This window comes from Somniosus microcephalus, chromosome 19 (genome assembly GCF_052327205.1).
Source record: "Somniosus microcephalus isolate GS21.2 chromosome 19, FLI_Smic_1.0, whole genome shotgun sequence".
NCBI lineage: Eukaryota > Metazoa > Chordata > Chondrichthyes > Squaliformes > Somniosidae > Somniosus > Somniosus microcephalus.
Window position 1 is genome coordinate 73,825,193 of NC_141005.1, and position 66,465 is coordinate 73,891,657.

Sequence of the window (66,465 nt, forward strand, 5' to 3'; positions counted from 1 at the left end):
AAAGTGTGAGTGTGTTTGTGAAAGTGAGTGAGTGCAAAAGTGTGAATGAGTGTGTGAAAGTGAGTGTGTGTGAAAGTGAGTGAGTGTGCACGTGTGAGTGGGTGTGAAAGTGTGCGTGAGTGTGTGAAAGTGAGGGTGTGAAAGTGTGAGTGAGTGTGTGAAAGTGAGTTTGTGTGAAAGCGTGAGTGAGTGTGTGAATATGAGTGGCTGAAAGTGTACATGAGTGTGTGAAAGTATGAGTGTGTGTGAAAGTGCATGAGTGTGTGAAAGTGTGAGTGTGTGACAGTTTGAGTGTGTGAGAACGTGTGAGTGTGTGTGTGAAGGTGAGTGTGTGTGAAAGTGTGCATGAAAGTGTGCATGAGTGTGTGAAATTGTGAGTGAGTTTGTGAAAGTGAGTGAGTTTGAAAGTGTGAGTGTGTGTGTGAAAGTGTGTGAGTGTGTGAATGTGAGTGTGTGTGAAATTGTGCATGAGTGTGTGAAAGTGTGTGTGTGTGAAAGTGTGAGTGAGTGTGTGAAAGTGTGAGTGTGTGAAAATGTGAGTGTGTTTGTGAAAGTGAGTGAGTGCAAAAGTGTGAATGAGTGTGTGAAACTGAGTGTGTGTGCAAGTGTGAGTGGGTGTGAAAGTTTAAGTGTGTGTGTGAATGTGTGCATGAGTATGTGAAAGTGAGTGTGTGAAGGTGTGTATGTACATGTGAAAGTGTGAGTGAGTGTGTGAAAGTGAGTGTCTGTGAAAGTGTGCGTGAGTGTGTGAAAGTGTGTGTGTGAACATGAGAGTGTGAGAAAGTGTGAGTGAGTGTGTGAAAGTGAGTGAGTTTGAAAGTGTGAGTGTGTGTGTGAAATTGTGCATGAGTGTGTGAAAGTGTGAGTGTGTGAAAGTGTGAGTGCGTTTGTGAAAGTGAGTGCATGTGAAAGTGTGAGTGAGTGAGTGAAAGTGTGAGTGTGTGTGAAAGAGTGAGTGTGTGTGTGAATGTGAGTGTGTGTGAAAGTGTGCACGTGAGTGTGTGTGAAAGTGTGCACGAGTGTGTGAAAGTGAGTGTGTGAAAGTTTGAGTGAGTGTGTAAAAGAGTGAGTGTGTGAAAGAGAGTGTGTGTGAAAGTGTGAATGAGTGTGTGAAAGTGAGTGTGATAGTGTGAGTGAGCAGGTGAATGTGTGTGTGAGAAAGTGAGTGAGTGTGTGTGAAAGTGTGAGTGTGCATGTGAAAGTGTGCATGAGTGTTTGAAAGTGAGTTTGTGTGAAAGTGTGCATGAGTGTGTGAAAGTGTGAGTGAGTGTGTGAAAGTGTGAGTGTGTGAAAGTGTGAGTGAGTGTGTGAAAGTGAGTCTGTGTGAGTGTGAGTGAGTGTGTGAATGTGTGAGTGAGTGTGTGAAAGTGAGTTTGTGTGAAAATAAGTGAGTGTGAATGAGTGTAATAGTGTGAATGTGTGAAAGTGTGAAGGAGCATGTGAAAGTGTGTGTGTGAAAGTGCATGAGTGTCTGAAAGTCTGAGTGTGTGAAAGACTGAATGGGTGTGTGAAAGTGTGATTGAGTGTGTGAAAGAGAGTGAGCGTGGAAGTGTGAGTGTGTGAAAGTGTGCATGAGTGTGTGAATGTGAGTGTGTGTGAAAGTATGAGTGAGTGTATGAAAGTGTGTGAGTGAAAGTGTGAGTGTGTGTGAAAGTGTGCATGTGTGTGAAAGTGAGTGTATGTGAAAGTGTCAGTGAGTGTGTGAAAGTGTGAGTGTGTGTGAAAGAGTGAGTGTGTGAAAGTGTGTGTGTAAAGGTGTGCATGAATGTGTGAAAGTGTGTGTGTGTGTGAAAGTGTGAGTGAGTGTGAAAGTGTGAGTGTGTGTGACAGTGTGAGTGAGCATGTGAAAGAGAGTGTGAAAGTGTGAGTGATCATGTGAAAGTGAGGCTGTGTGAAAGTGTGAATGAGTGTGTGAAAGTGTGAGTGAGCATGTGAATGTGTGAGTGAGTGTGTGGAAGTGAGTGTGTGTGAAAGTGTGCATGAGTTTGTGAAAGTGAGTGTGTGTGAAAGTGTGCACGAGTGTGTGAATGTGTGAGTGTGCATGTGAAACTGAGTGTGTGTGAAAGTGTGAGTGCATTTGTGAAAGTGTGAGTGTGAGTGAGTGTGAGAAAGTGAGTGTGTGAATGTGTGAGTGAGTGTGTGAAAGGGAGCGTGTGTGTGAAAGTGAGTGTGTGAGTGTATGTGTGAAAGTATGAGTGAGTGTGTGAAAGTGTGTGAAAGTGTGAGTGTGTGAAAGACTGAATGGGTGTGTGAAAGTGAGTGAGCATGTGAAAGTGAGTATGAAAGTGAGAGTGTGTGTGTGAAAGTGTGAGTGTGTGAGTGAGTGTGTGAAAGAAAGTGTGCGCGAAAGTTTGAGTGTGCATGTGAAAGTGTGTGTGAAAGTGTGAGTGTGTAAAAGACTGAATGGGTGTGTGAAAGTGTGAGTGAGCTTGTGAAAGAGAGTGAGTGTGGAAGTGTGAAAGTGAGGGTGTGAAAGTGTGCATGAGAGTGTGAATGTGAGTGTGTGAAAGTGTGAGAGTGTGTGTGAAAGTGTGAGTGAGCATGTGAATGTCAGTGTGAAAGTATGAGTGAATGTGTGAAAGTGTGTGAAAGTGTGAGTGAGTGAAAGTGTGAGTGTGTGTGTGAAATTGTGCATGAGTGTCTGAAAGTGTGAGTGTGTGAAAGACTGAATGGGTGTGTGAAAGTGTGAGTGAGCGTGTGAAAGTGTGAGTGAGTGAAAGTGTGAGTGTGTGTGTGAAAGTGTGCATGTGTGTGAAAGTGAGTGTATGTGAAAGTGTCAGTGAGTGTGTGAAAGTGTGTGTGTAAAAGTGTGCATGAATGTGTGAAAGTGTGAGTGTGTGAAAGTGTGAGTGTGTATGAAAGTGTGAGTGAGTGTGAAAGTGTGAGTGTGTGTGAAAGTGAGTGATCATGTGAAAGTGAGGCTGTGTGAAAGTGAAAGTGAGTGTCTGAAAGTGTGAGTGTGTGAAAGTGTGCGTGAGTGTGTGAAAGTGAGTGTGAAAGTGTGAGTGAGTGTGTGAAAATGAGTGTGTGTGAAAGTTGAGTGTGTGAAAGTGAGTGTCTGTGTGAAAGTGTGAGTGTGTGAAAGTGTGTGAAAGTGAGAGTGTTGGAAAGCATGAATGAATGTGTGTGAAATTATGCGTGAGTGTGTGTGAAAGTGTGCACGAGTGTGTGAAAGTGAGTGTGTGTGAAAATGTGAGTGAGTGAAAGTGAGTGTGCATGTGAAAGTGTGCATGAGTGTGTTTGAAATTGTGCATGAGTGTGAGAGTGTGTGGAAGGGTGAGTGTGTGGAAGTGTGAGTGTGTGAAAGTGTGAGTGAGTGTGTGAAAGTGTGAGTCAGCATGTGAAAGTGAGTGAGTGCCTGAGTGAGTGTGTGAAAGTGTGTGTGAAAGTGTGAGTGTGCATGTGAAAGAGTGTGTATGAAAGTGTGAGTGAGTGTGTGAGAGTGTGAGTGAGCGTGTGGAAGGGAGAGAGTGTGAAAGTGTGAGTGAGTGTTTGAAAGTGAGTGTGTGAAAGTGTGCATGAGTGTGTGAATGTGAGTGTGTGAAAGTGCGCATTAGTGTGTGAAAGTGAGTGTGTGTGAAAGTGTGAGTGAGTGAAAGTGAGTGTGTGTGTGAAAGTGTGACTGTGCATGTGAAAGTGTGTGTGAAAGTGTGTGTGTGTAAAAGACTGAGTGGGTGTGTGAAAGTGTGAGTGAGCTTGTGAAAGAGAGTGAGTGTGGAAGTGTGAGTGTGTGAAAGTGAGTGTGTGAAAGTGTGCATGAGTGTGAGTGTGTGTGAAAGTGTGAGTGAGTGAAAGTGTGAGTGTGTGTGTGAAAGTGTGCATGAGTGTGTGAAAGTGAGTGTGTGTGAAAGTGTGAGTGAGTGTGAAAGGGTGAGTGTGTGAAAGTGTGAGTGAGCATGTGAAAGTGAGTGTGAAAGTGTGAGTAAGTGAGTGTGTGAAAGTGTGAGTGAGCATGTGAATGTGTGAGTGAGTGTATGAAAGTGATTGTGTGTGAAAGTAAGTGAGTGTGAATGTGTGAATGAGTTTGATAGTGTGCATGTGTGAAAGTGTGAAGGAGCATGTGAAAGTGAGTATGTGAAAGTGTGAGTGCGTGAAAGTGTGCGTGAGTGTGTGAAAGTGAGTGTCTGTGTGAAAGTGTGTGTGTGTGTGTGAGAAAGTGTGAGTGTGTGTGAAAGTGTGAGTGTTGGAAAGCCTGAATATGTGTGAAATTATGCGTGAGTGTGTGAATGTGAGTGTGTGTGAAAGTGTGCACGAGTGTGTGAAAGTGAGTTTGTGTGAAATGTGAGTGAGTGAAAGTGAGTGAGTGTGTGAAAGTGTGAGTGTGTGAAAGTGAATGTGCATGTGAAAGTGTGAGTGCATTTGTGAAAGTGTGAGTGAGTGTGTGAAAGCATGAGTGAGTGTGTGAAAGGGAGTGTGTGTGAAAGTGTGCGTGTGTGTGTGAAAGTGAGTGTGTGAGAAAGTGTGAGTGTATGTGTGAAAGTGTGAGTGAGTGTGTGAAAGTATGTGAGAGAGTGAGTGTGTGAAAGTGTGTGTGAGTGTGCATGTGAATGTGTGCATGAGTGTGATTGAAAGTGTGCATGAGTGTGTGAGTGTGTGGAAGTGTGAGTGTGTGAAAGTGTGAGTGGGCATGTGAAAGAGTGTGTATGAAAGTGTGAGTGAGTGTGTGAAAGTGTGAGTGTGTGAAAGACTGTGTGTGTGTGTGTGTGTGTGTGAGTGTGAGTGAGCATGTGAAAGGGAGTGAGTGTGAAAGTGTGTGTGTGTGAAAGTGAGTCTGTGAAAGTGTGCATGAGTGTGTGAATGTGAGTGTGTGTGAAAGTGTGAGTGCATGAAAGTGAGTGTGAGTATGTGAAAGTGTGAGTGAGAGTGTGAAAGCGAGTGTGTGTGAAAGTGTGTGTGAAAGTGTGAAAGTGTGCATTAGTGTTAGAAAGTGACTGCGTGTGAAAGTGTGAGTGAGAGTGTGAAAGTGTGAGTGTGTGAAAGTGTGCATGAGTGTGTGAAGGTGTGAGTGTACGTCTGAAAGTGTGAGTGTGTGTGAAAGTGTGAGTGAATGTGTGGAAGTGAGTGTGTGTGAAAGTGTGCATGAGTTTGTGAAAGTGAGTGTGTGTGAAAGTGTGAGTGCATGAAAGTGAGTGTGAGTATGTGAAAGTGAGAGTGTGAAAGCGAGTGTGTGTGAAAGTGTGTGTGAAAGTGTGCATTAGTGTTAGAAAGTGACTGCGTGTGAAAGTGTGAGTGTGTGTGTGAAAGTGTGAGTGTGTAAAAGTGTGCGTGAGTGTGTGAAGGTGTGAGTGTTCATCTGAAAGTGTGAGTGTGTGAAAGTGTGAGTGTGCATGTGAAAGTGTGAGTGAATGTGTGGAAGTGAGTGCGTGTGAAAGTGTGCATGAGTTTGTGAAAGTGAGTGTGTGTGAAAGTGTGCACGAGTGTGTGAATGTGTGAGTGTGCATGTGAAAGTGAGTGTGTGTGAAAGTGTGAGTGCATTTGTGAAAGTGTGAGTGTGAGTGAGTGTGTAAAAGTGAGTGTGTGAAAGTGTGAGTGAGTGTGTGTGTGTGTGTGTGTGTGTGTGTGAAAGTGAGTGTGTGAGCATGTGAAAGTGTGAGTGTGTGAAAGAAAGTGTGTGTGAAAAAGTGTGAGTGAGTGTGTGTAAGGGAGTGTGTGTGAAAGTGAGTGTGCAAGTGTGAGTATCTGAAAGTATGAGTGAGTGTGTGAAAGTGAGTGTGTGAAAGTGTGAGTGATTGTGTAAAAGGGAGTTTCAGTGTGAAAGTGTGAGTGAGTGTGTGTGAAAGTGTGCATGAGTGTGTGAAAGTGTGTGTGTGAGAGTTTGAGTGAGTGTGTAAAAGAGTGAGTGTGTGAAAGAGTGTGTGTGAAAGTGTGAGTGTGTGTGTGAAAGTGAGTGTGAAAGTGTGAGTGAGCATGTGAATGTGTGTGTGTGAAAGTGTGAGTGTGCAGTGAAAGTGTGCATGAGTGTTTGAAAGTGAGTTTGTGTGAAAGTGTGCATGAGTGTGTGAAAGTGAGTGTGTTTGAAAGTGTTAGTGCATTTGTGAAAGTGTGAGTGAGTGTGTGAAAGCGTGAGTGAGTGTGTGAAAGGGAGTGTGTGTGGAAGTGTGAGTGAGTGTGTGAAAGTATGTGTGTGAAAGTGTGAGTGAGAGTGTGTGAAAGAGTGTGTATGTGAAAGTGTGAGTGTGCATGTAAAAGTGTGTTTGTGAAAGTGTGCATGCGTGTGTGAAAGTGTGAGTGTGTGAAAGACTGGGTGTGTGAAAGTGTGAGTGTATGTGTGAAAGTGTGTGTGTGTGTGTGTGTGTGTGTGTGTGTGTGTGTGTGTGTGTGAAAGTGAGTGTGTGAGCATGTGAAAGTGTGAGTGTGTGAAAGAAAGTGTGTGTGAAAGTGTATGTGAAAGTGTGTGTGTGTAAAAGACTGAATGGGTGTGTGAAAGTGTGAGTGAGCTTGTGAAAGAGAGTGAGTGTGGAAGTGTGAGTGTGTGAAAGTGAGTGTGTGAAAGTGTGCATGAGTGTGAGTGTGTGTGAAAGTGTGAGTGAAAGTGTGAGTGTGTGTGTGAAAGTGTGCATGAGTGTGTGAAAGTGAGTGTGTGTGAAAGTGTGAGTGAGTGTGAAAGGGTGAGTGTGTGAAAGTGTGAGTGAGCATGTGGAAGTGAGTGTGAAAGTGTGAGTAAGTGAGTGTGTGAAAGTGTGAGTGAGCGTGTGAATGTGTGAGTGAGTGTATGAAAGTGATTGTGTGTGAAAGTAAGTGAGTGTGAATGTGTGAATGAGTTTGATAGTGTGAATGTGTGAAAGTGTGAAGGAGCATGTGAAAGTGAGTGTGTGAAAGTGTGAGTGCGTGAAAGTGTGCGTGAGTGTGTGAAAGTGAGTGTGTGAGAAAGACTGAGTGAGTGGGTGAAAGTGTGAGTGTGCATGTGAAAGTGAATGAGTGTGAAAGTGAGTGTGTGTGTGAAAGTGAGTGTGTGAAAGTGTGCATGACTGCGTAAAAGTGAATGTGTGAGAAAGTGTGCATGCATGAAGGTGTGCAAATGTTTGTGAAAGTGAGTGTGAGTGTGTGAAAGTGTGAGTGAGTGTGTGAAAGGGTGAGTGTGTGTGAAAGTTTGAGTGAGTATGTGAAAGTGTGAGTGTGCATGTGAAAGTGTGCATGAGTGTGTGAAAGTGAGTGTGTGAAAGCATGAGTGAGTGTGTGAAAGGGAGTGTGTGTGAAAGTGTGCATGTGTGTGAGAAAGTGAGTGTGTGTGAAAGTGTGAGTGTATGTGTGAAAGTGTGCATGAGTGTGTGAAAGTGAGTGTGTGAAAGCATGAGTGAGTGTGTGAAAGGGAGTGTGTGTGAAAGTGTGAGTGAGTGTGTGAAAGTGAGTGTGTGTGAAAGTTGAGTGTGTGAAAGTGAGTGTCTGTGTGAAAGTGTGTGTGTGTGTGTGAGAAAGTGTGAGTGTGTGTGAAAGTGTGAGTGTTGGAAAGCCTGAATGAATGTGTGTGAAAGTATGCGTGAGTGTGTGAATGTGAGTGTGTGTGAAAGTGTGCACGAGTGTGTGAAAGTGAGTTTGTGTGAAATGTGAGTGAGTGAAAGTGAGTGAGTGTGTGAAAGTGTGAGTGTGTGAAAGTGAGTGTGCATGTGAAAGTGTGAGTGCATTTGTGAAAGTGTGAGTGAGTGTGAATGTGAGTGTGTGAAAGCATGAGTGAGTGTGTGAAAGCATGAGTGAGTGTGTGAAAGGGTGTGTGTGTGAAAGTGAGTGTGTGAGAAAGTGTGAGTGTATGTGTGAAAGTGTGAGTGAGTGTGTGAAAGTGTGTGAGAGTGTGTGTGTGTGAAAGTGTGTGTGAGTGTGCATGTGAATGTGTGCATGAGTGTGATTGAAAGTGTGCATGAGTGTGTGTGTGTGGAAGTGTGAGTGTGTGCATGAGTGTGAGTGGGCATGTGAAAGAGTGTGTATGAAAGTATGCGTGAGTGTGTGAAAGTGTGAGTGAGTGTGTGAAAGTGTGAGTGTGTGAAAGACTGTGTGTGTGTGTGTGTGTGTGTGTGAGTGTGAGTGAGCATGTGAAAGGGAGTGAGTGTGAAAGTGTGTGTGTGTGAAAGTGAGTCTGTGAAAGTGTGCATGAGTGTGTGAATGTGAGTGTGTGAAAGTGTGCATGAGTGTGTGAAAGTGAGTGTGTGTGAAAGTGTGAGTGCATGAAAGTGAGTGTGAGTATGTGAAAGTGTGAGTGAGAGTGTGAAAGCGAGTGTGTGTGAAAGTGTGTGTGAGTGTGCATGTGAACGTGTGCATGAGTGTGATTGAAAGTGTGCATGAGTGTGTGGAAGTGTGAGTCTGTGAAAGTGTGAGTGGGCATGTGAAAGAGTGTGTATGAAAGTGTGCGTGAATGTTTGAAAGTGTGAGTGAGTGTGTGAAAGTGTGAGTGTGTGAAAGACTGAGTGTGTGTGTGATAGTGTGAGTGAGCACATGAAAGGGAGTGAGTGTGAAAGTGTCTGTGTGTGAAAGTGAGTCTGTGAATGTGTGCATGAGTGTGTGAAAGTGAGTGTGTGTGAAAGTGTGAGTGCATGAAAGTGAGTGAGTATGTGAAAGTGTGAGTGAGAGTGTGAAAGCGAGTGTGTGCGAAAGTGTGTGTGAAAGTGTGCATTAGTGTTAGAAAGTGACTGCGTGTGAAAGAGTGAGTGAGTGTGTGAAAGTGTGAAAGTGTGAGTGTGTGAAAGTGTGAGTGTGCATGTGAAAGTGTGAGTGAATGTGTGGAAGTGACTGTGTGTGAAAGTGTGCATGAGTTTGTGAAAGTGAGTGTGTGTGAAAGTGTGCACAAGTGTGTGAAAGTGTGAGTGTGCATGTGAAAGTGAGTGTGTGTGAAAGTGTGAGTGCATTTGTGAAAGTGTGAGTGTGAGTGCATGTAAAAGTGAGTGTGTGAAAGTGTGAGTGAGTGTGTGTGAAAGTGAGTGTGCAAGTGTGAGTGTATGTGTGAAAGTATGAGTGGTTGTGTGAAAGGGAGTTTCAGTGTGAAAGCGTGAGTGTGTGAAAGCGTGAGTGTGTGAAAGCGTGAGTGAGTGTGTGTGAAAGTGCATGAGTGTGTGAATGTGAAAGTGTGCACGAGTGTGTGAAAGTGTGTGTGTGTGAGAGTTTGAGTGAGTGTGTAAAAGAGTGTGTGTGTGAAAGACTGTGTGTGTGTGTGTGTGTGAAAGTGAGTGTGAAAGTGTGAGTGAGCATGTGAATGTGTGTGTGAAAGGGTGAGTGTGTGTGAAAGTGTGAGTGTGCATGTGAAAGTGTGCATGAGAGTGTTTGAAAGTGAGTGTGTGTGAAAGTGTGAGTGTATGTGTGAAAGTGTGAGTGTTTGTGTGTGAAAGTGAGTGTGTGAACGTGTGAGTGAGTGTGTGAGTGAAAGTGTGAGTGTGTGAAAGTGTGAGTGTGTGAAAGAAAGTGTGTGTGAAAGTGTGAGTGTGCATGTGAAAGTGTGTGTGTAAAAGACTGAATGGGTGTGTGAAAGTGTGAGTAAGCTTGTGAAAGAGAGTGAGTGTGGAAGTGTGAGTGAGTGTGTGAAAGTGAGGGTGTGAAAGTGTGCATGAGAGTGTGAATGTGAGTGTGTGAAAGTGTGAGTGAGCGTGTGAAAGTGTGTGTGTGTGAAAGTGTGTGAGTGAAAGTGTGAGTGAGTATGTGAATGTGTGTGTATGAAAGTGTGAGTGAGTGTGAAAGTGTGAGTGTGTGTGAAAGTGTGAGTGAGCATGTGAATGTCAGTGTGAAAGTGTGAGTGAGTGTGTGAAAGTGTGAGAGTGTGTATGAAAGTGTGAGTGAGTGTGAAAGGGTGAGTGTGTGTGAAAGTGTGAGTGAGCATGTGAAAGTGAGTGTGAAAGTGTGAGTAAGTGAGTGTGTGAAAGTGTGAGAGTGAGCGTGTGAATGTGTGAGTGAGTGTATGAAAGTGAGTGTGTGTGAAAGTAAGTGTGTGTGAACGTGTGAATGAGTTTGATAGTGTGAATGTGTGAAAGTGTGAAGGAGCATGTGAAAGAGTGTGTGTGAATGTGTGAGTGTGTGTGAAAGTGTGCATGTGTGTGAAAGTGAGTGTGTGTGAAAGACTGAATGGGTGTGTGAAAGTGTGAGTGAGCGTGTGAAAGTGAGAGTGTATGTGTGAAAGTGTGAGTGTGTGTGTGAAAGTGAGTGTGTGCAAGTGTAAGTGAGTGAGTGAGTGTGTGAAAGAAAGTGTGTGTGAAAGTGTGAGTGTGCATGTGAAAGTGTGTGTGTGAAAGTGTGTGCGTGTAAAAGACTGAATGGGTGTGTGAATGTGAGAGTGAGCTTGTGAAGGAGAGTGAGTGTGGAAGAGTGAGTGAGTGTGTGAAAGTGAGGGTGTGAAAGTGTGCATGAGAGTGTGAATGTGAGTGTGTGTGAAAGTGTGAGTGTGTGAAAGTGTGAGTGGGTGTGAAAGTGTGAGTGAGTGAAAGTGTGAGTGTGTGCATGAAAGTGTGCATGAGTGTGTGAAAGTAAGTGTGTGTGAAAGTGTGAGTGAGTGTGAAAGCGTGAGTGTGTATGAAAGTGTGAGTGAATGTGTGAATGTGTGTGTGTGTGTGAAAGTGTGAGTGAGTGAAAGTGTGAGTGTGTGTGTGAAAGTGTGCATGAGTGTCTGAAAGTGAGTGTATGTGAAAGTGTGCATGAGTGTGTGAAAAGTGTGAGTGTGTGTGAAAGTGTTTGCATGAGTGTGTGAAAGACTGAATGTGAAAGTGAGTGTGTGAAAGTGTGTGTGTGTGAATGTGTGTAAAAGTGTGAGTGAGTGTGTGAAAGTGTGAGTGAGTGAGTGAGTGTGTGAAAGAGAGTGTGTGTGAAAGTGTGATTGTGCATGTGAAAGTGTGTGTGTGAGTGTGTGTGAAAGTGTGAGTGAGTGTGTGAAAGTGAGTGTGTGTGAAAGTGTGAGTGAGTGAAAGTGTGTATGTGAAAGTGTGCATGAGTGTGTGAAAGTGAGTGTGTGAGAGTGTGTGCGAGTGAAAGTATGAGTGCGTATGAAAGTGAGTGTGAAAGTGTGTGTGTGAAAGTGTGAGTGAAAGTGTGAGTGAGCATGTGAAAGTGAGTGTGAAAGTGTGAGTGATGGTGTGAAAGTGAGTCTGTGTGAGTGTGAGTGAGTGTGTGAAAGTGTGAGTGAGCGTGTGAATGTGTGAGTGAGTGTGTGAAAGTGAGTTTGTGTGAAAATAAGTGAGTGTGAATGTGTGAATGAATGTAATAGTGTGAAAGTGTGAAGGAGCATGTGAAAGTGTGTGTGTGAAAGTGCATGAGTGTCTGAAAGTGTGAGTGTGTGAAAGACTGAATGGGTGTGTGAAAGTGTGAGTGAGCGTGTGAATGTGAGTGTGTGTGAAAGTATGAGTGAGTGTGTGAAAGTGTGAGTGAGTGAAAGTGAGAGACTGTGTGTGAAAGTGTGCATGTGTGTGAAAGTGAGTGTATGTGAAAGTGTCAGTGAGTGTGTGAAAGTGAGTGTGTGTGAAAGAGTGAGTGTGTTAAAGTGTGTGTGTAAAAGTGTGCATGAATGTGTGAAAGAGAGTGTGTGTGAAAGTGTGAGTGAGTGTGTGAAAGTGTGTGTGTGTATGAAAGTGTGAGTGAGTGTGAAAGTGTGAGTGAGCATGTGAAAGTGAGTGTGAAAGTGTGAGTGATCATGTGAAAGTGAGGCTGTGTGAAAGTGTGAATGAGTGTGTGAAAGTGTGAGCGAGCATGTGAATGTGTGAGTGTGTGTGTGAAAGTGAGTGAGTGAAAGTGTGCGTGAGTATGTGAAAGTGAGTGTGTGTGAGTGAGTGTGAAAGTGTTAGTGCATTTGTGAAAGTGTGAGTGATGTGTGAAAGTGAGTGTGTGAAAGCATGAGTGAGTGTGTGAAAGGGAGTGTGTGTGAAAGTGAGTGTGTGTGAAAGTGTGAGTATGTGTAAAAGTGTGATTGAGTGTGTGAAAGTGAGTATGTGAAAGTGTGAGTGACTGTGTGAAAGTGAGTGTGTGAAAGTGTGAGTGTGTGTGAAAGTGAGTGTGTTGGAAAGCATGAATGAATGTGTATGAAATTATGCATGCGTGTGTGAATGCGAGTGTGTATGAAAGTGTGCGTGAGTGTGTGAGTGAGCGTGTGAAAGGGAGAGAGTGTGAAAGTGTGAGTGAGTGTTTGAAAGTGAGTCTGTGAAAGTGTGCATGAGTGTGTGAAAGTGAGTGTGTGAAAGTGTGAGTGTGTGTGTGAAAGTGTGCATGAATGTGTGAAAGTGAATGTGTGTGAAAGTGTGAGTGCATGAAAGTGAGTGTGAGTATGTGAAAGTGTGTGTGTGCATGTGAAAGTGTGCATTAGTGTTAGAAAGTGACTGCGTGTGAAAGTGTGAGTGAGTGAGTGAGTGTGTGAAAGTGTGAGTGTGTGAAAGTGTGCGTGAGTGTGTGAAGGTGTGAGTGTACGTCTGAAAGTGAGAGTGTGTGTGAAAGTGTGCATGAGTTTGTGAAAGTGAGTGTGTGTGAAAGTGTGCACGAGTGTGTGAATGTGCATGTGAAACTGAGAGTGTGTGTGAAAGTGTGAGTGCATTTGAGAGAATGTGAGTGTGTGAAAGTGAGTTTGTGAAAGTGTGAGTGAGTGTGAAAGGGAGCGTGTGTGTGAAAGTGAGTGTGTAAGTGTGAGTGTATGTGAAAGTATGAGTGTGTGTGTGAAAGTGAGTGTGTGAAAGTGTGAGTGAGTGTGTGAAAGGGAGTTTGAGTGTGAGTGTGTGAAAGGGAGTGTGTGAAAGCATGAGTGAGTGTGTGTGAAAGTTTGAGTGAGTGTGTAAAAGAGTGAGTGTGAAAGTGTGTGTAAAAGTGTGCATGAATGTGTGAAAGTGTGAGTGAGTGTGTGAAAGTGTGAGTGAGCGTGAAAGTGTGAAAGTGTGAGAAAGTGAGTGATCATGTGAAAGTGAGGCTGTGTGAAAGTGTGAATGAGCGTGTGAATGTGTGAGTGTGTGTGTGAAAGAGAGTGTGTGAAAGTGAGTGTGTGAAAGCATGAGTGTGTGAAAGGGAGTGTGTGTGAAAGTGTGCATGTGTGTGAGAAAGTGAGTGTGTGTGAAAGTGTGAGTGAGTGTGTGAAAGTGAGTATGTGAAAGTGTGAGTGAGTGTGTGAAAGTGAGTGTGTGAAAGTGAGTGTCTGTGTGAAAGTGGAGTGTGTGAAAGTGAGTGTCTGTGTGAAAGTGTGAGTGTGTGAAAGTGTGAGTGTGTGTGAAAGTGAGAGTGTTGGAAAGCATGAATGAATGTGTGTGAAATTATGCATGAGTGTATGTGAAAGTGTGCACGAGTGTGTGAAAGTGAGTGTGTGTGAAAATGTGAGTGAGTGAAAGTGAGTGTGAGTGTGTGAAAGTGTGTGTGTGTGTGTGTGTGTGTGTGTGTGTGTGTGTGTGTGAGAGAAACTGTGTGTGATTGTGCATGTGAAAGTGTGCATGAGTGTGTTTGAAATTGTGCATGAGTGTGAGAGTGTCTGGAAGTGTGTGTGTGTGAAAGTGTGAGTGAGTGTGTGAAAGTGAGTGAGCATGTGAAAGTGAGTGAGTGTCTGAGTGAGTGTGTGAAAGAGTGTGTGTGAAAGTGTGTGTGCATGTGAAAGAGTGTGTATGAAAGTGTGCGTGAGTGTGTGAAAGTGTGAGTGAGTGTGTGAAAGTGAGAGTGTGTGAAAGGCAGTGAGTGTGTGAGAGTGTGAGTGAGCGTGTGAAAGGGAGTGAGTGTGAAAGTGTGAGTGAGTGTTTGAAAGTGAGTCTGTGAAAGTGTGCATGAGTGTGTGAGTGAGTGTGTGAAAGTGTGAGTGAGTGTGTGAAAGTGTGCATGAGTGCGTGAAAGTGAATGTGTGTGAAAGTGTGAGTGCATGAAAGTGAGTGTGAGTGTGAAAGTGTGAGTGAGAGTGTGAAAGCGAGTGTGTGTGAAAGTGTGTGTGTGCGTGTGAATGTGTGCATTAGTGTTGGAAAGTGACTGCATGTGAAAGTGTGAGTGAGTGAGTGTGTGAAAGTGTGAGTGTGTGAAAGTGTGTGTGTGTGAAAGTGTGTGTGTGTGAAAGTGTGCGTGAGTGTGTGAAGGTGTGAGTGTATGTCTGAAAGTGTGAGTGTGTGTGTGTGTGAGTGTGCATGTGAAATTGTGAGTGAATGTGTGGAAGTGAGTGTGTGTGAAAGTGTGCACGAGTGTATGAATGTGTGAGTGTGCATGTGAAACTGAGTGTGTGTGAAAGTGTGAGTGCATATGTGAAAGTGTGAGTGTGAGTGAGTGTGTGAAAGTGAGTTTGTGAAAGTGTGAGTGAGTGTGTGAAAGGGAGCGTGTGTGTGAAAGTGAGTGTGTAAGTGTGAGTGTATGAGTGAAAGTATCAGTGAGTGTGTGAAAGTGAATGTGTGAAAGTATCAGTGAGTGTGTGAAAGTGAATGTGTGAAAGTGTGAGTGAGTGTGTGAAAGTGAGTGTGTGAAAGGGAGTTTGAGTGTGAAAGTGTGAGTGTGTGAAAGTGTGAGTGTGTGAAAGCATGAGTGAGTGTGTGTGAAAGTGCATGAGTGTGAATGTGAGTGTGTGAAAGTGTGCACGAGTGTGTGAAAGTGAGTGTGTTTGAAAGTTTGAGTGAGTGTGTAAAAGAGTGTGTGTGTGAAAGAGCGTGTGTGAAAGTGTGAATGAGTGTGTGAAAGTGAGTGTGAAAGTGTGAGTGAGCATGTTGAATGTGTGTGTGAGAAAGTGTGAGTGACTGTGTGAAAGTGTGAGTGTGCATGTGAAAGTGTGAGTGAGTGTGTGAAAGTGAGTGTGTGAAAGCATGAGTGAGTGTGTGAAAGGGAGTGTGTGTGGAAGTGTGCAGGAGTGTGTGAAAGTGAGTGTGTGAAATGTGAGTGTATGTGTGAAAGTGTGAGTGAGTGTGTGAAGGTGAGTGTGTGAAAGTGTGAGTGAGTGAGTGAGTGAGTGTGTGAAAGAGTGTGCATGTGAAAGTGTGAGTGTGCATGTAAAAGTGTGTGTGTGAAAGTGTGCATGCGTGTGTGAAAGTGTGAGTGTGAAAGACTGAATGGGTGTGTGAAAGTGTGAGTGAGCTTGTGAAAGAGAGTGAGTGTGGAAGTGTGAGTGAGTGTGTGAAAGTGAGTGTGTGAAAGTGTGCATGAGTGTGTGTGAGTGTGAAAGTGTGAGTGTGAGTGAAAGTGTGAGTGTGTATGTGAAAGTGTGCATGAGTGTGAAAGTGAGTGTGTGAAAGTGTGAGTGAGTGAAAGTATGAGTGTGTGTGAGTGAGTGTGAAAGTGTGAGTGTGTGAGAAAGTGAGTGAGCATGTGAAAGTGAGTGTAAAAGTGTGAGTGATGGTGTGAAAGTGAGTCTGTGAGTGTGAGTGAGTGTGTGAAAGTGTGAGTGAGCTTGTGAAAGAGAGTGAGTGTGGAAGTGTGAGTGAGTGTGTGAAAGTGAGTATGTGAAAGTGTGAGTGAGTGTGTGAAAGTGAGTGTCTGTGTGAAAGTGTGAGTGTGTGAAAGTGAGTGTCTGTGTGAAAGTGTGAGTGTGTGAAAGTGTGAGTGTGTGTGAAAGTGAGAGTGTTGGAAAGCATGAATGAATGTGTGTGAAATTATGCGTGAGTGTATATGAAAGTGTGCATGAGTGTGTGAAAGTGAGTGTGTGTGAAAATGTGAGTGAGTGAAAGTGAGTGAGTGAGTGAAAGTGAGTGAGTGAGTGAGTGAGTGAGTGAGTGAGTGAGTGTGTGTGTGTGTGTGTGTGAGAAAGTGTGTGTGATTGTGCATGTGAAAGTGTGCATGAGTGTGTTTGAAATTGTGCATGAGTGTGTGAGTGTGTGGAAGTGTGTGTGTGTGAAAGTGTGAGTGAGTATGTGAAAGCGAGTGAGCATGTGAAAGTGAGTGAGTGTCTGAGTGTGTGAAAGAGTGTGTGTGAAAGTGTGTGTGCATGTGAAAGAGTGTGTATGAAAGTGTGCGTGAGTGTGTGAAAGTGTGAGTGAGTGTGTGAAAGTGAGAGTGTGTGAAAGGCAGTGAGTGTGTGAGAGTGTGCATGAGTGTGTGAAAGTGAGTGTGTGTGAAAGTCTGAGTGAGTGTGTGAAAGTGTGAGTGTGTATGAAAGTGTGAGTGTGAAAGGGTGTGTGTGTGAAAGTGTGAGTGATTGAAAGTGTGTATGTGAAAGTGTGCATGAGTGTGTGAAAGTGAGTGTGTGAAAGTGTGAGTGAGTGAAAGTATGAGTGTGTATGAAAGTGAGTGAGTGTGAAAGTGTGAGTGTGTGAGAAAGTGAGTGAGCATGTGAAAGTGAGTGTAAAAGTGTGAGTGATGGTGTGAAAGTGAGTCTGTGAGTGTGAGTGAGTGTGTGAAAGTGTGAGTGAGCTTGTGAAAGAGAGTGAGTGTGGAAGTGTGAGTGAGTGTGTGAAAGTCAGTGTGTGAAAGTGTGCATGAGTGTGTGAGTGAGTGTGAAAGTGTGAGTGTGTGTGAGTGTGTGAGTGAAAGTGGAAGTGTGTGAAAGTGTGCGTGAGCATGTGAATGTCAGTGTGAAAGTGTGAGTGAATGTGTGAAAGTGTGAGTGTGTGTGAAAGTGTGAGTGTGAATGTGTGAATGAGTGTAATAGTGTGAATGTGTGAAAGTGTGAAGGAGCATGTGAAAGTGTGTGTGTGAAAGTGCAGGAGTGTCTGAAAGTTTGAGTGAGTGAAAGACTGAATGGGTGTGTGAAAGTGTGAGTGAGCATGTGAAAGAGAGTGAGTGTGGAAGTGTGAGTGAGTGTGTGAAAGTGAGTGTGTGAAAGTGTGCATGAGTGTGTGAATGTGAGTGTGTGTGAAAGTATGAGTGAGTGTGTGAAAGTGTGAGTGAGTGAAAGTGTGAGTGAAAGTGTGAGTGTGTGTGTGAAAGTGTGCATGTGTGTGAAAGTGAGTATGTGAAAGTGTCAGTGAGTGTGTGAAAGTGTGAGTGTGTATGAAAGTGTGAGTGTGTGTGAAAGTGTGACTGATCATGTGAAATTGAGGCTGTGTGAAAGTGTGAATGAGTGTGTGAAAGTGTGAGTGAGCATGTGAATGTGTGTGTGTGTGAATGTGTGAGAGTGTGTGAAAGTGTTAGTGCATTTGTGAAAGTGTGAGTGAGTGTGTGAAAGTGAGTGTGTGAAAGCATGTGAGTGTGTGAAAGGGAGTGTGTGTGAAAGTGTGCATGTGTGTGTGAAAGCGAGTGTGTGTGAAAGTGTGAGTGTATGTGTGAAAGTGTGAGTGAGTGTGTGAAAGTGAGTATGTGAAAGTGTGAGTGAGTGTGTGAAAGTGAGTGTGTGTGAAAGCATGAGTGAGTGTGTGAAAGTGAGTGTCTGTGTGAAAGTGTGTGTGTGTGAAAGTGTGAGTGTGTGTGAAAGTGTGAGTGTGTGTGAAAGTGAGAGTGTTGGAAAGCATGAATGAATGTGTGTGAAAGTGTGCACGAGTGTGTGAAAGTGAGTGTGTGTGAAAGTGTGAGTGTGTGAAAGTGAGTGTGCATGTGAAAGTGTGAGTGCATGTGAAAGTGTGAGTGAGTGTGTGAATGTGAGTGTGAGAAAGCATGAGTGAGTGTGTGAAAGGGAGTGGCCTAGAAATTCAGTCGCGTTTGCGCCCACTTATGGGCTATAGAGTGGTTTGCGCCGGAAGTTTTTTCACGCCCGAAATTCAGTTGGTCCGGAACATCGACGTTAGCCGGTAGCGCTGCGCCGGCACCGATGACGTCATTGGTGTGCGCAGTGCCCCGGTTCCAATGCAATTCCGGTCCGACCGCCAAATTCAGTTGCGGCCGCCTCTCCCGTGGCGGCCGCAAACAGCGTTTGCAAAATGGTGCCTTGCAGCTCTGAGAGGCCGGCGCATAAAGGTGGAGGGGCGGCCGGCCGCTTTCCCGGCGGCCGCCTGGCCGCACCTCCCTCCCCGGACTCCTGCACCACCCCCCCGCAGCATTGGTGTGTCACTCCCGCGAGCCCGGCACTTCTCCGTGGTGCTGGGCTCATTTGCCGGGGAATCCAGCGGCGATCTCACGGCTGCAGGCAGCTCCTCCTTAAGAGAAGGAGGAGGCCTGCAGTACCCCAGCCTGCCGCACCGCATCGGGTGCCGCAACAGCAGCTGGACGCCTGAAACTGACATTCTTCACCCCAAACGAGGCGGCCAAACCCTCCAATAGCGCCCGCCTCCGTGTTGGGGCGGCGCAACTGAATTTCAGGCGGGCGCTACGGGAATCCGGCCGAGCGCTATATTTCGGGCGCTAAAGACCTGGCGGGGCTATACCTAATTTCTAGGCCAGTGTGTGTGAAAGTGTGCATGTGTGTGTGAAAGTGAGTGTATGTATGAAAGTGTGAGTGAGTGTGTGAAAGTGAGTGTGTGAGTGTGTGTGTGAAAGTGTGTGTGAGTGTGTGTGTGAAAGTGTATGTGAGTGTGCATGTGAACGTGTGCATGAGTGTGATTGAAAGTGTGAAAGTGTGGGTGAGTGTGTGAAAGTGTGAGTGGGCATGTGAAAGAGTGTGTATGAAAGTGTGCATGAGTGTGTGAAAGTGTGAGTGTGTGAAAGACTGAGTGAGTGTGTGAGTGAGCATGTGAAAGGGAGTGAGTGTGAAAGTGTGTGTGTGTGAAAGTGGGTCTGTGAAAGTGTGCATGAGTTTGTGAATGTGAGTGTGTGAAAGTGTGCATGAGTGTGTGAAAGTGAGTGTGTGTGAAAGTGTGAGTGCATGAAAGTGAGTGTGAGTATGTGAAAGTGTGAGTGAGAGTGTGAAAGCGAGTGTGTCTGAAAGTGTGTGAGAAAGTGTGAAAGTGTGCATTAGTGTTAGAAAGTGACTGCGTGTGAAAGTGTGAGTGAGTGTGTGAAAGTGCGAGTGTGTGAAAGTGTGCATGAGTGTGTGAAGGTGTGAGTGTACGTCTGAAAGTGTGAGTGTGCATGTGAAAGTGTGAGTGAATGTGTGGAAGTGAGTGTGTGTGAAAGTGTGCATGAGTTTGTGAAAGTGAGTGTATGTGAAAGTGTGCACGAGTGTGTGAATGTGTGAGTGTGCATGTGAAAGTGAGTGTGTGTGAAAGTGAGAGAGCATTTGTGAAAGTGTGAGTGTGAGTGAGTGTGTAAAAGTGAGTGTGTGAAAGTGTGAGTGAGTGTGTGTAAGGAAGCGTGTGTGAAAGTGAGTGTGCAAGTGTGAGTATGTGTGAAAGTATGAATGAGTGTGTGAAAGTGAGTGTGTGAAAGTGTGAGTGAGAAAGGGCGTTTCAGTGTGAAAGTGAGAGTGTGTGAAAGCGTGAGTGAGTGAAAGCGTGAGTGAGTGAGTGAAAGTGCATGAGTGTGTGAGTGTGAGTGTGTGTGAAAGTGTGCACGAGTGTGTGAAAGTGTGTGCGTGTGAGAGTTTGAGTGAGTGTGTAAGAGTGAGTGTGAAAGTGTGAGTGAGTGTGAAAGTGTGAGTGTGTGAAAGACTGAATGGGTGTGTGAAAGTGTGAGTGAGTGTGTGAAAGTGAGTGAGTGTGAAAGTGTGAGTGAGTGTGTGAAAGTGTGTGTGTGAAAGTGTGAGTGAGTGAGTGTGTGAAAGAAAGTGTGTGTGAAAGTGTGAGTGTGCATGTGAAAGTGTGTGTGTGAAAGTGAGTGTGTAAAATACTGAATGGGTGTGTGAATGTGTGAGTGAACTTGTGAAGGAGAGCGAGTGTGGAAGTGTGAGTGAGTGTGTGAAAGTGAGTTTGTGAAAGTGTGCATGAGAGTGTGAATGTGAGTGTGTATGAAAGTGTGAGTGAGTGTGGAAGTGTGAGTGAGTGTGTGAAAGTGAGTGAGTGTGTGAAAGTGAGTGTGTGTGAAAGTGAGTGTGTGTGAAAGTGAGTGTGTGTGAAAGTTGAGTGTGTGAAAGTGAGTGTCTGTGTGAAAGTGTGAGTGTGTGAAAGTGTGAGTGTGTGTGAAAGTGAGAGTGTTGGAAAGCATGAATGAATGTGTGAAATTATGCGTGAGTGTATGTGAAAGTGTGCACGAGTGTGTGAAAGTGAGTGTGTGTGAAAGTGTGCACGAGTGTGTGAAAGTGAGTGAGTGTGAAAGTGTGCGTGAGTGCGTGTGTGCGTGTGTGCGAAAGTGTGTGTGATTGTGCATGTGAAAGTGTGCATGAGTGTGTTTGAAATTGTGCATGAGTGTGTGTGTGTGGAAGTGTGTGTGTGTGAAAGTGTGAGTATGTGAAAGTGAGTGAGCATGTGAAAGTGAGTGAGTGTCTGAGTGTGTGAAAGAGTGTGTGAGAAAGAGTGTGTGCATGTGAAAGAGTGTGTGCATGTGAAAGTGTGTATGAAAGTGTGCGTGAGTGTGTGAAAGTGTGAGTGAGTGTGTGAAAGTGAGTGTGTGTGAAAGGCAGTGAGTGTGTGAGAGTGTGCATGAGTGTGTGAAAGTGAGTGTGTGTGAAAGTCTGAGTGAGTGTGTGAAAGTGTGAGTGTGTATGAAAGTGTGAGTGTGAAAGGGTGTGTGTGTGAAAGTGTGAGTGATTGAAAGTGTGTATGTGAAAGTGTGCATGAGTGTGTGAAAGTGTGAGTGAGTGAAAGTATGAGTGTGTATGAAAGTGAGTGAGTGTGAAAGTGTGAGTGTGTGAGAAAGTGAGTGAGCATGTGAAAGTGAGTGTAAAAGTGTGAGTGATGGTGTGAAAGTGAGTCTGTGAGTGTGAGTGAGTGTGTGAAAGTGTGAGTGAGCTTGTGAAAGAGAGTGAGTGTGGAAGTGTGAGTGAGTGTGTGAAAGTCAGTGTGTGAAAGTGTGCATGAGTGTGTGAGTGAGTGTGAAAGTGTGAGTGTGTGTGAGTGTGTGAGTGAAAGTGGAAGTGTGTGAAAGTGTGCGTGAGCATGTGAATGTCAGTGTGAAAGTGTGAGTGAATGTGTGAGTGTGTGTGAAAGTGTGAGTGTGAATGTGTGAATGAGTGTAATAGTGTGAATGTGTGAAGGAGCATGTGAAAGTGCGTGTGAAAGTGCATGAGTGTCTGAAAGATTGAGTGTGTGAAAGACTGAATGGGTGTGTGAAAGTGTGAGTGAGCATGTGAAAGAGAGTGAGTGTGGAAGTGTGAGTGAGTGTGTGAAAGTGAGTGTGTGAAAGTGTGCATGAGTGTGTGAATGCGAGTGTGTGTGAAAGTATGAGTGAGTGTGTGAAAGTGTGAGTGAGTGAAAGTGTGAGTGAGTGAAAGTGTGAGTGAGTGAAAGTGTGAGTGTGTGTGTGAAAGTGTGCATGTGTGTGAAAGTGAGTATGTGAAAGTGTCAGTGAGTGTGTGAAAGTGTGAGTGTGTATGAAAGTGTGAGTGTGTGTGAAAGTGTGACTGATCATGTGAAATTGAGGCTGTGTGAAAGTGTGAATGAGTGTGTGAAAGTGTGAATGAGTGTGTGAAAGTGTGAGTGAGCATGTGAATGTGTGAGTGTGTGAACGTGTGAGTGAGTGTGTGTGAATGTGTGAGTGTGTGTGAAAGTGTTAGTGCATTTGTGAAAGTGTGAGTGTGTGAAAGCATGAGAGTGTGTGAAAGGGAGTGTGTGTGAAAGTGTGCATGTGTGTGAAAGTGAGTGTGTGTGAAAGTGTGAGTGTATGTGTGAAAGTGTGAGTGAGTGTGTGAAAGTGAGTATGTGAAAGTGTGAGTGAGTGTGTGAAAGTGAGTGTGTGTGAAAGCATGAGTGAGTGTGTGAAAGTGAGTGTCTGTGTGAAAGTGTGTGTGTGTGAAAGTGTGAGTGTGTGTGTGAAAGTGTGAGTGTTGGAAAGCATGAATGAATGTGTGTGAAAGTGTGCACGAGTGTGTGAAAGTGAGTGTGTGTGAAAATGTGAGTGAGTGAAAGTGAGTGAGTGTGTGAAAGTGTGAGTGTGTGAAAGTGAGTGTGCATGTGAAAGTGTGAGTGCATGTGAAAGTGTGAGTGAGTGTGTGAATGTGAGTGTGTGAAAGCATGAGTGAGTGTGTGAAAGGGAGTGGCCTAGAAATTCAGTCGCGTTTGCGCCCACTTATGGGCTATAGAGTGGTTTGCGCCGGAAGTTTTTTCACGCCCGAAATTCAGTTGGTCCGTAACATCGACGTTAGCCGGTAGCGCTGCGCCGGCACCGATGACGTCATTGGTGTGCGCAGTGCCCCGGTTCCAATGCAATTCCGGTCCGACCGCCAAATTCAGTTGCGGCCGCCTCTCCCGTGGCGACCGCAAACAACGTTTGCAAAACGGTGCCTTGCAGCTCTGAGAGGCCGGCGCATAAAGGTGGAGGGGCGGCCGGCCGCTTTCCCGGCGGCCGCCTGGCCGCACCTCCCTCCCCGGACTCCTGCACCACCCCCCCGCAGCATTGGTGTGTCACTCCCGCGAGCCCGGCACTTCTCCGTGGTGCTGGGCTCATTTGCCGGGGGAATCCAGCGGCGATCTCACGGCTGCAGGCAGCTCCTCCTTAAGAGAAGGAGGAGGCCTGCAGTACCCCAGCCTGCCGCACCGCATCGGGTGCCGCAACAGCAGCTGGACGCCTGAAACTGACATTCTTCGCCCCAAACGAGGCGGCCAAACCCTCCAATAGCGCCCGCCTCCGTGTTGGGGCGGCGCAACTGAATTTCAGGCGGGCGCTACGGGAATCCGGCCGAGCGCTATATTTCGGGCACTAAAGACCTGGCGGGGCTATACCTAATTTCTAGGCCAGTGTGTGTGAAAGTGTGCATGTGTGTGTGAAAGTGAGTGTATGTGTGAAAGTGTGTGTGAGTGTGTGTGTGAAAGTGTATGTGAGTGTGCATGTGAACGTGTGCATGAGTGTGATTGAAAGTGTGGATGAGTGTGTGAGTGTGTGGAAGTCTGAGTGTGTGAAAGTGTGGGTGAGTGTGTGAAAGTGTGAGTGGGCATGTGAAAGAGTGTGTATGAAAGTGTGCATGAGTGTGTGAAAGTGTGAGTGTGTGAAAGACTGAGTGAGTGTGTGATAGTGTGAGTGAGCATGTGAAAGGGAGTGAGTGTGAAAGTGTGTGTGTGTGAAAGTGGGTCTGTGAAAGTGTGCATGAGTGTGTGAATGTGAGTGTGTGAAAGTGTGCATGAGTGTGTGAAAGTGAGTGTGTGTGAAAGTGTGAGTGCATGAAAGTGAGTGTGAGTATGTGAAAGTGTGAGTGAGAGTGTGAAAGCGAGTGTGTGTGAAAGTGTGTGTGAAAGTGTGAAAGTGTGCATTAGTGTTAGAAAGTGACTGCGTGTGAAAGTGTGAGTGAGTGTGTGAAAGTGCGAGTGTGTGAAAGTGTGCGTGAGTGTGTGAAGGTGTGAGTGTACGTCTGAAAGTGTGAGTATGTGTGAAAGTGTGAGTGAATGTGTGGAAGTGAGTGTGTGTGAAAGTGTGCATGAGTTTGTGAAAGTGAGTGCATGTGAAAGTGTGCACGAGTGTGTGAATGTGTGAGTGTGCATGTGAAAGTGAGTGTGTGTGAAAGTGTGAGTGCATTTGTGAACGTGTGAGTGTGAGTGAGTGTGTAAAAGTGAGTGTGTGAAGGTGTGAGTGTGTGGGTGTAAGGGAGCGTGTGTGTGAAAGTGAGTGTGCAAGTGTGAGTGTATGTGTGAAAGTATGAGTGAGTGTGTGAAAGTGAGTGTGTGAAAGTGTGAGTGAGTGGGTGAAAGTGATTGTGAGAAAGGGAGTTTCAGTGTGAAAGTGTGGGTGTGTGAAAGTGTGAGTGTGTGAAAGCATGAGAGAAAGCGTGAGTGAGTGTGTGTGAAAGTGCATGAGTGTGTGAATGTGAGTGTGTGTGAAAGTGTGCACGAGTGTGTGAAAGTGTGTGTGTGTGAGTGTTTGAGTGAGTGTGTGAAAGAGTGTGTGTGTGAAAGTGAGTGTGAAAGTGTGAGTGAGCATGTGAATGTGTGTGTGTGAAAGTGTGAGTGTGCGAAAGTGTGAGTGTGCATGTGAAAGTGTGCATGAGTGTTTGAAAGTGAGTTTGTGTGAAAGTGTGCATGAGTGTGTGAAAGTGTGAGTGAGTGTGTGAAAGTGTGAGTGTGTGAAAGTGTGCATGAGTGTGTGAAAGTGAGTGTGTTTGAGTGTGCGCGAAAGTGTGAATGAGCATGTGAAAGTGAGTGTGTTTGAAAGTGTTAGTGCATTTGTGAAAGTGTGAGTGAGTGTGTGAAAGTGAGTGTGTGGAAGTGTGAGTGAGTGTGAGTGAGTGTGTGAAAGAGTGTGTATGTGAAAGTGTGAGTGTGCATGTAAAAGTGTGTGTGTGAAAGTGTGCATGCATGTGTGAAAGTGTGAGTGTGTGAAAGACTGAATGGGTGTGTGAAAGTGTGAGTGAGCGTGTGAAAGTGTGAGTGTGTGAAAGTGTGAGTGTGTGAAAGAAAGTGTGTGTGAAAGTGTGAGTGTGCATGTGAAAGTGTGTGTGTAAAAGACTGAATGGGTGTGTGAAAGTGTGAGTGAGCTTGTGAAAGAGAGTGAGTGTGGAAGTGTGCATGAGAGTGTGAATGTGAGTGTGTGAAATTGTGGGTGAGCGTGTGAAAGTGTGAGTGTGTGTGAAAGTGTGAGTGAAAGTGTGAGTGAGTATGTGAATGTGTGAGTGTGTATGAAAGTGTGAGTGAGTGTGAAAGTGTGAGTGTGTGTGAAAGTGTGAGTGAGCATGTGAATGTCAGTGTGAAAGTGTGAGTGAGTATGTGAATGTGTGAGTGTGTGTGAAAGTGTGAGTGAGTCTGAAAGGGTGAGTGTGTGAAAGTGTGAGTGAGCATGTGAAAGTGAGTGTGAAAGTGTGAGTAAGTGAGTGTGTGAAAGTGTGAGTGAGCGTGTGAATGTGTGAGTGAGTGTATGAAAGTGAGTGTGTGTGAAAGTAAGTGATTGTGAACGTGTGAATGAGTTTGATAGTGTGAATGTGTGAAAGTGTGAAGGAGCATGTGAAAGTGTGTGTGAATGTGTGAAAGTGTGCATGAGTGTGTGAAAGTGAGTGTGTGTGAAAGTGTGAGTGTGTGAAAGTGTGAGTGAGTGTGAAAGTGTGAGTGAGTGTGAAAGTGTGAGTGTGTGTGAAAGTGTGAGTGAGCATGTGAATGTCAGCGTGAAAGTGTGAGTGAATGTGTGAAAGTGTGAGTGTGTGTGAGTGTGTGAAAGTGTGAGTGAGTGTGTGAAAGTGAGTGTGTGAAAGTGTGAGTGTATATGTGAAAGTGTGAGTGTGTGTGTGTGTATGTGTGAAAGTGTGAGTGTGTGTGTGAAAGTGAGCGTGTGAAAGAAAGTGTGTGTGAAAGTGTGAGTGTGCATGTGAAAGTGTGTGTGTGAAAGTGTGAGTGTGTAAAAGGCTGAATGGGTGTGTGAATGTGTGAGTGAGCTTGTGAAGGAGAGAGAGTGTGGAAGTGTGAGTGAGTGTGTGAAAGTGAGTGTGTGAAAGTGTGCATGAGAGTGTGAATGTGAGTGTGTGTGAAAGTGTGTGTGAGTGAAAGTGTGAGTGTGTGTATGAAAGTGTGCATGAGTGTGTGAAAGTGAGTGTGTGTGAAAGTGTGAGTGTGTGAAAGTGTGAGTGTGTATGAAAGTGTGAGTGAGTGTGAAAGTGAGTGAGCATGTGAACGTCAGTGTGAAAGTGTGAGTGAATGTGTGAACGTGTGAGTGTGTGTGAAAGTGTGTGTGAGTGAAAGTGAGTGTGTGTGTGAAAGTGTGCATGAGTGTCTGAAAGTGAGTGTATGTGAAAGTGTGCATGAGTGTGTGAAAGACTGAATGTGAAAGTGAGTGTGAAAGTGAGTGTGTGAAAGTGAGTGAGTGTTTGTGTAAAAGTGTGAGTGAGTGAGTGTGTAAGTGTGAGTGAGTGTGTGAAAGCGTGTGTGTGTGAGTGAGTGTGTGAAAGAGAGTGTGTGTGAAAGTGTGATTGTGCATGTGAAAGTGTGTGTGTGAGTGTGTGTGAAAGTGTGCATGAGTGTGTGAAAGTGAGTGTGTGAGTGTGAGTGAAAGTATGAGTGCGTATGAAAGTGAGTGTGAAAGTGTGAGTGTGTGTGAAAGTGGGAGTCAGCATGTGAAAGTGAGTGTGAAAGTGTGAGTGAGTGTGTGAAAGTGAGTTTGTGTGAAAATAAGTGAGTGTGAATGAGTGTAATAGTGTGAAAGTGTGTGTGTGAAGGAGCATGTGAAAGTGCATGAGTGTCTGAAAGTGTGAGTGTGTGAAAGACTGAATGGGTGTGTGAAAGTGTGAGTGACCGTGTGAAAGTGAGAGAGTGTGGAAGTGTGAGTGAGTGTTGGAAAGTGAGTGTGTGAAAGTGTGCATGAGTGTGTGAATGTGAGTGTGTGTGAAAGTATGAGTGAGTGTGTGAAAGTGTGAGTGAGTGAAAGTGTAAGTGAGTGTGTGAAAGTGTGAGTGTGTGTGAAAGAGTGAGTGTGTGAAAGTGAGTGTGTGAAAGCATGAGTGAGTGTTGGAAAGTGAGTGTGTGAAAGTGTGCATGAGTGTGTGAAAGGGAGTGTGTGTGAAAGTGTGAGTGTATGTGTGAAAGTGTGAGTGAGTGTGTGAAAGTTGAGTGTGTGAAAGTGAGTGTCTGTGTGAAAGTGTGAGTGTGTGAAAGTGTGAGTGTGTGTGAAAGTGAGAGTGTGTGAAAGTGTGAGTGAGTGTGAAAGTGTGCACGAGTGTGTGAAAGTGAGTGTGTGAAAATGTGAGTGAGTGAAAGTGAGTGTGTGAAAGTGTGAGTGAGCATGTGAAAGTGAGTGTGAAAGTGTGAGTGATCATGTGAAAGTGAGGCTGTGTGAAAGTGTGAATGAGTGTGTGAAAGTGTGAGTGAGCATGTGAATGTGTGAGTGTGTGTGTGAAAGTGTGAGTGAGTGTTTGTGAATGTGTGAGTGTGTGTGAAAGTTTGCATGAGTGTGTGAGTGAGTGTGTGTGAAAGTGTTAGTGCATTTGTGAAAGTGTGAGTGAGTGTGTGAAAGTGAGTGTGTGAAAGCATGAGTGAGTGTGTGAAAGGGAGTGTGTGTGAAAGTGTGCATGTGTGTGTGAAAGTGTGTGTGTAAGTGTGAGTGAGTGTGTGAAAGTGTGAGTGAGTGTGTGAAAGTGAGTATGTGAAAGTGTGAGTGAGTGTGTGAAAGTTGAGTGTGTGAAAGTGAGTGTCTGTGTGAAAGTGTGTGTGTGTGTTTGAAAGTGTGAGTGTGTGTGAAAGTGTGAGTGTTGGAAAGGAGGAATGAATGTGTGTGAAATTATGTGTGAGTGTGTGAATGTGAGTGTGTGTGAAAGTGTGCACGAGTGTGTGAAAGTGAGTGTGTGAAAATGTGAGTGAGTGAAAGTGAGTGAGTGTGAAAGTGTGAGTGTGTGAAAGTGAGTGTGCATGTGAAAGTGTGAGTGCATGTGAAAGTGTGAGTGAGTGTGTGAATGTGAGTGTGTGAAAGCATGAGTGAGTGTGTGAAAGGGAGTGTGTGTGAAAGTGTGCATGTGTGTGAGAAAGTGTGAGTGTATGTGTGAAAGTGTGTGTGAGTGTGCATGTGAACGTGTGCATGAGTGTGATTGAAAGTGTGCATGAGTGTGTGAAAGTGTGAGTGTGTGAAAGACTGGGTGAGTGTGAAAGTGTGTGTGTGTGTGAAAGTGAGTCTGTGAAAGTGTGAGTGTGTGAAAGTGAGTGTGTGTGAAAGTGTGAGTGCATGAAAGTGAGTGTGAGTATGTGAAAGTGTGAGAGAGTGTGAAAGCGAGTGTGTGTGAAAGTGTGTGTGAAAGTGTGAAAGTGTGCATTAGTGTTAAAAAGTGACTGCGTGTGAAAGTGTGAGTGAGTGTGTGAAAGTGCGAGTGTGTGAAAGTGTGCGTGAGTGTGAAGGTGTGAGTGTACGTCTGAAAGTGTGAGTGAGTGTGAAAGTGTGAGTGTGCATGTGAAAGTGTGAGTGAATGTGTGGAAGTGAGTGTGTGTGAAAGTGTGCATGAGTTTGTGAAAGTGAGTGTATGTGAAAGTGTGCACGAGTGTGTGAATGTGTGAGTGTGCATGTGAAAGTGAGTGTGTGTGAAAGTGTGAGAGCATTTGTGAAAGTGTGAGTGTGAGTGAGTGTGTAAAAGTGAGTGTGTGAAAGTGTGAGTGAGTGTGTGTAAGGAAGCGTGTGTGAAAGTGAGTGTGCAAGTGTGAGTATGTGTGAAAGCGTGAGTGAGTGAAAGCGTGAGTGAGTGAGTGAAAGTGCATGAGTGTGTGAGTGTGAGTGTGTGTGAAAGTGTGCACGAGTGTGTGAAAGTGTGTGCGTGTGAAAGTGTGAGTGTGTGAAAGACTGAATGGGTGTGTGAATGTGTGAGTGAGTGTGTGAAAGTGAGTGAGTGTGAAAGTGTGAGTGAGTGTGTGAAAGTGTGTGTGTGAAAGTGTGAGTGAGTGAGTGTGTGAAAGAAAGTGTGTGTGAAAGTGTGAGTGTGCATGTGAAAGTGTGTGTGTGAAAGTGAGTGTGTAAAATACTGAATGGGTGTGTGAATGTGTGAGTGAACTTGTGAAGGAGAGTGAGTGTGGAAGTGTGAGTGAGTGTGTGAAAGTGAGTTTGTGAAAGTGTGCATGAGAGTGTGAATGTGAGTGTGTATGAAAGTGTGAGTGAGTGTGAAAGTGTGAGTGTGTGTGAAAGTGTGAGTGAGCATGTGAACGTCAGTGTGAAAGTGTGAGTGAATGTGTGAATGTGTGAGTGTGTGTGAAAGTGTGAGTGTGTGAAAGTGTGAGTGTGTGCATGAGTGTCTGAAAGTGAGTGTATGTGAAATTGTGCATGAGTGTGTGAAAGTGTGTGTGTGTGAGAAAGTGTTTGCATGAGTGTGTGAAAGACTGAATGTGAAAGTGAGTGTGTGAAAGTGTGTGTGTGTGAAAGTGAGTGTGTAAAAGTGTGAGTGAGTGTGTGAAAGTGTGAGTGAGTGTGTGAAAGTGTGAGTGAGTGAGTGTGTAAGTGTGAGTGAGTGTGTGAAAGTGTGAGTGTGTGTGTGTATGAAAGAGTGTGTGTGAAAGTGTGATTGTGCATGTGAAGGTGTGTGTGTGTGAGTGTGTGTGAAAGTGTGAGTGAGTGTGTGAAAGTGTGTGCATGAGTGTGTGAAAGACTGAATGGGTGTGTGAAAGTGTGAGTGAGCATGTGAAAGTGTGTATGTGAAAGTGTGCATGAGTGTGTGAAAGTGAGTGTGAGAAAGTGTGTGAGTGAAAGTATGAGTGCGTATGAAAGTGAGTGTGAAAGTGTGAGTGTGTGTGAAAGTGTGAGTGAGCATGTGAAAGTGAGTGTGAAAGTGTGAGTGAGCATGTGAAAGTGAGTGTGAAAGTGTGAGTGATGGTGTGAAAGTGAGTGAGTGTGAGTGAGTGTGTGAAAGTGTGAGTGAGTGTGTGAAAGTGTGAGTGAGTGAGTGAAAGTGAGTTTGTGTGAAAATAAGTGAGTGTGAATGTGTGAATGAGTGTAATAGTGTGAAAGTGTGTGTGTGAAGGAACATGTGAAAGTGCATGAGTGTCTGAAAGTGTGAGTGTGTGAAAGACTGAATGGGTGTGTGAAAGTGTGAGTGACCGTGTGAAAGTGTGAGTGAGTGAAAGTGTGAGTGTGTGTGAAAGTGTGCATGTGTGTGAAAGTGAGTGTATGTGAAAGTGTCAGAGTGTGTGAAAGAGTGAGTGTGTGAAAGAGTGAGTGTGTGAAAGCATGAGTGATTGTGTGAAAGGGAGTGTGTGAAAGTGTGCATGTGTGTGTGAAAGTGAGTGTGTGTGAAAGTATGAGTGTATGTGTGAAAGTGTGAGTGAGTGTGTGAAAGTGAGTATGTGAAAGTGTGAGTGACTGTGTGAAAGTGAGTGTGTGTGAAAGTGTGAGTGTGTGAAAGTGTGAGTGTGTGTGAAAGTGAGTGTGTTGGAAAGCATGAATGAATGTGTGTGAAATTATGCGTGAGTGTGTGAAAGTGTGCACGAGTGTGTGAAAGTGAGTGTGTGTGAAAATGTGAGTGAGTGAAAGTGAGTGTGTGAAAGTGTGAGTGAGTGTGTGAAAGTGAGTGTGTGAGTGTGTATGTGTGAAAGTGTGTGTGAGTGTGCATGTGAAAGTGTGCATGAGCGTGTTTGAAATTGTGCATGAGTGTGTGAGTGTGTGGAAGTGTGAGTGTGTGAATGTGTGAGTGAGCATGACAGTGAGTGAGTGTGTGAGTGAGTGTGTGAAAGAGAGTGTGTGAAAGTGTGAGTGTGCATGTGAAAGAGTGTGTATGAAAGTGTGTGTGTGTGTGTGAAAGTGTGTGTGAGTGTGTGAAAGTGTGAGTGAGTGTGTGAAAGTGAGTCTGTGAAAGTGTGCATGAGAGTGTGAATGTGTGTGTGTGTGAGTGAGTGTGTGAAAGAGAGTGTGTGTGAAAGTGTGATTGTGCATGTGAAAGTGTGTGTGTGTGAGTGTGTGTGAAAGTGTGCATGAGTGTGTGAAAGTGAGTGTGCGAGTGTGAGTGAAAGTATGAGTGCGTATGAAAGTGAGTGTGAAAGTGTGAGTGTGTGTGAAAGTGGGAGTCAGCATGTGAAAGTGAGTGTGAAAGTGTGAGTGATGGTGTGAAAGTGAGTCTGTGTGAGTGTGAGTGAGTGTGTGAAAGTGTGAGTGAGCGTGTGAATGTGTGAGTGAGTGTGTGAAAGTGAGTTTGTGTGAAAATAAGTGAGTGTGAATGAGTGTAATAGTGTGAAAGTGTGTGTGTGAAGGAGCATGTGAAAGTGCATGAGTGTCTGAAAGTGTGAGTGTGTGAAAGACTGAATGGGTGTGTGAAAGTGTGAGTGACCGTGTGAAAGTGAGAGTGTGGAAGTGTGAGTGAGTGTGTGAAAGTGAGTGTGTGAAAGTGTGCGTGTGTGTGTGCAAGTGTGCATGAGTGTCTGAAAGTGAGTGTATGTGAAAGTGTGCATGTGTGAGAAAGTGTTTGCATGAGTGTGTGAAAGACTGAATGTGAAAGTGGGTGTGTGAAAGTGTGTGTGTGTGAAAGTGAGTGTGTAAAAGTGTGAGTGAGTGTGTGAAAGTGTGAGTGAGTGAGTGTGTAAGTGTGAGTGAGTGTGTGAAAGTGTGAGTGTGTGTGTGTGTGTGAAAGAGTGTGTGTGAAAGTGTGATTGTGCATGTGAAGGTGTGTGTGTGTGAGTGTGTGTGAAAGTGTGAGTGAGTGTGTGAAAGTGTGTGCATGAGTGTGTGAAAGACTGAATGGGTGTGTGAAAGTGTGAGTGAGCATGTGAAAGTGTGTATGTGAAAGTGTGCATGACTGTGTGAAAGTGAGTGTGTGAGAAAGTGTGCGAGTGAAAGTATGAGTGCGTATGAAAGTGAGTGTGAAAGTGTGAGTGTGTGTGAAAGTGTGAGTGACCGTGTGAAAGTGAGAGAGTGTGGAAGTGTGAGAGAGTGTTGGAAAGTGAGTGTGTGAAAGTGTGCATGAGTGTGTGAAAGAAAGTGTGTGTGAAAGTGTGAGTGTGCATGTGAAAGTGTGTGTGTGAAAGTGAGTGTGTAAAATACTGAATGGGTGTGTGAATGTGTGAGTGAACTTGTGAAGGAGAGTGAGTGTGGAAGTGTGAGTGAGTGTGTGAAAGTGAGTTTGTGAAAGTGTGCATGTGAGTGTGTATGAAAGTGTGAGTGAGTGTGAAAGTGTGAGTGTGTGTGAAAGTGTGAGTGAGCATGTGAACGTCAGTGTGAAAGTGTGAGTGAATGTGTGAATGTGTGAGTGTGTGTGAAAGTGTGAGTGTGTGAAAGTGTGAGTGTGTGTGTGCATGAGTGTCTGAAAGTGAGTGTATGTGAAAGTGTGCATGAGTGTGTGAAAGTGTGAGTGTGTGTGAAAGTGTTTGCATGAGTGTGTGAAAGACTGAATGTGAAAGTGAGTGTGTGAAAGTGTGTGTGTGTGAAAGTGAGTGTGTAAAAGTGTGAGTGAGTGTGTGAAAGTGTGAGTGGGTGAGTGTGTAAGTGTGAGTGAGTGTGTGAAAGTGTGAGTGTGTGTGTGTGTGTGAAAGAGTGTGTGTGAAAGTGTGATTGTGCATGTGAAGGTGTGTGTGTGTGAGTGTGTGTGAAAGTGTGAGTGAGTGTGTGAAAGTGTGTGCATGAGTGTGTGAAAGACTGAAGGGGTGTGTGAAAGTGTGAGTGAGCGTGTGAAAGTGAGTGTGTGAAAGTGTGCATGTGTGAGTGAGTGAAAGCGTGTATGTGAAAGTGTGCATGAGTATGTGAAAGTGAGTGTGTGAGAAAGTGTGTGAGTGAAAGTATGAGTGCGTATGAAAGTGAGTGTGAAAGTGTGAGTGTGTGTGAAAGTGTGAGTGAGCATGTGAAAGTGAGTGTGAAAGTGTGAGTGATGGTGTGAAAGTGAGTGAGTGTGAGTGAGTGTGTGAAAGTGTGAGTGAGCATGTGAACGTCAGTGTGAAAGTGTGAGTGAATGTGTGAATGTGTGAGTGTGTGTGAAAGTGTGAGTGTGTGAAAGTGTGAGTGTGTGTGTGCATGAGTGTCTGAAAGTGAGTGTATGTGAAAGTGTGCATGAGTGTGTGAAAGTGTGAGTGTGTGTGAAAGTGTTTGCATGAGTGTGTGAAAGACTGAATGTGAAAGTGAGTGTGTGAAAGTGTGTGTGTGTGAAAGTGAGTGTGTAAAAGTGTGAGTGAGTGTGTGAAAGTGTGAGTGGGTGAGTGTGTAAGTGTGAGTGAGTGTGTGAAAGTGTGAGTGTGTGTGTGTGTGTGAAAGAGTGTGTGTGAAAGTGTGATTGTGCATGTGAAGGTGTGTGTGTGTGAGTGTGTGTGAAAGTGTGAGTGAGTGTGTGAAAGTGTGTGCATGAGTGTGTGAAAGACTGAATGGGTGTGTGAAAGTGTGAGTGAGCGTGTGAAAGTGAGTGTGTGAAAGTGTGCATGTGTGAGTGAGTGAAAGCGTGTATGTGAAAGTGTGCATGAGTATGTGAAAGTGAGTGTGTGAGAAAGTGTGTGAGTGAAAGTATGAGTGCGTATGAAAGTGAGTGTGAAAGTGTGAGTGTGTGTGAAAGTGTGAGTGAGCATGTGAAAGTGAGTGTGAAAGTGTGAGTGATGGTGTGAAAGTGAGTGAGTGTGAGTGAGTGTGTGAAAGTGTGAGTGAGTGTGTGAAAGTGTGAGTGAGTGAGTGAAAGTGAGTTTGTGTGAAAATAAGTGAGTGTGAATGTGTGAATGAGTGTAATAGTGTGAAAGTGCGTGTGTGAAGGAGCATGTGAAAGTGCATGAGTGTCTGAAAGTGTGAGTGTGTGAAAGACTGAATGGGTGTGTGAAAGTGTGAGTGACCGTGTGAAAGTGAGAGTGTGGAAGTGTGAGTGAGTGTGTGAAAGTGAGTGTGTGAAAGTGTGCATGAGTGTGTGAAAGTGTGAGTGAGTGAAAGTGTGAGTGTGTGTGAAAGTGTGCATGTGTGTGAAAGTGAGTGCATGTGAAAGTGTCAGTGAGTGTGTGAAAGAGTGAGTGTGTGAAAGAGTGAGTGTGTGAAAGAGTGAGTGTGTGAAAGCATGAGTGATTGTGTGAAAGGGAGTGTGTGAAAGTGTGCATGTGTGTGTGAAAGTGAGTGTGTGTGAAAGTATGAGTGTATGTGTGAAAGTGTGAGTGAGTGTGTGAAAGTGAGTATGTGAAAGTGTGAGTGACTGTGTGAAAGTGAGTGTGTGAAAGTGTGAGTGTGTGAAAGTGTGAGTGTGTGTGAAAGTGAGTGTGTTGGAAAGCATGAATGAATGTGTGTGAAATTATGCGTGAGTGTGTGAAAGTGTGCACGAGTGTGTGAAAGTGAGTGTGTGTGAAAATGTGAGTGAGTGAAAGTGAGTGTGTGAAAGTGTGAGTGAGTGTGTGAAAGTGAGTGTGTGAGTGTGTGTGTGAAAGTGTGTGTGAGTGTGCATGTGAAAGTGTGCATGAGTGTGTTTGAAATTGCGCATGAGTGTGTGAGTGTGTGGAAGTGTGAGTGTGTGAATGTGTGAGTGAGTGTGTGAAAGTTTGAGTGAGCATGACAGTGAGTGAGTGTGTGAGTGAGTGTGTGAAAGAGAGTGTGTGAAAGTGTGAGTGTGCATGTGAAAGAGTGTGTATGAAAGTGTGTGTGAGTGTGTGAAAGTGTGAGAAAGTGTGAGTGTGTGAAAGACTGAGTGAGTGTGTGATAGTGTGTGAGCGTGTGAAAGGGAGTGAGTGTGAAAGTGAGAGTGAGTGTGTGAAAGTGAGTCTGTGAAAGTGTGCATGAGAGTGTGAATGTGTGTGTGTGTAAGTGTGAGTGAGTGTGTGAAAGTGTGTGTGTGTGAGTGAGTGTGTGAAAGAGAGTGTGTGTTAAAGTGTGATTGTGCATGTGAAAGTGTGTGTGTGTGAGTGTGTGTGAAAGTGTGCATGAGTGTGTGAAAGTGAGTGTGTGAGTGTGAGTGAAAGTATGAGTGCGTATGAAAGTGAGTGTGAAAGTGTGAAAGTGGGAGTCAGCATGTGAAAGTGAGTGTGAAAGTGTGAGTGATGGTGTGAAAGTGAGTCTGTGTGAGTGTGAGTGAGTGTGTGAAAGTGTGAGTGAGCATGTGAATGTGTGAGTGAGTGTGTGAAAGTGAGTTTGTGTGAAAATAAGTGAGTGTGAATGAGTGTAATAGTGTGAAAGTGTGTGTGTGAAGGAGCATGTGAAAGTGCATGAGTGTCTGAAAGTGTGAGTGTGTGAAAGACTGAATGGGTGTGTGAAAGTGTGAGTGACCGTGTGAAAGTGAGAGAGTATGGAAGTGTGAGTGAGTGTTGGAAAGTGAGTGTGTGAAAGTGTGCATGAGTGTGTGAAAGGGAGTGTGTGTGAAAGTGTGAGTGTATGTGTGAAAGTGTGAGTGAGTGTGTGAAAGTGAGTGTCTGTGTGAAAGTGTGAGTGTGTGAAAGTGTGAGTGTGTGTGAAAGTGAGAGTGTTGGAAAGCATGAATGAATGTATGTGAAATTATGCGTGAGTGTGTGAATGTGAGTGTGTGTGAAAGTGTGCATGAGTGTGTGAAAGTGAGTGTGTGTGAAAATGTGAGTGAGTGAAAGTGAGTGTGTGAAAGTGTGAGTGAGCATGTGAAAGTGAGTGTGAAAGTGTGAGTGATCATGTGAAAGTGAGGCTGTGTGAAAGTGTGAATGAGTGTGTGAAAGTGTGAGTGAGCATGTGAATGTGTGAGTGTGTGTGTGAAAGTGAGTGTGTGAAAGTGTGAGTGAGTGTTTGTGAATGTGTGAGTGTGTGTGAAAGTGTGCATGAGTGTGTGAAAGTGAGTGTGTGTGTGAGTGTGTGTGAAAGTGTTAGTGCATTTGTGAAAGTGTGAGTGAGTGTGTGAAAGTGAGTGTGTGAAAGCATGAGTGAGTGTGTGAAAGGGAGTGTGTGTGAAAGTGTGCATGTGTGTGAGAAAGTGTGTGTGTGAAAGTGTGAGTGTATGTGTGAAAGTGTGAGTGAGTGTGTGAAAGTTGAGTGTGTGAAAGTGAGTGTCTGTGTGAAAGTGTGTGTGTGTGTGAAAGTGTGAGTGTGTGTGAAAGTGTGAGTGTGTGTGAAAGTGTGAGTGTTGGAAAGCATGAATGAATGTGTGTGAAATTATGTGTGAGTGTGTGAATGTGAGTGTGTGTGAAAGTGTGCACGAGTGTGTGAAAGTGAGTGTGTGAAAATGTGAGTGAGTGAAAGTGAGTGAGTGTGAAAGTGTGAGTGTGTGAAAGTGAGTGTGCATGTGAAAGTGTGAGTGCATGTGAAAGTGTGAGTGAGTGTGTGAATGTGAGTGTGTGAAAGCATGAGTGAGTGTGTGAAAGGGAGTGTGTGTGAAAGTGTGCATGTGTGTGAGAAAGTGTGAGTGTATGTGTGAAAGTGTGTGAGAGTGTGCATGTGAACGTGTGCATGAGTGTGATTGAAAGTGTGCATGAGTGTGTGAGTGTGTGGAAGTGTGAGTGTGTGAAAGTGTGCGTGAGTGTGTGAAAGTTGAGTGTGTGAAAGTGAGTGTCTGTGTGAAAGTGTGAGTGTGTGAAAGTGTGAGTGTGTGTGAAAGTGAGAGTGTTGGAAAGCATGAATGAATGTATGTGAAATTATGCGTGACTGTGTGAATGTGAGTGTGTGTGAAAGTGTGCACGAGTGTGTGAAAGTGAGTGTGTGTGAAAATGTGAGTGAGTGAAAGTGAGTGTGTGAAAGTGTGAGTGAGCATGTGAAAGTGAGTGTGAAAGTGTGAGTGATCATGTGAAAGTGAGGCTGTGTGAAAGTGTGAATGAGTGTGTGAAAGTGTGAGTGAGCATGTGAATGTGTGAGTGTGTGTGTGAAAGTGAGTGTGTGAAAGTGTGAGTGAGTGTTTGTGAATGTGTGAGTGTGTGTGAAAGTGTGCACGAGTGTGTGAAAGTGAGTGTGTGAAAATGTGAGTGAGTGAAAGTGAGTGTGTGAAAGTGTGAGTGAGCATGTGAAAGTGAGTGTGAAAGTGAGCATGTGAAAGTGAGTGTGAAAGTGTGAGTGATCATGTGAAAGTGAGGCTGTGTGAAAGTGTGAATGAGTGTGTGAAAGTGTGAGTGAGCATGTGAATGTGTGAGTGTGTGTGTGAAAGTGTGAGTGAGTGTTTGTGAATGTGTGAGTGTGTGTGAAAGTGTGCATGAGTGTGTGAAAGTGAGTGTGTGTGTGAGTGTGTGTGAAAGTGTGTGTGAAAGTGTTAGTGCATTTGTGAAAGTGTGAGTGAGTGTGTGAAAGTGAGTGTGTGAAAGCATGAGTGAGTGTGTGAAAGGGAGTGTGTGTGAAAGTGTGCATGTGTGTGAGAAAGTGTGTGTGTGAAAGTGTGAGTGTATGTGTGAAAGTGTGAGTGAGTGTGTGAAAGTTGAGTGTGTGAAAGTGAGTGTCTGTGTGAAAGTGTGTGTGTGTGTGAAAGTGTGAGTGTGTGTGAAAGTGTGAGTGTTGGAAAGCATGAATGAATGTGTGTGAAATTATGTGTGAGTGTGTGAATGTGAGTGTGTGTGAAAGTGTGCACGAGTGTGTGAAAGTGAGTGTGTGAAAATGTGAGTGAGTGAAAGTGAGTGAGTGTGAAAGTGTGAGTGTGTGAAAGTGAGTGTGCATGTGAAAGTGTGAGTGCATGTGAAAGTGTGAGTGAGTGTGTGAATGTGAGTGTGTGAAAGCATGAGTGAGTGTGTGAAAGGGAGTGTGTGTGAAAGTGTGCATGTGTGTGAGAAAGTGTGAGTGTATGTGTGAAAGTGTGTGAGAGTGTGCATGTGAACGTGTGCATGAGTGTGATTGAAAGTGTGCATGAGTGTGTGTGTGTGAAAGTGTGCGTGAGTGTGTGAAAGTGTGAGTGTGTGAAAGACTGGGTGAGTGTGTGATAGTGTGAGTGAGCATGTGAAAGGGAGTGAGTGTGAAAGTGTGTGTGTGTGAAAGTGAGTCTGTGAAAGTGTGCATGAGTGTGTGAATGTGAGTGTGTGAAAGTGTGCATGAGTGTGTGAAAGTGAGTGTGTGTGAAAGTGTGAGTGCATGAAAGTGAGTGTGAGTATGTGAAAGTGTGAGAGAGTGTGTGAAAGCGAGTGTGTGTGAAAGTGTGTGTGAAAGTGTGAAAGTGTGCATTAGTGTTAGAAAGTGACTGCGTGTGAAAGTGTGAGTGTGTGAAAGTGTGCGTGAGTGTGAAGGTGTGAGTGTACGTCTGAAAGTGTGAGTGAGTGTGAAAGTGTGAGTGTGCATGTGAAAGTGTGAGTGAATGTGTGGAAGTGAGTGTGTGTGAAAGTGTGCATGAGTTTGTGAAAGTGAGTGTATGTGAAAGTGTGCACGAGTGTGTGAATGTGTGAGTGTGCATGTGAAAGTGTGAGTGCATTTGTGAAAGTGTGAGTGTGAGTGAGTGTGTAAAAGTGAGTGTGTGAAAGTGTGAGTGAGTGTGTGTAAGGAAGTGTGTGTGAAAGTGAGTGTGCAAGTGTGAGTATGTGTGAAAGTATGAATGAGTGTGTGAAAGTGAGTGTGTGAAAGTGTGAGTGAGAAAGGGCGTTTCAGTGTGAAAGTGTGAGTGTGTGAAAGCGTGAGTGAGTGTGAGTGAAAGTGCATGAGTGTGTGAGTGTGAGTGTGTGTGAAAGTGTGCACGAGTGTGTGAAAGTGTGTGTGTGAGAGTTTGAGTGAGTGTGTAAGAGTGAGTGTGAAAGTGTGAGTGAGTGTGTGAAAGTGAGTGTGAAAGTGTGAGTGAGCATGTGAATGTGCGTGTGTGAAAGTGTGAGTGTGTGTGAAAGTGTGAGTGAGCATGTGAAAGTGAGTGTGAAAGTGTGAGTAAGTGAGTGTGTGAAAGTGTGAGTGAGCATGTGAATGTGTGAGTGAGTGTATGAAAGTGAGTGTGTGTGAAAGTAAGTGAGTGTGAACGTGTGAATGAGTTTGATAGTGTGAATGTGTGAAAGTGTGAAGGAGCATGTGACAGTGTGTGTGAGTGTGTGTGAAAGTGTGCATGAGTGTGTGAAAGTGAGTGTGTGTGAAAGTGTGTGTGTGTGTGAAAATGTGAAAGTGTGAGTGTGTGTGAAAGTGTGAGTGTGTGAAAGACTGAATGGGTGTGTGAAAGTGTGAGTGAGTGTGAAAGTGTGAGTGTGTGAAAGACTGAATGGGTGTGTGAAAATGTGAGTGAGTGTGTGAAAGTGAGTTTGTGAAAGTGTGCATGAGAGTGTGAATGTGAGTGTGTATGAAAGTGTGAGTGAGTGTGAAAGTGTGAGTGTGTGTGAAAGTGAGAGTGAGCATGTGAACGTCAGTGTGAAAGTGTGAGTGAATGTGTGAATGTGTGAGTGTGTGTGAAAGTGTGAGTGTGTGAAAGTGTGAGTGTGTGTGTGCAAGTGTGCATGAGTGTCTGAAAGTGAGTGTATGTGAAAGTGTGCATGAGTGTGTGAAAGTGTGAGTGTGTGTGAAAGTGTTTGCATGAGTGTGTGAAAGACTGAATGTGAAAGTGAGTGTGTGAAAGTGTGTGTGTGTGAAAGTGAGTGTGTAAAAGTGTGAGTGAGTGTGTGAAAGTGTGAGTGAGTGTGTGAAAGTGTGAGTGTGTGTGTGTGTGAAAGAGAGTGTGTGTGAAAGTGTGATTGTGCATGTGAAGGTGTGTGTGAGTGTGTGTGAAAGTGTGAGTGAGTGTGTGAAAGTGTGAGTGTGTGAAAGTGTGTGCATGAGTGTGTGAAAGACTGAATGGGTGTGTGAAAGTGTGAGTGAGCGTGTGAAAGTGAGTGTGAGAAAGTGTGCATGTGTGAGTATCTGAAAGTATGAGTGAGTGTGTGAAAGTGAGTGTGTGAAAGTGTGAGTGATTGTGTAAAAGGGAGTTTCAGTGTGAAAGTGTGAGTGAGTGTGTGTGAAAGTGTGCATGAGTGTGTGAAAGTGTGTGTGTGAGAGTTTGAGTGAGTGTGTAAAAGAGTGAGTGTGTGAAAGAGTGTGTGTGAAAGTGTGAGTGTGTGTGTGAAAGTGAGTGTGAAAGTGTGAGTGAGCATGTGAATGTGTGTGTGTGAAAGTGTGAGTGTGCAGTGAAAGTGTGCATGAGTGTTTGAAAGTGAGTTTGTGTGAAAGTGTGCATGAGTGTGTGAAAGTGAGTGTGTTTGAAAGTGTTAGTGCATTTGTGAAAGTGTGAGTGAGTGTGTGAAAGCGTGAGTGAGTGTGTGAAAGGGAGTGTGTGTGGAAGTGTGAGTGAGTGTGTGAAAGTATGTGTGTGAAAGTGTGAGTGAGAGTGTGTGAAAGAGTGTGTATGTGAAAGTGTGAGTGTGCATGTAAAAGTGTGTTTGTGAAAGTGTGCATGCGTGTGTGAAAGTGTGAGTGTGTGAAAGACTGGGTGTGTGAAAGTGTGAGTGTATGTGTGAAAGTGTGTGTGTGTGTGTGTGTGTGTGTGTGTGTGTGTGAAAGTGAGTGTGTGAGCATGTGAAAGTGTGAGTGTGTGAAAGAAAGTGTGTGTGAAAGTGTATGTGAAAGTGTGTGTGTGTAAAAGACTGAATGGGTGTGTGAAAGTGTGAGTGAGCTTGTGAAAGAGAGTGAGTGTGGAAGTGTGAGTGTGTGAAAGTGAGTGTGTGAAAGTGTGCATGAGTGTGAGTGTGTGTGAAAGTGTGAGTGAAAGTGTGAGTGTGTGTGTGAAAGTGTGCATGAGTGTGTGAAAGTGAGTGTGTGTGAAAGTGTGAGTGAGTGTGAAAGGGTGAGTGTGTGAAAGTGTGAGTGAGCATGTGGAAGTGAGTGTGAAAGTGTGAGTAAGTGAGTGTGTGAAAGTGTGAGTGAGCGTGTGAATGTGTGAGTGAGTGTATGAAAGTGATTGTGTGTGAAAGTAAGTGAGTGTGAATGTGTGAATGAGTTTGATAGTGTGAATGTGTGAAAGTGTGAAGGAGCATGTGAAAGTGAGTGTGTGAAAGTGTGAGTGCGTGAAAGTGTGCGTGAGTGTGTGAAAGTGAGTGTGTGAGAAAGACTGAGTGAGTGGGTGAAAGTGTGAGTGTGCATGTGAAAGTGAATGAGTGTGAAAGTGAGTGTGTGTGTGAAAGTGAGTGTGTGAAAGTGTGCATGACTGCGTAAAAGTGAATGTGTGTGAAAGTGTGCATGCATGAAGGTGTGCAAATGTTTGTGAAAGTGAGTGTGAGTGTGTGAAAGTGTGAGTGAGTGTGTGAAAGGGTGAGTGTGTGTGAAAGTTTGAGTGAGTATGTGAAAGTGTGAGTGTGCATGTGAAAGTGTGCATGAGTGTGTGAAAGTGAGTGTGTGAAAGCATGAGTGAGTGTGTGAAAGGGAGTGTGTGTGAAAGTGTGCATGTGTGTGAGAAAGTGAGTGTGTGTGAAAGTGTGAGTGTATGTGTGAAAGTGTGCATGAGTGTGTGAAAGTGAGTGTGTGAAAGCATGAGTGAGTGTGTGAAAGGGAGTGTGTGTGAAAGTGTGAGTGAGTGTGTGAAAGTGAGTGTGTGTGAAAGTTGAGTGTGTGAAAGTGAGTGTCTGTGTGAAAGTGTGTGTGTGTGTGTGAGAAAGTGTGAGTGTGTGTGAAAGTGTGAGTGTTGGAAAGCCTGAATGAATGTGTGTGAAAGTATGCGTGAGTGTGTGAATGTGAGTGTGTGTGAAAGTGTGCACGAGTGTGTGAAAGTGAGTTTGTGTGAAATGTGAGTGAGTGAAAGTGAGTGAGTGTGTGAAAGTGTGAGTGTGTGAAAGTGAGTGTGCATGTGAAAGTGTGAGTGCATTTGTGAAAGTGTGAGTGAGTGTGAATGTGAGTGTGTGAAAGCATGAGTGAGTGTGTGAAAGCATGAGTGAGTGTGTGAAAGGGTGTGTGTGTGAAAGTGAGTGTGTGAGAAAGTGTGAGTGTATGTGTGAAAGTGTGAGTGAGTGTGTGAAAGTGTGTGAGAGTGTGTGTGTGTGAAAGTGTGTGTGAGTGTGCATGTGAATGTGTGCATGAGTGTGATTGAAAGTGTGCATGAGTGTGTGAGTGTGTGGAAGTGTGAGTGTGTGCATGAGTGTGAGTGGGCATGTGAAAGAGTGTGTATGAAAGTATGCGTGAGTGTGTGAAAGTGTGAGTGAGTGTGTGAAAGTGTGAGTGTGTGAAAGACTGTGTGTGTGTGTGTGTGTGTGTGAGTGTGAGTGAGCATGTGAAAGGGAGTGAGTGTGAAAGTGTGTGTGTGTGAAAGTGAGTCTGTGAAAGTGTGCATGAGTGTGTGAATGTGAGTGTGTGAAAGTGTGCATGAGTGTGTGAAAGTGAGTGTGTGTGAAAGTGTGAGTGCATGAAAGTGAGTGTGAGTATGTGAAAGTGTGAGTGAGAGTGTGAAAGCGAGTGTGTGTGAAAGTGTGTGTGAGTGTGCATGTGAACGTGTGCATGAGTGTGATTGAAAGTGTGCATGAGTGTGTGGAAGTGTGAGTCTGTGAAAGTGTGAGTGGGCATGTGAAAGAGTGTGTATGAAAGTGTGCGTGAATGTTTGAAAGTGTGAGTGAGTGTGTGAAAGTGTGAGTGTGTGAAAGACTGAGTGTGTGTGTGATAGTGTGAGTGAGCACATGAAAGGGAGTGAGTGTGAAAGTGTCTGTGTGTGAAAGTGAGTCTGTGAATGTGTGCATGAGTGTGTGAAAGTGAGTGTGTGTGAAAGTGTGAGTGCATGAAAGTGAGTGAGTATGTGAAAGTGTGAGTGAGAGTGTGAAAGCGAGTGTGTGCGAAAGTGTGTGTGAAAGTGTGCATTAGTGTTAGAAAGTGACTGCGTGTGAAAGAGTGAGTGAGTGTGTGAAAGTGTGAGTGTGTGAAAGTGTGAGTGTGCATGTGAAAGTGTGAGTGAATGTGTGGAAGTGACTGTGTGTGAAAGTGTGCATGAGTTTGTGAAAGTGAGTGTGTGTGAAAGTGTGCACAAGTGTGTGAAAGTGTGAGTGTGCATGTGAAAGTGAGTGTGTGTGAAAGTGTGAGTGCATTTGTGAAAGTGTGAGTGTGAGTGCATGTAAAAGTGAGTGTGTGAAAGTGTGAGTGAGTGTGTGTGAAAGTGAGTGTGCAAGTGTGAGTGTATGTGTGAAAGTATGAGTGGTTGTGTGAAAGGGAGTTTCAGTGTGAAAGCGTGAGTGTGTGAAAGCGTGAGTGTGTGAAAGCGTGAGTGAGTGTGTGTGAAAGTGCATGAGTGTGTGAATGTGAAAGTGTGCACGAGTGTGTGAAAGTGTGTGTGTGTGAGAGTTTGAGTGAGTGTGTAAAAGAGTGTGTGTGTGAAAGACTGTGTGTGTGTGTGTGTGTGTGAAAGTGAGTGTGAAAGTGTGAGTGAGCATGTGAATGTGTGTGTGAAAGGGTGAGTGTGTGTGAAAGTGTGAGTGTGCATGTGAAAGTGTGCATGAGAGTGTTTGAAAGTGAGTGTGTGTGAAAGTGTGAGTGTATGTGTGAAAGTGTGAGTGTTTGTGTGTGAAAGTGAGTGTGTGAACGTGTGAGTGAGTGTGTGAGTGAAAGTGTGAGTGTGTGAAAGTGTGAGTGTGTGAAAGAAAGTGTGTGTGAAAGTGTGAGTGTGCATGTGTAAAAGACTGAATGGGTGTGTGAAAGTGTGAGTAAGCTTGTGAAAGAGAGTGAGTGTGGAAGTGTGAGTGAGTGTGTGAAAGTGAGGGTGTGAAAGTGTGCATGAGAGTGTGAATGTGAGTGTGTGAAAGTGTGAGTGAGCGTGTGAAAGTGTGTGTGTGTGAAAGTGTGTGAGTGAAAGTGTGAGTGAGTATGTGAATGTGTGTGTATGAAAGTGTGAGTGAGTGTGAAAGTGTGAGTGTGTGTGAAAGTGTGAGTGAGCATGTGAATGTCAGTGTGAAAGTGTGAGTGAGTGTGTGAAAGTGTGAGAGTGTGTATGAAAGTGTGAGTGAGTGTGAAAGGGTGAGTGTGTGTGAAAGTGTGAGTGAGCATGTGAAAGTGAGTGTGAAAGTGTGAGTAAGTGAGTGTGTGAAAGTGTGAGAGTGAGCGTGTGAATGTGTGTGTGAGTGTATGAAAGTGAGTGTGTGTGAAAGTAAGTGTGTGTGAACGTGTGAATGAGTTTGATAGTGTGAATGTGTGAAAGTGTGAAGGAGCATGTGAAAGAGTGTGTGTGAATGTGTGAGTGTGTGTGAAAGTGTGCATGTGTGTGAAAGTGAGTGTGTGTGAAAGACTGAATGGGTGTGTGAAAGTGTGAGTGAGCGTGTGAAAGTGAGAGTGTATGTGTGAAAGTGTGAGTGTGTGTGTGAAAGTGAGTGTGTGCAAGTGTAAGTGAGTGAGTGAGTGTGTGAAAGAAAGTGTGTGTGAAAGTGTGAGTGTGCATGTGAAAGTGTGTGTGTGAAAGTGTGTGCGTGTAAAAGACTGAATGGGTGTGTGAATGTGAGAGTGAGCTTGTGAAGGAGAGTGAGTGTGGAAGAGTGAGTGAGTGTGTGAAAGTGAGGGTGTGAAAGTGTGCATGAGAGTGTGAATGTGAGTGTGTGTGAAAGTGTGAGTGAGTGTGTGAAAGTGTGAGTGGGTGTGAAAGTGTGAGTGAGTGAAAGTGTGAGTGTGTGCATGAAAGTGTGCATGAGTGTGTGAAAGTAAGTGTGTGTGAAAGTGTGAGTGAGTGTGAAAGCGTGAGTGTGTATGAAAGTGTGAGTGAATGTGTGAATGTGTGTGTGTGTGTGAAAGTGTGAGTGAGTGAAAGTGTGAGTGTGTGTGTGAAAGTGTGCATGAGTGTCTGAAAGTGAGTGTATGTGAAAGTGTGCATGAGTGTGTGAAAAGTGTGAGTGTGTGTGAAAGTGTTTGCATGAGTGTGTGAAAGACTGAATGTGAAAGTGAGTGTGTGAAAGTGTGTGTGTGTGAATGTGTGTAAAAGTGTGAGTGAGTGTGTGAAAGTGTGAGTGAGTGAGTGAGTGTGTGAAAGAGAGTGTGTGTGAAAGTGTGATTGTGCATGTGAAAGTGTGTGTGTGAGTGTGTGTGAAAGTGTGAGTGAGTGTGTGAAAGTGAGTGTGTGAAAGTGTGAGTGAGTGAAAGTGTGTATGTGAAAGTGTGCATGAGTGTGTGAAAGTGAGTGTGTGAGAGTGTGTGCGAGTGAAAGTATGAGTGCGTATGAAAGTGAGTGTGAAAGTGTGTGTGTGAAAGTGTGAGTGAAAGTGTGAGTGAGCATGTGAAAGTGAGTGTGAAAGTGTGAGTGATGGTGTGAAAGTGAGTCTGTGTGAGTGTGAGTGAGTGTGTGAAAGTGTGAGTGAGCGTGTGAATGTGTGAGTGAGTGTGTGAAAGTGAGTTTGTGTGAAAATAAGTGAGTGTGAATGTGTGAATGAATGTAATAGTGTGAAAGTGTGAAGGAGCATGTGAAAGTGTGTGTGTGAAAGTGCATGAGTGTCTGAAAGTGTGAGTGTGTGAAAGACTGAATGGGTGTGTGAAAGTGTGAGTGAGCGTGTGAATGTGAGTGTGTGTGAAAGTATGAGTGAGTGTGTGAAAGTGTGAGTGAGTGAAAGTGAGAGACTGTGTGTGAAAGTGTGCATGTGTGTGAAAGTGAGTGTATGTGAAAGTGTCAGTGAGTGTGTGAAAGTGAGTGTGTGTGAAAGAGTGAGTGTGTTAAAGTGTGTGTGTAAAAGTGTGCATGAATGTGTGAAAGAGAGTGTGTGTGAAAGTGTGAGTGAGTGTGTGAAAGTGTGTGTGTGTATGAAAGTGTGAGTGAGTGTGAAAGTGTGAGTGAGCATGTGAAAGTGAGTGTGAAAGTGTGAGTGATCATGTGAAAGTGAGGCTGTGTGAAAGTGTGAATGAGTGTGTGAAAGTGTGAGCGAGCATGTGAATGTGTGAGTGTGTGTGTGAAAGTGAGTGAGTGAAAGTGTGCGTGAGTATGTGAAAGTGAGTGTGTGTGAGTGAGTGTGAAAGTGTTAGTGCATTTGTGAAAGTGTGAGTGATGTGTGAAAGTGAGTGTGTGAAAGCATGAGTGAGTGTGTGAAAGGGAGTGTGTGTGAAAGTGTGCATGTGTGTGTGAAAGTGAGTGTGTGTGAAAGTGTGAGTATGTGTAAAAGTGTGATTGAGTGTGTGAAAGTGAGTATGTGAAAGTGTGAGTGACTGTGTGAAAGTGAGTGTGTGAAAGTGTGAGTGTGTGTGAAAGTGAGTGTGTTGGAAAGCATGAATGAATGTGTATGAAATTATGCATGCGTGTGTGAATGCGAGTGTGTATGAAAGTGTGCGTGAGTGTGTGAGTGAGCGTGTGAAAGGGAGAGAGTGTGAAAGTGTGAGTGAGTGTTTGAAAGTGAGTCTGTGAAAGTGTGCATGAGTGTGTGAAAGTGAGTGTGTGAAAGTGTGAGTGTGTGTGTGAAAGTGTGCATGAATGTGTGAAAGTGAATGTGTGTGAAAGTGTGAGTGCATGAAAGTGAGTGTGAGTATGTGAAAGTGTGTGTGTGCATGTGAAAGTGTGCATTAGTGTTAGAAAGTGACTGCGTGTGAAAGTGTGAGTGAGTGAGTGAGTGTGTGAAAGTGTGAGTGTGTGAAAGTGTGCGTGAGTGTGTGAAGGTGTGAGTGTACGTCTGAAAGTGAGAGTGTGTGTGAAAGTGTGCATGAGTTTGTGAAAGTGAGTGTGTGTGAAAGTGTGCACGAGTGTGTGAATGTGCATGTGAAACTGAGAGTGTGTGTGAAAGTGTGAGTGCATTTGAGAGAATGTGAGTGTGTGAAAGTGAGTTTGTGAAAGTGTGAGTGAGTGTGAAAGGGAGCGTGTGTGTGAAAGTGAGTGTGTAAGTGTGAGTGTATGTGAAAGTATGAGTGTGTGTGTGAAAGTGAGTGTGTGAAAGTGTGAGTGAGTGTGTGAAAGGGAGTTTGAGTGTGAGTGTGTGAAAGGGAGTGTGTGAAAGCATGAGTGAGTGTGTGTGAAAGTTTGAGTGAGTGTGTAAAAGAGTGAGTGTGAAAGTGTGTGTAAAAGTGTGCATGAATGTGTGAAAGTGTGAGTGAGTGTGTGAAAGTGTGAGTGAGCGTGAAAGTGTGAAAGTGTGAGAAAGTGAGTGATCATGTGAAAGTGAGGCTGTGTGAAAGTGTGAATGAGCGTGTGAATGTGTGAGTGTGTGTGTGAAAGAGAGTGTGTGAAAGTGAGTGTGTGAAAGCATGAGTGAGTGTGTGAAAGGGAGTGTGTGTGAAAGTGTGCATGTGTGTGAGAAAGTGAGTGTGTGTGAAAGTGTGAGTGAGTGTGTGAAAGTGAGTATGTGAAAGTGTGAGTGAGTGTGTGAAAGTGAGTGTGTGAAAGTGAGTGTCTGTGTGAAAGTGGAGTGTGTGAAAGTGAGTGTCTGTGTGAAAGTGTGAGTGTGTGAAAGTGTGAGTGTGTGTGAAAGTGAGAGTGTTGGAAAGCATGAATGAATGTGTGTGAAATTATGCATGAGTGTATGTGAAAGTGTGCACGAGTGTGTGAAAGTGAGTGTGTGTGAAAATGTGAGTGAGTGAAAGTGAGTGTGAGTGTGTGAAAGTGTGTGTGTGTGTGTGTGTGTGTGTGTGTGTGTGTGTGTGTGTGTGTGTGTGTGTGAGAGAAACTGTGTGTGATTGTGCATGTGAAAGTGTGCATGAGTGTGTTTGAAATTGTGCATGAGTGTGAGAGTGTCTGGAAGTGTGTGTGTGTGAAAGTGTGAGTGAGTGTGTGAAAGTGAGTGAGCATGTGAAAGTGAGTGAGTGTCTGAGTGAGTGTGTGAAAGAGTGTGTGTGAAAGTGTGTGTGCATGTGAAAGAGTGTGTATGAAAGTGTGCGTGAGTGTGTGAAAGTGTGAGTGAGTGTGTGAAAGTGAGAGTGTGTGAAAGGCAGTGAGTGTGTGAGAGTGTGAGTGAGCGTGTGAAAGGGAGTGAGTGTGAAAGTGTGAGTGAGTGTTTGAAAGTGAGTCTGTGAAAGTGTGCATGAGTGTGTGAGTGAGTGTGTGAAAGTGTGAGTGAGTGTGTGAAAGTGTGCATGAGTGCGTGAAAGTGAATGTGTGTGAAAGTGTGAGTGCATGAAAGTGAGTGTGAGTGTGAAAGTGTGAGTGAGAGTGTGAAAGCGAGTGTGTGTGAAAGTGTGTGTGTGCGTGTGAATGTGTGCATTAGTGTTGGAAAGTGACTGCATGTGAAAGTGTGAGTGAGTGAGTGTGTGAAAGTGTGAGTGTGTGAAAGTGTGTGTGTGTGAAAGTGTGTGTGTGTGAAAGTGTGCGTGAGTGTGTGAAGGTGTGAGTGTATGTCTGAAAGTGTGAGTGTGTGTGTGTGTGTGAGTGTGCATGTGAAATTGTGAGTGAATGTGTGGAAGTGAGTGTGTGTGAAAGTGTGCACGAGTGTATGAATGTGTGAGTGTGCATGTGAAACTGAGTGTGTGTGAAAGTGTGAGTGCATATGTGAAAGTGTGAGTGTGAGTGAGTGTGTGAAAGTGAGTTTGTGAAAGTGTGAGTGAGTGTGTGAAAGGGAGCGTGTGTGTGAAAGTGAGTGTGTAAGTGTGAGTGTATGAGTGAAAGTATCAGTGAGTGTGTGAAAGTGAATGTGTGAAAGTATCAGTGAGTGTGTGAAAGTGTGAGTGTGTGAAAGTGTGAGTGTGTGAAAGCATGAGTGAGTGTGTGTGAAAGTGCATGAGTGTGAATGTGAGTGTGTGAAAGTGTGCACGAGTGTGTGAAAGTGAGTGTGTTTGAAAGTTTGAGTGAGTGTGTAAAAGAGTGTGTGTGTGAAAGAGTGTGTGTGAAAGTGTGAATGAGTGTGTGAAAGTGAGTGTGAAAGTGTGAGTGAGCATGTTGAATGTGTGTGTGAGAAAGTGTGAGTGACTGTGTGAAAGTGTGAGTGTGCATGTGAAAGTGTGAGTGAGTGTGTGAAAGTGAGTGTGTGAAAGCATGAGTGAGTGTGTGAAAGGGAGTGTGTGTGGAAGTGTGCAGGAGTGTGTGAAAGTGAGTGTGTGTGAAATGTGAGTGTATGTGTGAAAGTGTGAGTGAGTGTGTGAAGGTGAGTGTGTGAAAGTGTGAGTGAGTGAGTGAGTGAGTGTGTGAAAGAGTGTGCATGTGAAAGTGTGAGTGTGCATGTAAAAGTGTGTGTGTGAAAGTGTGCATGCGTGTGTGAAAGTGTGAGTGTGAAAGACTGAATGGGTGTGTGAAAGTGTGAGTGAGCTTGTGAAAGAGAGTGAGTGTGGAAGTGTGAGTGAGTGTGTGAAAGTGAGTGTGTGAAAGTGTGCATGAGTGTGTGAGTGAGTGTGAAAGTGTGAGTGTGAGTGAAAGTGTGAGTGTGTATGTGAAAGTGTGCATGAGTGTGAAAGTGAGTGTGTGAAAGTGTGAGTGAGTGAAAGTATGAGTGTGTGTGAGTGAGTGTGAAAGTGTGAGTGTGTGAGAAAGTGAGTGAGCATGTGAAAGTGAGTGTAAAAGTGTGAGTGATGGTGTGAAAGTGAGTCTGTGAGTGTGAGTGAGTGTGTGAAAGTGTGAGTGAGCTTGTGAAAGAGAGTGAGTGTGGAAGTGTGAGTGAGTGTGTGAAAGTGAGTATGTGAAAGTGTGAGTGAGTGTGTGAAAGTGAGTGTCTGTGTGAAAGTGTGAGTGTGTGAAAGTGAGTGTCTGTGTGAAAGTGTGAGTGTGTGAAAGTGTGAGTGTGTGTGAAAGTGAGAGTGTTGGAAAGCATGAATGAATGTGTGTGAAATTATGCGTGAGTGTATATGAAAGTGTGCATGAGTGTGTGAAAGTGAGTGTGTGTGAAAATGTGAGTGAGTGAAAGTGAGTGAGTGAGTGAAAGTGAGTGAGTGAGTGAGTGAGTGAGTGAGTGAGTGAGTGAGTGAGTGTGTGTGTGTGTGTGTGTGTGTGAGAAAGTGTGTGTGATTGTGCATGTGAAAGTGTGCATGAGTGTGTTTGAAATTGTGCATGAGTGTGTGAGTGTGTGGAAGTGTGTGTGTGTGAAAGTGTGAGTGAGTATGTGAAAGCGAGTGAGCATGTGAAAGTGAGTGAGTGTCTGAGTGTGTGAAAGAGTGTGTGTGAAAGTGTGTGTGCATGTGAAAGAGTGTGTATGAAAGTGTGCGTGAGTGTGTGAAAGTGTGAGTGAGTGTGTGAAAGTGAGAGTGTGTGAAAGGCAGTGAGTGTGTGAGAGTGTGCATGAGTGTGTGAAAGTGAGTGTGTGTGAAAGTCTGAGTGAGTGTGTGAAAGTGTGAGTGTGTATGAAAGTGTGAGTGTGAAAGGGTGTGTGTGTGAAAGTGTGAGTGATTGAAAGTGTGTATGTGAAAGTGTGCATGAGTGTGTGAAAGTGAGTGTGTGAAAGTGTGAGTGAGTGAAAGTATGAGTGTGTATGAAAGTGAGTGAGTGTGAAAGTGTGAGTGTGTGAGAAAGTGAGTGAGCATGTGAAAGTGAGTGTAAAAGTGTGAGTGATGGTGTGAAAGTGAGTCTGTGAGTGTGAGTGAGTGTGTGAAAGTGTGAGTGAGCTTGTGAAAGAGAGTGAGTGTGGAAGTGTGAGTGAGTGTGTGAAAGTCAGTGTGTGAAAGTGTGCATGAGTGTGTGAGTGAGTGTGAAAGTGTGAGTGTGTGTGAGTGTGTGAGTGAAAGTGGAAGTGTGTGAAAGTGTGCGTGAGCATGTGAATGTCAGTGTGAAAGTGTGAGTGAATGTGTGAAAGTGTGAGTGTGTGTGAAAGTGTGAGTGTGAATGTGTGAATGAGTGTAATAGTGTGAATGTGTGAAAGTGTGAAGGAGCATGTGAAAGTGTGTGTGTGAAAGTGCAGGAGTGTCTGAAAGTTTGAGTGAGTGAAAGACTGAATGGGTGTGTGAAAGTGTGAGTGAGCATGTGAAAGAGAGTGAGTGTGGAAGTGTGAGTGAGTGTGTGAAAGTGAGTGTGTGAAAGTGTGCATGAGTGTGTGAATGTGAGTGTGTGTGAAAGTATGAGTGAGTGTGTGAAAGTGTGAGTGAGTGAAAGTGTGAGTGAAAGTGTGAGTGTGTGTGTGAAAGTGTGCATGTGTGTGAAAGTGAGTATGTGAAAGTGTCAGTGAGTGTGTGAAAGTGTGAGTGTGTATGAAAGTGTGAGTGTGTGTGAAAGTGTGACTGATCATGTGAAATTGAGGCTGTGTGAAAGTGTGAATGAGTGTGTGAAAGTGTGAGTGAGCATGTGAATGTGTGAGTGTGTGAACGTGTGAGTGAGTGTGTGTGAATGTGTGAGAGTGTGTGAAAGTGTTAGTGCATTTGTGAAAGTGTGAGTGAGTGTGTGAAAGTGAGTGTGTGAAAGCATGTGAGTGTGTGAAAGGGAGTGTGTGTGAAAGTGTGCATGTGTGTGTGAAAGCGAGTGTGTGTGAAAGTGTGAGTGTATGTGTGAAAGTGTGAGTGAGTGTGTGAAAGTGAGTATGTGAAAGTGTGAGTGAGTGTGTGAAAGTGAGTGTGTGTGAAAGCATGAGTGAGTGTGTGAAAGTGAGTGTCTGTGTGAAAGTGTGTGTGTGTGAAAGTGTGAGTGTGTGTGAAAGTGAGAGTGTTGGAAAGCATGAATGAATGTGTGTGAAAGTGTGCACGAGTGTGTGAAAGTGAGTGTGTGTGAAAGTGTGAGTGTGTGAAAGTGAGTGTGCATGTGAAAGTGTGAGTGCATGTGAAAGTGTGAGTGAGTGTGTGAATGTGAGTGTGAGAAAGCATGAGTGAGTGTGTGAAAGGGAGTGGCCTAGAAATTCAGTCGCGTTTGCGCCCACTTATGGGCTATAGAGTGGTTTGCGCCGGAAGTTTTTTCACGCCCGAAATTCAGTTGGTCCGGAACATCGACGTTAGCCGGTAGCGCTGCGCCGGCACCGATGACGTCATTGGTGTGCGCAGTGCCCCGGTTCCAATGCAATTCCGGTCCGACCGCCAAATTCAGTTGCGGCCGCCTCTCCCGTGGCGGCCGCAAACAGCGTTTGCAAAATGGTGCCTTGCAGCTCTGAGAGGCCGGCGCATAAAGGTGGAGGGGCGGCCGGCCGCTTTCCCGGCGGCCGCCTGGCCGCACCTCCCTCCCCGGACTCCTGCACCACCCCCCCGCAGCATTGGTGTGTCACTCCCGCGAGCCCGGCACTTCTCCGTGGTGCTGGGCTCATTTGCCGGGGGAATCCAGCGGCGATCTCACGGCTGCAGGCAGCTCCTCCTTAAGAGAAGGAGGAGGCCTGCAGTACCCCAGCCTGCCGCACCGCATCGGGTGCCGCAACAGCAGCTGGACGCCTGAAACTGACATTCTTCACCCCAAACAAGGCGGCCAAACCCTCCAATAGCGCCCGCCTCCGTGTTGGGGCGGCGCAACTGAATTTCAGGCGGGCGCTACGGGAATCCGGCCGAGCGCTATATTTCGGGCGCTAAAGACCTGGCGGGGCTATACCTAATTTCTAGGCCAGTGTGTGTGAAAGTGTGCATGTGTGTGTGAAAGTGAGTGTATGTATGAAAGTGTGAGTGAGTGTGTGAAAGTGAGTGTGTGAGTGTGTGTGTGAAAGTGTGTGTGAGTGTGTGTGTGAAAGTGTATGTGAGTGTGCATGTGAACGTGTGCATGAGTGTGATTGAAAGTGTGAAAGTGTGGGTGAGTGTGTGAAAGTGTGAGTGGGCATGTGAAAGAGTGTGTATGAAAGTGTGCATGAGTGTGTGAAAGTGTGAGTGTGTGAAAGACTGAGTGAGTGTGTGAGTGAGCATGTGAAAGGGAGTGAGTGTGAAAGTGTGTGTGTGTGAAAGTGGGTCTGTGAAAGTGTGCATGAGTTTGTGAATGTGAGTGTGTGAAAGTGTGCATGAGTGTGTGAAAGTGAGTGTGTGTGAAAGTGTGAGTGCATGAAAGTGAGTGTGAGTATGTGAAAGTGTGAGTGAGAGTGTGAAAGCGAGTGTGTCTGAAAGTGTGTGAGAAAGTGTGAAAGTGTGCATTAGTGTTAGAAAGTGACTGCGTGTGAAAGTGTGAGTGAGTGTGTGAAAGTGCGAGTGTGTGAAAGTGTGCATGAGTGTGTGAAGGTGTGAGTGTACGTCTGAAAGTGTGAGTGTGCATGTGAAAGTGTGAGTGAATGTGTGGAAGTGAGTGTGTGTGAAAGTGTGCATGAGTTTGTGAAAGTGAGTGTATGTGAAAGTGTGCACGAGTGTGTGAATGTGTGAGTGTGCATGTGAAAGTGAGTGTGTGTGAAAGTGAGAGAGCATTTGTGAAAGTGTGAGTGTGAGTGAGTGTGTAAAAGTGAGTGTGTGAAAGTGTGAGTGAGTGTGTGTAAGGAAGCGTGTGTGAAAGTGAGTGTGCAAGTGTGAGTATGTGTGAAAGTATGAATGAGTGTGTGAAAGTGAGTGTGTGAAAGTGTGAGTGAGAAAGGGCGTTTCAGTGTGAAAGTGTGAGTGTGTGAAAGCGTGAGTGAGTGAAAGCGTGAGTGAGTGAGTGAAAGTGCATGTGTGTGAGTGTGAGTGTGTGTGAAAGTGTGCACGAGTGTGTGAAAGTGTGTGCGTGTGAGAGTTTGAGTGAGTGTGTAAGAGTGAGTGTGAAAGTGTGAGTGAGTGTGAAAGTGTGAGTGTGTGAAAGACTGAATGGGTGTGTGAAAGTGTGAGTGAGTGTGTGAAAGTGAGTGAGTGTGAAAGTGTGAGTGAGTGTGTGAAAGTGTGTGTGTGAAAGTGTGAGTGAGTGAGTGTGTGAAAGAAAGTGTGTGTGAAAGTGTGAGTGTGCATGTGAAAGTGTGTGTGTGAAAGTGAGTGTGTAAAATACTGAATGGGTGTGTGAATGTGTGAGTGAACTTGTGAAGGAGAGCGAGTGTGGAAGTGTGAGTGAGTGTGTGAAAGTGAGTTTGTGAAAGTGTGCATGAGAGTGTGAACGTGAGTGTGTATGAAAGTGTGAGTGAGTGTGGAAGTGTGAGTGAGTGTGTGAAAGTGAGTGAGTGTGTGAAAGTGAGTGTGTGTGAAAGTGAGTGTGTGTGAAAGTGAGTGTGTGTGAAAGTTGAGTGTGTGAAAGTGAGTGTCTGTGTGAAAGTGTGAGTGTGTGAAAGTGTGAGTGTGTGTGAAAGTGAGAGTGTTGGAAAGCATGAATGAATGTGTGAAATTATGCGTGAGTGTATGTGAAAGTGTGCACGAGTGTGTGAAAGTGAGTGTGTGTGAAAGTGTGCACGAGTGTGTGAAAGTGAGTGAGTGTGAAAGTGTGCGTGAGTGCGTGTGTGCGTGTGTGCGAAAGTGTGTGTGATTGTGCATGTGAAAGTGTGCATGAGTGTGTTTGAAATTGTGCATGAGTGTGTGTGTGTGGAAGTGTGTGTGTGTGAAAGTGTGAGTATGTGAAAGTGAGTGAGCATGTGAAAGTGAGTGAGTGTCTGAGTGTGTGAAAGAGTGTGTGAGAAAGAGTGTGTGCATGTGAAAGAGTGTGTGCATGTGAAAGTGTGTATGAAAGTGTGCGTGAGTGTGTGAAAGTGTGAGTGAGTGTGTGAAAGTGAGTGTGTGTGAAAGGCAGTGAGTGTGTGAGAGTGTGCATGAGTGTGTGAAAGTGAGTGTGTGTGAAAGTCTGAGTGAGTGTGTGAAAGTGTGAGTGTGTATGAAAGTGTGAGTGTGAAAGGGTGTGTGTGTGAAAGTGTGAGTGATTGAAAGTGTGTATGTGAAAGTGTGCATGAGTGTGTGAAAGTGTGAGTGAGTGAAAGTATGAGTGTGTATGAAAGTGAGTGAGTGTGAAAGTGTGAGTGTGTGAGAAAGTGAGTGAGCATGTGAAAGTGAGTGTAAAAGTGTGAGTGATGGTGTGAAAGTGAGTCTGTGAGTGTGAGTGAGTGTGTGAAAGTGTGAGTGAGCTTGTGAAAGAGAGTGAGTGTGGAAGTGTGAGTGAGTGTGTGAAAGTCAGTGTGTGAAAGTGTGCATGAGTGTGTGAGTGAGTGTGAAAGTGTGAGTGTGTGTGAGTGTGTGAGTGAAAGTGGAAGTGTGTGAAAGTGTGCGTGAGCATGTGAATGTCAGTGTGAAAGTGTGAGTGAATGTGTGAGTGTGTGTGAAAGTGTGAGTGTGAATGTGTGAATGAGTGTAATAGTGTGAATGTGTGAAGGAGCATGTGAAAGTGCGTGTGAAAGTGCATGAGTGTCTGAAAGATTGAGTGTGTGAAAGACTGAATGGGTGTGTGAAAGTGTGAGTGAGCATGTGAAAGAGAGTGAGTGTGGAAGTGTGAGTGAGTGTGTGAAAGTGAGTGTGTGAAAGTGTGCATGAGTGTGTGAATGCGAGTGTGTGTGAAAGTATGAGTGAGTGTGTGAAAGTGTGAGTGAGTGAAAGTGTGAGTGAGTGAAAGTGTGAGTGAGTGAAAGTGTGAGTGTGTGTGTGAAAGTGTGCATGTGTGTGAAAGTGAGTATGTGAAAGTGTCAGTGAGTGTGTGAAAGTGTGAGTGTGTATGAAAGTGTGAGTGTGTGTGAAAGTGTGACTGATCATGTGAAATTGAGGCTGTGTGAAAGTGTGAATGAGTGTGTGAAAGTGTGAATGAGTGTGTGAAAGTGTGAGTGAGCATGTGAATGTGTGAGTGTGTGAACGTGTGAGTGAGTGTGTGTGAATGTGTGAGTGTGTGTGAAAGTGTTAGTGCATTTGTGAAAGTGTGAGTGAGTGTGTGAAAGCATGAGAGTGTGTGAAAGGGAGTGTGTGTGAAAGTGTGCATGTGTGTGAAAGTGAGTGTGTGTGAAAGTGTGAGTGTATGTGTGAAAGTGTGAGTGAGTGTGTGAAAGTGAGTATGTGAAAGTGTGAGTGAGTGTGTGAAAGTGAGTGTGTGTGAAAGCATGAGTGAGTGTGTGAAAGTGAGTGTCTGTGTGAAAGTGTGTGTGTGTGAAAGTGTGAGTGTGTGTGTGAAAGTGTGAGTGTTGGAAAGCATGAATGAATGTGTGTGAAAGTGTGCACGAGTGTGTGAAAGTGAGTGTGTGTGAAAATGTGAGTGAGTGAAAGTGAGTGAGTGTGTGAAAGTGTGAGTGTGTGAAAGTGAGTGTGCATGTGAAAGTGTGAGTGCATGTGAAAGTGTGAGTGAGTGTGTGAATGTGAGTGTGTGAAAGCATGAGTGAGTGTGTGAAAGGGAGTGGCCTAGAAATTCAGTCGCGTTTGCGCCCACTTATGGGCTATAGAGTGGTTTGCGCCGGAAGTTTTTTCACGCCCGAAATTCAGTTGGTCCGTAACATCGACGTTAGCCGGTAGCGCTGCGCCGGCACCGATGACGTCATTGGTGTGCGCAGTGCCCCGGTTCCAATGCAATTCCGGTCCGACCGCCAAATTCAGTTGCGGCCGCCTCTCCCGTGGCGGCCGCAAACAACGTTTGCAAAACGGTGCCTTGCAGCTCTGAGAGGCCGGCGCATAAAGGTGGAGGGGCGGCCGGCCGCTTTCCCGGCGGCCGCCTGGCCGCACCTCCCTCCCCGGACTCCTGCACCACCCCCCCGCAGCATTGGTGTGTCACTCCCGCGAGCCCGGCACTTCTCCGTGGTGCTGGGCTCATTTGCCGGGGGAATCCAGCGGCGATCTCACGGCTGCAGGCAGCTCCTCCTTAAGAGAAGGAGGAGGCCTGCAGTACCCCAGCCTGCCGCACCGCATCGGGTGCCGCAACAGCAGCTGGACGCCTGAAACTGACATTCTTCGCCCCAAACGAGGCGGCCAAACCCTCCAATAGCGCCCGCCTCCGTGTTGGGGCGGCGCAACTGAATTTCAGGCGGGCGCTACGGGAATCCGGCCGAGCGCTATATTTCGGGCACTAAAGACCTGGCGGGGCTATACCTAATTTCTAGGCCAGTGTGTGTGAAAGTGTGCATGTGTGTGTGAAAGTGAGTGTATGTGTGAAAGTGTGTGTGAGTGTGTGTGTGAAAGTGTATGTGAGTGTGCATGTGAACGTGTGCATGAGTGTGATTGAAAGTGTGGATGAGTGTGTGAGTGTGTGGAAGTCTGAGTGTGTGAAAGTGTGGGTGAGTGTGTGAAAGTGTGAGTGGGCATGTGAAAGAGTGTGTATGAAAGTGTGCATGAGTGTGTGAAAGTGTGAGTGTGTGAAAGACTGAGTGAGTGTGTGATAGTGTGAGTGAGCATGTGAAAGGGAGTGAGTGTGAAAGTGTGTGTGTGTGAAAGTGGGTCTGTGAAAGTGTGCATGAGTGTGTGAATGTGAGTGTGTGAAAGTGTGCATGAGTGTGTGAAAGTGAGTGTGTGTGAAAGTGTGAGTGCATGAAAGTGAGTGTGAGTATGTGAAAGTGTGAGTGAGAGTGTGAAAGCGAGTGTGTGTGAAAGTGTGTGTGAAAGTGTGAAAGTGTGCATTAGTGTTAGAAAGTGACTGCGTGTGAAAGTGTGAGTGAGTGTGTGAAAGTGCGAGTGTGTGAAAGTGTGCGTGAGTGTGTGAAGGTGTGAGTGTACGTCTGAAAGTGTGAGTATGTGTGAAAGTGTGAGTGAATGTGTGGAAGTGAGTGTGTGTGAAAGTGTGCATGAGTTTGTGAAAGTGAGTGCATGTGAAAGTGTGCACGAGTGTGTGAATGTGTGAGTGTGCATGTGAAAGTGAGTGTGTGTGAAAGTGTGAGTGCATTTGTGAACGTGTGAGTGTGAGTGAGTGTGTAAAAGTGAGTGTGTGAAGGTGTGAGTGTGTGGGTGTAAGGGAGCGTGTGTGTGAAAGTGAGTGTGCAAGTGTGAGTGTATGTGTGAAAGTATGAGTGAGTGTGTGAAAGTGAGTGTGTGAAAGTGTGAGTGAGTGGGTGAAAGTGATTGTGAGAAAGGGAGTTTCAGTGTGAAAGTGTGGGTGTGTGAAAGTGTGAGTGTGTGAAAGCGTGAGAGAAAGCGTGAGTGAGTGTGTGTGAAAGTGCATGAGTGTGTGAATGTGAGTGTGTGTGAAAGTGTGCACGAGTGTGTGAAAGTGTGTGTGTGTGAGTGTTTGAGTGAGTGTGTGAAAGAGTGTGTGTGTGAAAGTGAGTGTGAAAGTGTGAGTGAGCATGTGAATGTGTGTGTGTGAAAGTGTGAGTGTGCGAAAGTGTGAGTGTGCATGTGAAAGTGTGCATGAGTGTTTGAAAGTGAGTTTGTGTGAAAGTGTGCATGAGTGTGTGAAAGTGTGAGTGAGTGTGTGAAAGTGTGAGTGTGTGAAAGTGTGCATGAGTGTGTGAAAGTGAGTGTGTTTGAGTGTGCGCGAAAGTGTGAATGAGCATGTGAAAGTGAGTGTGTTTGAAAGTGTTAGTGCATTTGTGAAAGTGTGAGTGAGTGTGTGAAAGTGAGTGTGTGGAAGTGTGAGTGAGTGTGTGAGTGAGTGTGTGAAAGAGTGTGTATGTGAAAGTGTGAGTGTGCATGTAAAAGTGTGTGTGTGAAAGTGTGCATGCATGTGTGAAAGTGTGAGTGTGTGAAAGACTGAATGGGTGTGTGAAAGTGTGAGTGAGCGTGTGAAAGTGTGAGTGTGTGAAAGTGTGAGTGTGTGAAAGAAAGTGTGTGTGAAAGTGTGAGTGTGCATGTGAAAGTGTGTGTGTAAAAGACTGAATGGGTGTGTGAAAGTGTGAGTGAGCTTGTGAAAGAGAGTGAGTGTGGAAGTGTGCATGAGAGTGTGAATGTGAGTGTGTGAAATTGTGGGTGAGCGTGTGAAAGTGTGAGTGTGTGTGAAAGTGTGAGTGAAAGTGTGAGTGAGTATGTGAATGTGTGAGTGTGTATGAAAGTGTGAGTGAGTGTGAAAGTGTGAGTGTGTGTGAAAGTGTGAGTGAGCATGTGAATGTCAGTGTGAAAGTGTGAGTGAGTATGTGAATGTGTGAGTGTGTGTGAAAGTGTGAGTGAGTCTGAAAGGGTGAGTGTGTGAAAGTGTGAGTGAGCATGTGAAAGTGAGTGTGAAAGTGTGAGTAAGTGAGTGTGTGAAAGTGTGAGTGAGCGTGTGAATGTGTGAGTGAGTGTATGAAAGTGAGTGTGTGTGAAAGTAAGTGATTGTGAACGTGTGAATGAGTTTGATAGTGTGAATGTGTGAAAGTGTGAAGGAGCATGTGAAAGTGTGTGTGAATGTGTGAAAGTGTGCATGAGTGTGTGAAAGTGAGTGTGTGTGAAAGTGTGAGTGTGTGAAAGTGTGAGTGAGTGTGAAAGTGTGAGTGAGTGTGAAAGTGTGAGTGTGTGTGAAAGTGTGAGTGAGCATGTGAATGTCAGCGTGAAAGTGTGAGTGAATGTGTGAAAGTGTGAGTGAGTGTGTGAAAGTGAGTGTGTGAAAGTGTGAGTGTATATGTGAAAGTGTGAGTGTGTGTGTGTGTATGTGTGAAAGTGTGAGTGTGTGTGTGAAAGTGAGCGTGTGAAAGAAAGTGTGTGTGAAAGTGTGAGTGTGCATGTGAAAGTGTGTGTGTGAAAGTGTGAGTGTGTAAAAGGCTGAATGGGTGTGTGAATGTGTGAGTGAGCTTGTGAAGGAGAGAGAGTGTGGAAGTGTGAGTGAGTGTGTGAAAGTGAGTGTGTGAAAGTGTGCATGAGAGTGTGAATGTGAGTGTGTGTGAAAGTGTGTGTGAGTGAAAGTGTGAGTGTGTGTATGAAAGTGTGCATGAGTGTGTGAAAGTGAGTGTGTGTGAAAGTGTGAGTGTGTGAAAGTGTGAGTGTGTATGAAAGTGTGAGTGAGTGTGAAAGTGAGTGAGCATGTGAACGTCAGTGTGAAAGTGTGAGTGAATGTGTGAACGTGTGAGTGTGTGTGAAAGTGTGTGTGAGTGAAAGTGAGTGTGTGTGTGAAAGTGTGCATGAGTGTCTGAAAGTGAGTGTATGTGAAAGTGTGCATGAGTGTGTGAAAGACAATGTGAAAGTGAGTGTGAAAGTGAGTGTGTGAAAGTGAGTGAGTGTTTGTGTAAAAGTGTGAGTGAGTGAGTGTGTAAGTGTGAGTGAGTGTGTGAAAGCGTGTGTGTGTGAGTGAGTGTGTGAAAGAGAGTGTGTGTGAAAGTGTGATTGTGCATGTGAAAGTGTGTGTGTGAGTGTGTGTGAAAGTGTGCATGAGTGTGTGAAAGTGAGTGTGTGAGTGTGAGTGAAAGTATGAGTGCGTATGAAAGTGAGTGTGAAAGTGTGAGTGTGTGTGAAAGTGGGAGTCAGCATGTGAAAGTGAGTGTGAAAGTGTGAGTGAGTGTGTGAAAGTGAGTTTGTGTGAAAATAAGTGAGTGTGAATGAGTGTAATAGTGTGAAAGTGTGTGTGTGAAGGAGCATGTGAAAGTGCATGAGTGTCTGAAAGTGTGAGTGTGTGAAAGACTGAATGGGTGTGTGAAAGTGTGAGTGACCGTGTGAAAGTGAGAGAGTGTGGAAGTGTGAGTGAGTGTTGGAAAGTGAGTGTGTGAAAGTGTGCATGAGTGTGTGAATGTGAGTGTGTGTGAAAGTATGAGTGAGTGTGTGAAAGTGTGAGTGAGTGAAAGTGTAAGTGAGTGTGTGAAAGTGTGAGTGTGTGTGAAAGAGTGAGTGTGTGAAAGTGAGTGTGTGAAAGCATGAGTGAGTGTTGGAAAGTGAGTGTGTGAAAGTGTGCATGAGTGTGTGAAAGGGAGTGTGTGTGAAAGTGTGAGTGTATGTGTGAAAGTGTGAGTGAGTGTGTGAAAGTTGAGTGTGTGAAAGTGAGTGTCTGTGTGAAAGTGTGAGTGTGTGAAAGTGTGAGTGTGTGTGAAAGTGAGAGTGTGTGAAAGTGTGAGTGAGTGTGAAAGTGTGCACGAGTGTGTGAAAGTGAGTGTGTGAAAATGTGAGTGAGTGAAAGTGAGTGTGTGAAAGTGTGAGTGAGCATGTGAAAGTGAGTGTGAAAGTGTGAGTGATCATGTGAAAGTGAGGCTGTGTGAAAGTGTGAATGAGTGTGTGAAAGTGTGAGTGAGCATGTGAATGTGTGAGTGTGTGTGTGAAAGTGTGAGTGAGTGTTTGTGAATGTGTGAGTGTGTGTGAAAGTTTGCATGAGTGTGTGAGTGAGTGTGTGTGAAAGTGTTAGTGCATTTGTGAAAGTGTGAGTGAGTGTGTGAAAGTGAGTGTGTGAAAGCATGAGTGAGTGTGTGAAAGGGAGTGTGTGTGAAAGTGTGCATGTGTGTGTGAAAGTGTGTGTGTAAGTGTGAGTGAGTGTGTGAAAGTGTGAGTGAGTGTGTGAAAGTGAGTATGTGAAAGTGTGAGTGAGTGTGTGAAAGTTGAGTGTGTGAAAGTGAGTGTCTGTGTGAAAGTGTGTGTGTGTGTTTGAAAGTGTGAGTGTGTGTGAAAGTGTGAGTGTTGGAAAGGAGGAATGAATGTGTGTGAAATTATGTGTGAGTGTGTGAATGTGAGTGTGTGTGAAAGTGTGCACGAGTGTGTGAAAGTGAGTGTGTGAAAATGTGAGTGAGTGAAAGTGAGTGAGTGTGAAAGTGTGAGTGTGTGAAAGTGAGTGTGCATGTGAAAGTGTGAGTGCATGTGAAAGTGTGAGTGAGTGTGTGAATGTGAGTGTGTGAAAGCATGAGTGAGTGTGTGAAAGGGAGTGTGTGTGAAAGTGTGCATGTGTGTGAGAAAGTGTGAGTGTATGTGTGAAAGTGTGTGTGAGTGTGCATGTGAACGTGTGCATGAGTGTGATTGAAAGTGTGCATGAGTGTGTGAAAGTGTGAGTGTGTGAAAGACTGGGTGAGTGTGAAAGTGTGTGTGTGTGTGAAAGTGAGTCTGTGAAAGTGTGAGTGTGTGAAAGTGAGTGTGTGTGAAAGTGTGAGTGCATGAAAGTGAGTGTGAGTATGTGAAAGTGTGAGAGAGTGTGAAAGCGAGTGTGTGTGAAAGTGTGTGTGAAAGTGTGAAAGTGTGCATTAGTGTTAAAAAGTGACTGCGTGTGAAAGTGTGAGTGAGTGTGTGAAAGTGCGAGTGTGTGAAAGTGTGCGTGAGTGTGAAGGTGTGAGTGTACGTCTGAAAGTGTGAGTGAGTGTGAAAGTGTGAGTGTGCATGTGAAAGTGTGAGTGAATGTGTGGAAGTGAGTGTGTGTGAAAGTGTGCATGAGTTTGTGAAAGTGAGTGTATGTGAAAGTGTGCACGAGTGTGTGAATGTGTGAGTGTGCATGTGAAAGTGAGTGTGTGTGAAAGTGTGAGAGCATTTGTGAAAGTGTGAGTGTGAGTGAGTGTGTAAAAGTGAGTGTGTGAAAGTGTGAGTGAGTGTGTGTAAGGAAGCGTGTGTGAAAGTGAGTGTGCAAGTGTGAGTATGTGTGAAAGCGTGAGTGAGTGAAAGCGTGAGTGAGTGAGTGAAAGTGCATGAGTGTGTGAGTGTGAGTGTGTGTGAAAGTGTGCACGAGTGTGTGAAAGTGTGTGCGTGTGAAAGTGTGAGTGTGTGAAAGACTGAATGGGTGTGTGAATGTGTGAGTGAGTGTGTGAAAGTGAGTGAGTGTGAAAGTGTGAGTGAGTGTGTGAAAGTGTGTGTGTGAAAGTGTGAGTGAGTGAGTGTGTGAAAGAAAGTGTGTGTGAAAGTGTGAGTGTGCATGTGAAAGTGTGTGTGTGAAAGTGAGTGTGTAAAATACTGAATGGGTGTGTGAATGTGTGAGTGAACTTGTGAAGGAGAGTGAGTGTGGAAGTGTGAGTGAGTGTGTGAAAGTGAGTTTGTGAAAGTGTGCATGAGAGTGTGAATGTGAGTGTGTATGAAAGTGTGAGTGAGTGTGAAAGTGTGAGTGTGTGTGAAAGTGTGAGTGAGCATGTGAACGTCAGTGTGAAAGTGTGAGTGAATGTGTGAATGTGTGAGTGTGTGTGAATGTGTGAGTGTGTGTGAAAGTGTGAGTGTGTGAAAGTGTGAGTGTGTGCATGAGTGTCTGAAAGTGAGTGTATGTGAAATTGTGCATGAGTGTGTGAAAGTGTGTGTGTGTGTGAGAAAGTGTTTGCATGAGTGTGTGAAAGACTGAATGTGAAAGTGAGTGTGTGAAAGTGTGTGTGTGTGAAAGTGAGTGTGTAAAAGTGTGAGTGAGTGTGTGAAAGTGTGAGTGAGTGAGTGTGTAAGTGTGAGTGAGTGTGTGAAAGTGTGAGTGTGTGTGTGTGTGAAAGAGTGTGTGTGAAAGTGTGATTGTGCATGTGAAGGTGTGTGTGTGTGTGAGTGTGTGTGAAAGTGTGAGTGAGTGTGTGAAAGTGTGTGCATGAGTGTGTGAAAGACTGAATGGGTGTGTGAAAGTGTGAGTGAGCATGTGAAAGTGTGTATGTGAAAGTGTGCATGAGTGTGTGAAAGTGAGTGTGTGAGAAAGTGTGTGAGTGAAAGTATGAGTGCGTATGAAAGTGAGTGTGAAAGTGTGAGTGTGTGTGAAAGTGTGAGTGAGCATGTGAAAGTGAGTGTGAAAGTGTGAGTGAGCATGTGAAAGTGAGTGTGAAAGTGTGAGTGATGGTGTGAAAGTGAGTGAGTGTGAGTGAGTGAGTGAAAGTGAGTTTGTGTGAAAATAAGTGAGTGTGAATGTGTGAATGAGTGTAATAGTGTGAAAGTGTGTGTGTGAAGGAGCATGTGAAAGTGCATGAGTGTCTGAAAGTGTGAGTGTGTGAAAGACTGAATGGGTGTGTGAAAGTGTGAGTGACCGTGTGAAAGTGTGAGTGAGTGAAAGTGTGAGTGTGTGTGAAAGTGTGCATGTGTGTGAAAGTGAGTGTATGTGAAAGTGTCAGAGTGTGTGAAAGAGTGAGTGTGTGAAAGAGTGAGTGTGTGAAAGCATGAGTGATTGTGTGAAAGGGAGTGTGTGAAAGTGTGCATGTGTGTGTGAAAGTGAGTGTGTGTGAAAGTATGAGTGTATGTGTGAAAGTGTGAGTGAGTGTGTGAAAGTGAGTATGTGAAAGTGTGAGTGACTGTGTGAAAGTGAGTGTGTGTGAAAGTGTGAGTGTGTGAAAGTGTGAGTGTGTGTGAAAGTGAGTGTGTTGGAAAGCATGAATGAATGTGTGTGAAATTATGCGTGAGTGTGTGAAAGTGTGCACGAGTGTGTGAAAGTGAGTGTGTGTGAAAATGTGAGTGAGTGAAAGTGAGTGTGTGAAAGTGTGAGTGAGTGTGTGAAAGTGAGTGTGTGTGTGTATGTGTGAAAGTGTGTGTGAGTGTGCATGTGAAAGTGTGCATGAGCGTGTTTGAAATTGTGCATGAGTGTGTGAGTGTGTGGAAGTGTGAGTGTGTGAATGTGTGAGTGAGCATGACAGTGAGTGAGTGTGTGAGTGAGTGTGTGAAAGAGAGTGTGTGAAAGTGTGAGTGTGCATGTGAAAGAGTGTGTATGAAAGTGTGTGTGAGTGTGTGAAAGTGTGTGTGAGTGTGTGAAAGTGTGAGTGAGTGTGTGAAAGTGAGTCTGTGAAAGTGTGCATGAGAGTGTGAATGTGTGTGTGTGTGAGTGAGTGTGTGAAAGAGAGTGTGTGTGAAAGTGTGATTGTGCATGTGAAAGTGTGTGTGTGTGAGTGTGTGTGAAAGTGTGCATGAGTGTGTGAAAGTGAGTGTGCGAGTGTGAGTGAAAGTATGAGTGCGTATGAAAGTGAGTGTGAAAGTGTGAGTGTGTGTGAAAGTGGGAGTCAGCATGTGAAAGTGAGTGTGAAAGTGTGAGTGATGGTGTGAAAGTGAGTCTGTGTGAGTGTGAGTGAGTGTGTGAAAGTGTGAGTGAGCGTGTGAATGTGTGAGTGAGTGTGTGAAAGTGAGTTTGTGTGAAAATAAGTGAGTGTGAATGAGTGTAATAGTGTGAAAGTGTGTGTGTGAAGGAGCATGTGAAAGTGCATGAGTGTCTGAAAGTGTGAGTGTGTGAAAGACTGAATGGGTGTGTGAAAGTGTGAGTGACCGTGTGAAAGTGAGAGTGTGGAAGTGTGAGTGAGTGTGTGAAAGTGAGTGTGTGAAAGTGTGCGTGTGTGTGTGCAAGTGTGCATGAGTGTCTGAAAGTGAGTGTATGTGAAAGTGTGCATGTGTGTGTGAAAGTGTGTGTGTGTGAGAAAGTGTTTGCATGAGTGTGTGAAAGACTGAATGTGAAAGTGGGTGTGTGAAAGTGTGTGTGTGTGAAAGTGAGTGTGTAAAAGTGTGAGTGAGTGTGTGAAAGTGTGAGTGAGTGAGTGTGTAAGTGTGAGTGAGTGTGTGAAAGTGTGAGTGTGTGTGTGTGTGTGAAAGAGTGTGTGTGAAAGTGTGATTGTGCATGTGAAGGTGTGTGTGTGTGAGTGTGTGTGAAAGTGTGAGTGAGTGTGTGAAAGTGTGTGCATGAGTGTGTGAAAGACTGAATGGGTGTGTGAAAGTGTGAGTGAGCATGTGAAAGTGTGTATGTGAAAGTGTGCATGACTGTGTGAAAGTGAGTGTGTGAGAAAGTGTGCGAGTGAAAGTATGAGTGCGTATGAAAGTGAGTGTGAAAGTGTGAGTGTGTGTGAAAGTGTGAGTGACCGTGTGAAAGTGAGAGAGTGTGGAAGTGTGAGAGAGTGTTGGAAAGTGAGTGTGTGAAAGTGTGCATGAGTGTGTGAAAGAAAGTGTGTGTGAAAGTGTGAGTGTGCATGTGAAAGTGTGTGTGTGAAAGTGAGTGTGTAAAATACTGAATGGGTGTGTGAATGTGTGAGTGAACTTGTGAAGGAGAGTGAGTGTGGAAGTGTGAGTGAGTGTGTGAAAGTGAGTTTGTGAAAGTGTGCATGTGAGTGTGTATGAAAGTGTGAGTGAGTGTGAAAGTGTGAGTGTGTGTGAAAGTGTGAGTGAGCATGTGAACGTCAGTGTGAAAGTGTGAGTGAATGTGTGAATGTGTGAGTGTGTGTGAAAGTGTGAGTGTGTGAAAGTGTGAGTGTGTGTGTGCATGAGTGTCTGAAAGTGAGTGTATGTGAAAGTGTGCATGAGTGTGTGAAAGTGTGAGTGTGTGTGAAAGTGTTTGCATGAGTGTGTGAAAGACTGAATGTGAAAGTGAGTGTGTGAAAGTGTGTGTGTGTGAAAGTGAGTGTGTAAAAGTGTGAGTGAGTGTGTGAAAGTGTGAGTGGGTGAGTGTGTAAGTGTGAGTGAGTGTGTGAAAGTGTGAGTGTGTGTGTGTGTGTGAAAGAGTGTGTGTGAAAGTGTGATTGTGCATGTGAAGGTGTGTGTGTGTGAGTGTGTGTGAAAGTGTGAGTGAGTGTGTGAAAGTGTGTGCATGAGTGTGTGAAAGACTGAATGGGTGTGTGAAAGTGTGAGTGAGCGTGTGAAAGTGAGTGTGTGAAAGTGTGCATGTGTGAGTGAGTGAAAGCGTGTATGTGAAAGTGTGCATGAGTATGTGAAAGTGAGTGTGTGAGAAAGTGTGTGAGTGAAAGTATGAGTGCGTATGAAAGTGAGTGTGAAAGTGTGAGTGTGTGTGAAAGTGTGAGTGAGCATGTGAAAGTGAGTGTGAAAGTGTGAGTGATGGTGTGAAAGTGAGTGAGTGTGAGTGAGTGTGTGAAAGTGTGAGTGAGCATGTGAACGTCAGTGTGAAAGTGTGAGTGAATGTGTGAATGTGTGAGTGTGTGTGAAAGTGTGAGTGTGTGAAAGTGTGAGTGTGTGTGTGCATGAGTGTCTGAAAGTGAGTGTATGTGAAAGTGTGCATGAGTGTGTGAAAGTGTGAGTGTGTGTGAAAGTGTTTGCATGAGTGTGTGAAAGACTGAATGTGAAAGTGAGTGTGTGAAAGTGTGTGTGTGTGAAAGTGAGTGTGTAAAAGTGTGAGTGAGTGTGTGAAAGTGTGAGTGGGTGAGTGTGTAAGTGTGAGTGAGTGTGTGAAAGTGTGAGTGTGTGTGTGTGTGTGAAAGAGTGTGTGTGAAAGTGTGATTGTGCATGTGAAGGTGTGTGTGTGTGAGTGTGTGTGAAAGTGTGAGTGAGTGTGTGAAAGTGTGTGCATGAGTGTGTGAAAGACTGAATGGGTGTGTGAAAGTGTGAGTGAGCGTGTGAAAGTGAGTGTGTGAAAGTGTGCATGTGTGAGTGAGTGAAAGCGTGTATGTGAAAGTGTGCATGAGTATGTGAAAGTGAGTGTGTGAGAAAGTGTGTGAGTGAAAGTATGAGTGCGTATGAAAGTGAGTGTGAAAGTGTGAGTGTGTGTGAAAGTGTGAGTGAGCATGTGAAAGTGAGTGTGAAAGTGTGAGTGATGGTGTGAAAGTGAGTGAGTGTGAGTGAGTGTGTGAAAGTGTGAGTGAGTGTGTGAAAGTGTGAGTGAGTGAGTGAAAGTGAGTTTGTGTGAAAATAAGTGAGTGTGAATGTGTGAATGAGTGTAATAGTGTGAAAGTGCGTGTGTGAAGGAGCATGTGAAAGTGCATGAGTGTCTGAAAGTGTGAGTGTGTGAAAGACTGAATGGGTGTGTGAAAGTGTGAGTGACCGTGTGAAAGTGAGAGTGTGGAAGTGTGAGTGAGTGTGTGAAAGTGAGTGTGTGAAAGTGTGCATGAGTGTGTGAAAGTGTGAGTGAGTGAAAGTGTGAGTGTGTGTGAAAGTGTGCATGTGTGTGAAAGTGAGTGCATGTGAAAGTGTCAGTGAGTGTGTGAAAGAGTGAGTGTGTGAAAGAGTGAGTGTGTGAAAGAGTGAGTGTGTGAAAGCATGAGTGATTGTGTGAAAGGGAGTGTGTGAAAGTGTGCATGTGTGTGTGAAAGTGAGTGTGTGTGAAAGTATGAGTGTATGTGTGAAAGTGTGAGTGAGTGTGTGAAAGTGAGTATGTGAAAGTGTGAGTGACTGTGTGAAAGTGAGTGTGTGAAAGTGTGAGTGTGTGAAAGTGTGAGTGTGTGTGAAAGTGAGTGTGTTGGAAAGCATGAATGAATGTGTGTGAAATTATGCGTGAGTGTGTGAAAGTGTGCACGAGTGTGTGAAAGTGAGTGTGTGTGAAAATGTGAGTGAGTGAAAGTGAGTGTGTGAAAGTGTGAGTGAGTGTGTGAAAGTGAGTGT